Source organism: Phoxinus phoxinus (genome assembly GCF_949152265.1).
Source record: "Phoxinus phoxinus genome assembly, chromosome: 13".
In the NCBI taxonomy this organism is placed as follows: Eukaryota; Metazoa; Chordata; class Actinopteri; order Cypriniformes; family Leuciscidae; genus Phoxinus; species Phoxinus phoxinus.
The window spans coordinates 27,701,241-27,773,329 of NC_136888.1; the positions used below are offsets into that span (position 1 = coordinate 27,701,241).

Genomic DNA, 72,089 nt, shown 5'->3' on the forward strand with positions numbered 1-72,089 from the left:
ACATCAGACATGTTGGTTTTGTCATGTGACCTACAGCATCTGTTGCGTCTCGTCACTATCATTCACATCTCTTTGGTGGCCTCATCGGATAAAGTGTCCATCAGATGCACACTTCTTGCAATAAATTAGTAGGTAATTTGAGAACTTTTCACCTACTGTTTTATGAATTCTACGAATTCAAATTAATTTCAATCTATTTCTTACACGCATCTATGCAGGAGTGAGATTATACAAACACTGCAAACAAAATTTTAAACAGTTTAGGCAATTTTGATGCATATTTTCCATTATATTGGATATATTCTGATTTGTTGTGTTTGTAGGTTGAAGACATCATGGTGATAAATAGGAACTGGGATTGTGTATATGATCAGTGAGAGCCAATCACAATATGCCAAAGTCATTGATGTTTAAAAGTGTATGTTTGTGGTGGAGGTGAACAGCACTTCAGTGTGGAAGAGATGCATAAATGTAGCAAAACAAAATGTATTGATGTGGAAGTGGCTTTACCCATGTGTTACCCTATCAATCTATATGCTTTTATTTTTTCCAAGGAAAAATAAATACATTATTTTCAACTAGATCTTGTTCCATACAACAAGCTCAATGGGTTCACAGAATGATCACAAGCTTTCAAACTCAGAAAAAAACATGCAAAAAACACTTTTAAAAAATCCATACAATATTTGTATAAATATAAAAACACAAATATAATATTTACCTTTGTCTTTAAAACGCTAATAATTTAATAAACACTGTTAAATGTATCAAAAAGAATATCTATTTTTGAAATGGATGAACACGTCACATTTGACATGTTAACCCACACGAATAACCCACATTTGTATGTCGGTGCATCCCTTTTTAATCACATTTGGAGTTTGATAGTCTGCAGTCACAACTGCCCCAAAAATAAAAAATAAAAAAATAAAAAAATTATTTGTTTGTGGTCTACAAAAAAAAATAACAGCACATGGGTTTGGAATAACTTACACTAAAGGTTAAGTAAAGAACAGAATTTACATTTTCAAATCACCTGGGCTGGCCCTTTAAAATGATGTGACAGACTATGTAACTGCAGGAAGACGGTGTACTGTATCCAGTGCTATGATAATGAATAATGTACCTTTGGAGACAAGCCACGTATACTAAGGGGAGGGGGAAATCCAGAAATTGCTTATGTAATACAAGTGACCCAGTGACGACGTGCGACCTAAATTTCCTAAAAGCCACAGTATATATTACCTGTAAGGTAATATGCTGATGCCTTCTTTTATGACCTTCAAAAAAAGCAAACATAAATAACACAGATAACTTCACACCACAGTCATCTCTCTCCCTTCATTTTTATCCAGCAAACCTGCACCATACGCGACAGCCCCTCGCCCCTTTGATCATGTATAAGTGCAGCACTTCCCCCTTCAAATACATCCCTCCCTCCGCACACATGGCTCACCAAAGCCGTCTGTCATCCAGCCCTGTAACCGCCTGCACTGCTCACTAAATTAGATATCTCCTGAGCAAGTCCTGCTGCTCGCCTGAGCCTCATTGAGGAGATTGGTGGGCCTCTATCTTCCGAAAGATCTTCCCCCTGTTGAATAAGCAATGCGGCGTCCTTCTGGCCTGCCCAGGGCAACCCTCATCCGCGTTCTCCTCCGCTCCCCACCCCCAACAGATTGCCTTCCCAGCTACTCTCAGTCAACGCAGCCACGCTGATGCACAAAAAGTGGATGGGCTTAGCCGCCGGGTGATGGATGCATTTCCATGGCCACCTCTGTTATCTCTCTCAAACAGGTCCCGGACTTCATTCTCTTCCTTTTTCTACCCCTTCTACCCTCTCCGCCCCCAAGCCTTTTCTTTCGCCCCATTTTCTGAAGGTCAATCATTAATACAACTGTGCATTAATGCTGACCTCATGAACCCTTAACCTAAAAGCCTCAAACTCGAATATTGAGCATTCGAACCCTTGTTTGAGGCTTTCTCAGCTCAGGCTATATGCAGGGACCAAGTCTTCAAGGTCAAGGACTGAATGACCTGGACCCCAAATAATGCGGAGGGGCCCCCACTCATCATTGTCTCCATGGACACGGTTCAGCAAGGCCCCATGCACTGATTGGTTATGCGGTGCATCTTCGAGTTAATCAATGAGCTTCACTCAGGAAAAAAACCCATGAAAATCTATCTGTAACTGACACTTGGGGCCCCACTGCTTTTTCACTCTTTAATCTATTTTTGAAAACAAAGCAAAGAAAAACATGCACATTTTATAAGAGATACAAACACAAATAATCTAATTTAAGGTTATAAAAACTGTAGAAACTGCAAACGGGCCAACAACACGGAATGTCCACAATAACAGGAAAAATAAAACATTTTTTAAAAATGATTCATGTTTCATACAGTTTTGAAAATCTTAAAAAATAAAATAAAATAAAAATGTAGGCCTACATTAAAAAACATCATGTGGTGTAACCATTATAATTATTTGGGGAGTCACACCACATGACATTTTACAACCTGAACTAACCTGGCCTTGTTAAATTATAGATATCTGAAATAAAGAGACTAATTCATTTTGTTGGTCACACCACATGACTTGGCGCAGGCAAATGGTTGTTACACAAGGACGGTTACAGTATCACCCTGACATTATGCCAAAATATAAAATAAATTTTAATTCAGAAATTTAAAACAAAGAGGTATATTCTAATCATTGTGTGCATGAATTGCATTTTCAATGTATTTAAAAATAATAATAATTTGAGCCACAGAGCAGTTGCACACAGGGACCTTGAAGCTTAACCCTTTAACGTGCATTGTAACCGTGCGGTTGACCTTTTTTCGCGGTCAAATTTCTGTCATTAAAACTCGCCAAACCCCATTTTTAGCTGTTTGTCCTTCTTCCTCTCACTGAATAGAATGTGTAATGACAATTATATCCACTGGGTGGCAATGTTGTACTAAAATATTTTGCTGCTGAGACGAGCTGAATCGGAACCGGAAGTGTATTGTCGTGACCTCTCCTCAAGCAATGGCTGCCAGTGACGCTAAAATTTAAGGTAAGGAATTTTTTGGTTGGATTTCATGTTCTAGACTTCCTAATGATTATATTTTTGTTGAATGGAAGAAACGTGATGATAAGATGTATCTCTCTGTTACCACAGAAAAGTTGCGTGTTCGTTCGGTTGAGTTGCCCAGTTAGGGTAAACAACTGGACGCTAGCTAAATTAGCACAGAAACGCGATCATGACTTAGTATAATACATCCTGCAGGATCATACAGCCTATTTCTTTGCTAGACTATATGTATTGTACCCTTATTTATACAGCCTGTGGTTTTACCTTCAGATTCTAAATTTAATACTGTTTACTCTTTACATATTACGAAATGAACCATTAGTCTTACTCATTATTTCTGCAATAGCCATCATAGCTGAGGCTTATTGACTAACACTAGGTTATGCATTGAATAGCTACAACTACAGCTGTCTAGATGGGTATAAACATTACATTTTCTGTTCAATAATCTGACAAACATAAGATAATGAGACTCATTTAATTGATGGTTGGATATTTGTGGCTTTATTTAGCACAGTAAACTTAGGGGAGAGCGGGGGCGAAAGTACCATTTTTCAGAAAAACATAATTTTAAAAGATGATGGTTTAGACAGAGATATATTTTTGCTGTGCTCAGTCACTCACAAGTGTGGTCTATCAATACCAGGTGGTATTTTGTAAAAATGTAGAATGACTTCAGTATAATTTCACTTTGAACTTAAGACTGCTCATGTTACTTTCGACCCCGTCAGTTGGGACGAAAGTAACACACAGGTGGGTCAAAAGTAACACAACAATATACAAGGTAGATTTTTTGTGTTACTCTTGTTTTTTTATTTATTAGCCTAAATATACTTGAGTATGACCTTGTTAACATGTAACATCAAACATGCAAACATATTTTGGCCTTTATCTTTGCAAAAAAAAAAAAAATTAAATGAAAATGTAAGTTAACAGTTTCATCAAATGTTTCAAAAGTAACAAAACAGTACAAACTTGAATTGTTTAGAATATTTTGGTATTGGCAATGTCAATGCATTTTATAAAATGTTTTTTCAACATGAAAAATATGAAAATTAAATTAAATTAGCATAATATCAATTCTCAACATAACAATAGTCATATTTCCATCCAGCTGTTTTTATGCATACATTTAAAATGTGCATAAAAACATCTGGATGGAAACCCTGCAACTTCATAGGTGGAGGTGGAAAGCTATAAGGTATGGCTAAAACCTAAATGTGACTAGGTAAATGGAAACAGATTGAGTGAAAATAAATAGTGACACAGAAATCAGCTGATTTAAATGTGACTTAAGCTTTAAACGCCCTCTCATAAACATCTGTTATATTCTGTTGGTATAATATGACATAAACATGTTTTAATGAATGCTGCAACACACAGAAAGTCACCACATTAGCAGAGGGACAAAAGAAACACTTGTTTTCACTGTAGCGGGACAAAAGTAACAAGTGTTACTTTCGTCCCGACAGGAACTCCTGACATTTAAACCCAATTTACTTTTATACTGAAAAACTCTGACAAGGCAAACTTCAGGATGTGTTACAGCACTAAATAACCTGTAGATTGATCATTACTGTGTGACACATGAAACGAAAAACACAACTTGTAATTTAAAAAAAAGTACCGCTTCAGTATTTACTTATCGTACTCGAAAACAGCTTTCCGGATCTATCCGCGGGAAACAATGATGAAATCACGTGATATTTAGCGGCTCCGTCACTGGCTGCGTGCTGAATCTGCTGTCATAGCTTGAAACGCAAATGTAATCGGGGCTCAGAGAAAATCGCTTTGTTACTTTCGTCCCGTGTTACTTTCGCCCCGGTTCTCCCCTACCTTATCAGTCACACTTCAACATTTTCTGTCTCTTGTTATGTCATTTCATGGTTGTGTGTTATCCAATTTGTCATACATAGTACACAGAGTATTTATTAGCATGTGCAATTTTTTCTTAACAAATTAAAATAAATCACAATGTGCCTGTATGTTGGGAGAACAGTTTATCAATATGACAATTGTGCATTTATTATGGATAGATGTAGCTACCTGATGCACTGATTATTCAAGACATTATATTATTATATTATATTTATTATATAGTTTGTGACCCTACACTGTACAGTAATGTTTATTATGTTCCATCTCTTTCAGACATAATGGACTGCCGTACATTTTATGGACCCCCCAGATCTACCTCTAACTCTATTGCACTGTTACGCATACACACACCCTTACTTGATATTATTACTACATTAATTTTTATATGAAAAAAAAGATTTACAAGTTGCATTTTAGTATTTTGATCAATTTCACATTTAGAGTAATTCAAGGATGAGAAGTTGTTTGAACAGAAAACAGTTCTTTGTTACGTATCACCTATCAAATCAAAAGATATGTGCTATATTTCTATTTTATTACATTGTCAATTTGTCTATACCATACTTGTCAGATATTGCTACCAGAGATTATTTATTTATTTATAGTATACAAATTATTTAGCCTATTGTTGACAGCTGTCATAATTATTTATTTAGTTTTGTATTTACATTTGTTACATTTCTTGATTTATATATGTTTACTGTTGCACTTTACAATGTTTTTATTGTATGTGTTATAATAAGAACATGTTTTATAAAATAAATTGATGATATTTTTAACATATTCAACTGTCTGTGATGTTTTTATATGAAATAAAATTCAACTTCAGATGCACACAAGAAAAAAATCCATGAATGCCTAATACTAGTTACTTCATGTCGAGAACTACCCTAACTGGGCAAGTCAACCGGCTGGTTGACGTGTGTATCTGCTTCCTGCTTGGGTCATTAAAAAAAAAAACACTGAAAAGTTGCTAAATGTGGACTAAGGAACGCCATTTTATAAAAAAAAATTTTTTTGCATATTTATTTCTTAGTGTGACTGATAAAGGGTTAATCCCAGCAGAAGACTAAACACAATAAATAAGGTGGAAACACTACAAATGGTTTAACCGAGGTTGAATGTAGGTTCAAATATAAATTCTTAACGATCTTCCTATCTAGAATTATGCCACACATAACTCTTTTCACAGTATTGGCGACATTTTGCGTAACGTGTCCTCATTCATTATTAATGAATAAATACATTGGATTCTTAATTAGTCAACCAAAAGACACTTCACAGTGTTATATTGTGTCTTAAAACAAAGAAATAAGGACCTGGGGGGCTTTCATAGTTTCAGCATTTTAAAAATGAAGAGTGCACAGAGCAGTGCCATCACAACCAAAGACTCAGAAACATACCAGAACACGTTCATTCTGGACAAGCTTCTGTGTTTGGCCCCAAACAAAACCCTCCTTCATTCCTGCAAACTCGCCATTTCGGGCCTCCCTCTCACAGCTCTGGAGTTTCACCAGAGCCTTGATGTATCACATATCTCTGTGTTTTTCCTGCATGGCCGTGTCTGAGAGCCAAGGGTCAAAGGGTGAAATAAAGCAGAAGCTATTTAAAGTCTGACAGGGCCTTGAAAGTCAGAACTCGCTGCTGTCCCTGCAGCCATACTTCTACTGAGGCCCCGTCCAACAAAGGTGCGGTTTGTTACGAACTTTAAAAAAAACAAAAAGAAGAAAAAAAAGATGCATGAGAGAGGATTATTGGAGTTCTCTTGACCCTTAAGCCCCTGGAGAAGAAAATCTTTTCAATTTTTACCAGCTGTACAAGTCTAGTTCACACACAGGGAGTACGTGCAAGCGTCTGACGTGCTCTAAAAACACACAAATAACATGAGTGTTACTGCAGTGTGCAGGCCATCGACATGCTCACAACATATACAGATCGTAAATCACTTCTTTGGATCTCACAGCATTCATGATAGTCAATATCAGCAAAACGCAACAAACCCCAGACACCATGCATGCATACAGAGACGGATCTTAAACAGATTAAATCTATATGCCATGTTAAATCATTTAAACTTGAGTCCAAAGCAAGATTTGCAATATTGCTTGAAGCAGCATTTTTCCCCCCAATTGAAAGATAGGCTATTTTTCATTTACAGCAGGAGATCGAGAAATGTAGGCTGTGCGCTGTTTGCTAAACATATCATCAAATCTTGTAAAGCCTGCTTAATATTTAAAGTCCTGGCTATCCGAGCTAATGGCACAGGGCAAGAATAAGCTATTATAAAGTCAATAGTTTTATTAAGACAAATGATGGCATGGAGAAGAGGTTATTCTGATTAGTGTGGTTCATGTTTTTTAAAGGGGCAGATGTACAATCACCTTTTATATCAGAAGAGCTTTCAAGTGTGCATTTCAACTCATTTCTTAATTTTAGTGATTTTTTATTTACAAACCAATATTTTGTTCTTTTTTTTTTATCAGTTCCAAACAATTCATTTGAAATAATTCACAAAGTGTTTATAAACCATTTGATTTTGAAATGATAATTCAACATTCTGGAGAAATTAAACAAAAACTACAGTGATAAACATATTAAAATACTTTGCAATGTATAGTAATCATTTGGGTCTGCATAATGATTCAAATTATTTTGAACTAGTTAAAACAAACTCTCTAAATAAATTGATTTGAATTAAATTGAGGCTATGTTTGTAATGGAATAGCTTTCTTTGTGCTGGATAATGTACAGTGTATACTGTATACTGCCTACTATATTAACTCTTTCCCCGCCATTGTCGGAATTTTCCAACTTTCCATGTTTTCAATGTTATACGGTAGGGGGCGCTATTATGCATCTTCTGAAAGAGTACTGAAACTGCTGATCAAAACACAGCGAAGAAGTAGCAGAAACAAGCGATAGCATAAGTAAGTAGATGCATATGTAAAATAATGCGATCATCAACATTAAACAGAATATAAATCAAAACATTACAGAATGAAATGTCGACTCAGGACGAGCTATCGGACTGTGAAGCTTTGGGGATGTTGATGGACTCCATCTAGGCTACTCCATTTATGTTTTGATCATCGTTGTGAATCCGATCCAGATGTAGTCTTTGAAAAAAAAAAAATCTCAGCTTTTTGCTAATGTTTTTTTTTTTTGCTTTTTTAACGAAACACCCACATTCAAACGTTGATGTAAAAAGTAAAGCATGAAACTATTTTTTTTTATCAGAGGGTCTGTTAAGATATTCATACAACAAAATAATCTGGGGCCATGAAACTTTTGTGAAAATTATCAAAAATGCTGGCAACTTTTTTCCCAAAAAAACCCAGCGGGGAAAGAGTTAAATGGATGATTCAATGACTCACTCATAAAGACTTCACTCGGTTCATTATGGATTAGCATTTTTTAACAAATGTCTTTAATGAATGATTCAATGACAATTTTTTTTTACTTTCACCTGTCGCCACCTACTGGTGTAACAATGTATTTGATGCAATCTTTATTTGAAGCATCCAGTCACTTTCAAAATAGTGATTTACAATATTTTGATCGCTACCATTCAGTGTTTATATCCCAATTCCAAAAATAAACTTTTATTCCGTTCTTTTATTTTGGCTGCTAGCAACAGTAAAGATCAAAGTAAGAAACAAAAGTGCAAACAGAGTCATGCAGACACTACGGCAGCAATAAAACTGCATTCAGACAAATGATGTGACTTAAAATTTTTAAATCTAGTAAATTAGTATTTTTACTATGTTTTGTGAGTCCATCCAAGCCACCGAGACTGAAGAGTATGAATAACCCAGCTACCTCTCTTACAGTGAGTAAGCTTGATACAGCATGTAGCCAAAGCTGTAGACTAAACAGCACATTAGCATCTCCAAAATCTTATGATGATGTAGGCGTTAATTGCTTTGACGCCCTAAATCTGGCAATAATCCTTATTAAACTCAACTTGCATGTGATTTAAAGAGCACACAAGCACATCTGGCTCACATCAGAGGTCATCATCTACCAGAATAGCAACCGGCTGCTAAAACATGGGGTGTTGCTTGAGCAATTCAACAGCAATCTACAACACTAAAGATCAACGTTCATTTTTGGAGAATCCAAAGTTTCTTATTCTTTTGTATTACAATCAAAGGTTAATTGATTTATACACAATTATGATTTCACCTACTGAATAGAGAAAAGCTTTATCTATAGAGAGAAAGATGTCACATGACAATATCCAAAGGAAACGCTTCTACTGGACCATCTACTCTTACCTCGCTTCTCTTTATTTTTGTCATTTTCCGCAACGAAATTTATGCAGGCCGAGTCTTGGAGGGCACTTCCAAATCTTCAAAACAACACAGGCCCCTTTCAACTTTGGTCTTTTCCCTCTAAAACACACGCTCGCATGCACTCTGACACATTGACAGGCAGGCGGCAGGAGTCAATGCTGAGGTTGACCTCCATGGCCAGTGGTTTGGTTCACTGAGTGTGAGGCTCCACAACAAAGAGCAGCGAACTCAGCTGGCCTGACCTTCCGTACCTCTTCACTTCATACAGTATCTAGCCAACCAAGTGGGCAACACGAAAGCAGAGCAAATGAACACAGAACAATCCACTTTCACTTGCATGAGCTTTAATTGAGGTAGGGGCTACCTGATGTACTCTAAGAGTATATTTAACAATGTAATAAAAACGGAAACGTTTTTCCATTGCATTTTTGAAAAGTTTTGCATAGAGACAACAACATTGTTGAAATAATCCCCATTCATACGGATCTACGAAAAAGACTAAAAACGCTGTAGGCTATTATGTATGCGCTAGTGCACATTCGCACTCACAGAACGGTGAACACAAACAATCATGATAAAGGTAAATAGTAGGCTACATCTCCGCTGGTAATAGTAGTGGTGCAGTAAATCTACACTTTACTGGAGAAGCGTTAATAAGCTCAGTAGTCCTGTAGTCTTCCATTGTTGTTTTGGTCAAGTACTCGCGCACACCTATAGACTGAACACATAACAAGCATGCGGATGATGTCACTGTTTTCACAAATTTGAGTTTTTGTAGTTTACACTGAGATGATAACAGTATCGTTTTTAAAAACGTAGAAACCCGTTTTCAAAATGTTGTATTTTCAGGCCTCCAAAACACCATTGTCATGTAAATAAACGGCCAAAAGTCATAAAGTCCACAGAGCAGTGATGACACTAGAAAAGTTCGTTAAGAAAAATGTTGTTAAGACAGTGTAAACTAAAAATATGCTGCATTGAGGTTCTAAGGTAGTCTACAGTACATAAAAGTCTGCATCTACAGTACATAAAAGTAACAATTAAGGAGGATAAATTGAGCAATTTTTCTATTCAAGCTGGTCTGATAAATCAAGCATTTAATCAAATCAGAATATTTGAGAATATAAAAATACTGATCCCTGAAGTAGTTAGGGACATAATATGGGCCACTGACAAAGTGGTGGATGCACAATGAAAGAGCTAGTTGTGCTACTGTTAGCAGTTCATGTTCGAAATCATCAACATTAACAGCTAATGCTAACATCCTTGAAGTGGATAACAAAGTTTCAGATGACCTACTATAGGCTCTGGAAAAAAAAAAAACAGTTTGGGCTGCTTTAAAGCTTGTGTTGACACTAGGAGCTTTGACAGAAAGGAATAGGAATTCCTCCCCAAACTTAAAGTAGATTTTCTCTGACCAGCAAAGGAGTATGCGGCTCTCAAGGAAGGCCTACTTGATAAGAGTTGAAAGAGTTTGAAAAAGACCCATCAAAGAAACACTCAATAAATCGAGAGAACATTTGTTCTGCAGAATTGCAATTACGGGAAACCTTGATGCCTCCAACTCTACTGATACCATCTCTTGCTGTTGTTTTGTGTACATATAAAATATATATACCGGTATATCTGCCATGGTGCAACCAATGTAGACATTGGAAATATGAAATTTGCCAAATATGAAATAATAAAGCTAGGTCTGGTGCTCCAATCAGAAAATGATACAATCCCCCTAAGATTGTACATTTGCCAGGCCTAATTATATTATCATAAAAAAACACACTTCACATTCAATCAGTATATTCAGGGGCTCATCATTTCCAATAATTCCTTACAGTGATGAGAAACGTATGAAAATAATACTCATGATACAATGATGCAGCAAATAATAATGACGATGACTTCATAATTTATACTACAAAAGTGTTTTCAAAAAGCAACTTGCGCTATGTTTTGTATTTCTGGATCCACTGATGGTTGATGAGCGGCCCACATCTGCATGGTCCGTCAGTTCTCTGACGGTCTGTGCGAGGTGGATGAAAACCATGACCAAATAAACTGACAGAGCCAAACCTTTACCTCCATTCACCTGCTCTCCTCTCAGCCTGAACCTACAGGCTCTCTCCCATGTGTCTCTGTTTCAGTGCCAGAGCATTTGTATCAAATCTCCTAATACGGACTAGACCTCAGACAAAAACTCTCTTGTACTGTCATTTGCTTGGATTCAGACCAGCGCCCATATGACTGGATAGAAAGAGAAAAGAAATGAAATCTGCAGCCATATCCCAATACATGCAACTTCTGCACTAAATTCCATTTGGGAATTTAACTTCTAGGTAAGGCTGCACGATTAATGCATCAGCCGATTAACCAATCCAGTCGAAATTGCAGCATGGCTTAGTGCAATTATCAAGTGGCAAAGGCTGTGATTTAATTAAATAGTTTAATGAATTAATGAATGTAGTTTTCAGACAAAGAAAAGCTTGGTTTAATGTTTGAAAATGAAGAAATTTAGATATATTATTCGTAGTATTGTCATTTTACTGCTGTAAATTAAAATTATTATTGTTAGTCAATTTTTCCAATACTCTTTATTTTACAATAAAAATATTGCAAGAGTAATCTTTATTCTGTTTTAACGTTTTATCAGGTAAAATTTTTACTATCATTATTATTATTATTATTATATAGTTGTAATATAATTGGCCCAACTGTATAATCCTAACACAAGCACAGCAACCGCTGAGCTTTTAATAATAATAACCATAATTTGAATTGCAATCACGATTTTTATCAGAAAAACATGAATTATTTCCCCCCCCCCCACACTTCTTCTTACTTCTAAGGTTTCATTAAAGAAATGTAGTTGTAGAAAAAGATACACCAGTCTTTTTATTTATTTTTCACAGATGAGATCGATTTTGCTTCTCACAGAGGTATACTCTATAGAGAAATGATAGACAGAATGAGATTATCGTTGTTTGTATTCTTAAATTTAAAATGGCACTTCAATTATACCAACTTAATGTCTGTAACATATGCGACGACATGCCTTAATACCTCTCTGCAACATAAAAACACATCTAGTGCCATTACAGCAGATTCAGCTGCATACGACCCAGTTTACTGCTCAGCCTGCTGTTTTGTAGCATTTCAACCATTCAATTATGCTAATGTGAAGGTGCTGGTGCACAATGCTGAAAACATATCATTATTTAAGCCAACTTGGGTAAAGAGCACTACTCCTGGATCAGAGAAGCGAATGTCATTTCTCTGACGTAATGAACAAAATGCTCAGGGAACATAGGGTGCTTAGTTTGAAGTAGTTTGAAAGCCTCTTGTACACCAAGTGCACGCATTCACTGTGGGGTTTTATAATGAGTTCCTCTCCTTTTTTGCTCATTCTGAAGGCACTGATAGGAACTGAATGCGGGCGAAATTGCTCTGGCAGGAGCCGATCCAGCTCTTGCCTTTCGTTCATTATTTGTTTCAGATCAGAGAGAGATGTGGAGAGTCTATAGATCACAGTGTAAGCTCTACATATGCGTCCCTCTATCTCCAAGGCACACAGACACAGAGAGAGCGCAATTTACTAAGGCTGCTCTGAAGGATCAACATCACTTCAAAGAGGCCCTGGCTGAGTGCGCTGCCGCGTACGCCATTGTGGGTCTTGTAAGTGTGGGTAAACACAAGGAGATCACAAGCCTTCTAATAGCAGCCTCGATCTGAAGAGGTCCCCACCTTCTGCCTGCCTTTTAAATGTCTTACGAGCTCGAGACGCAGAAAGCCTCCGCTCTCATGTACATGAAGTACTTATATGCGACATTACTCTGAGTGCGGGCAAAATGTACGTGCAAACACCTAGGAATCACTGATAATACATTTTGATAAACATACAGTACGACTTATCTGGAGATGAGTCGGGATCGGTTTTCCACAAACATATTAAGCCCGGGACACACCAAGCCAACGATCGGCCGTTGGGCAACGTCGGACCGTTTTTAAGCGTCGGCCGAGCCGGGCCGACGTAGTTTTCCCGTTGTGTTCCGTACCGTTGGCTCTAATCTGACGCCGTCTGTTTTTTGGGGGGCCGATTTGACATGTTGAATCGGCATTGGGCCGTCGTTGAAAGAGGGAACTCTGATTGGCTGTTCAGCTTAGTGAAGTGTCAGTGCACTATAATAATATCAACACAGCGACCAAAGAAGTCAAAATGGTACAGATAAGAGGGTTGTTCTATTGTTACGTCATCTTACCTGAGTGTTCCTTGGCGAATATTTCAATATTAACATGAGCGGAGTGGAATAATGAAAGTGTTTAGCAGATTTGATATTCAAAACGGTAAGCACGCACTGCTTTGTTTATAGTTTGTGTATCTGCAGCCTGCAGCGTCGGTTTCCCTTTTTGAATGACGAATATGAATATATCTGCAGAAATAGACAGTTGTCTCATTTACACGCAGGCGCAGAACGCGGATTCTAGCTGACAGACGCCAGTAATTTTCTCTGTGTGTTCAAGTAAAGCTTTTTCCCCCCGACGACAACACAGCCGGCTTTCATCAGCGCTAGTTCTTTGGCGTCGGTTTGGTGTGTCCCGGGCTTTAAAGCAACACCAAAGCACTTTTCCTCTTTGGCCCCCCCTACAGGTTGGAAGCGGAATTCTCCATTACTGTTGTCGTAAATAATTTAGCCTACCATCGCACGCACGCTATTTGTTTATCCAGCACCGGCTTTGGAAAAAACTATGTCCACAGACAAGGTAGAGTATGTTGCAAGATCGTGAAAGTATGATGTATTGCGACATCAAAACGAAGACAAACTAAATCGGCTATTGTAACAGCTGCCGTAAAGCAAGTCAAATTTGTAGTTTCTTATGTCTCATTTGAACTACAGATCCGCTACCCGATCTGGCAAACTTGCATAGTGCGGTTATAGCCGATAAAGGGCCGCAAAGTAAATGCAGAAGTGCCTGTTACGAGTTGATGAACCACTGATACGATTTTGGAAAGATTATTTTAAGGTACAAAATAATCTTTGGTGTTGCTTTAAGCAGCACAACTGTTTTCAACACATAATAATAAGAAATGTTTCTTGAAATGTAAGAAACGAAATAATAATAAAAATTCAGCTTTCCCTGCATGGGAATGAACTGCACTTTAAAGGGGTGGTTGAGTATGATTTCACTTTTCTAACTTTAGTTAGTGTGTAATGTTGCTGTTTGAGCATAAACAACATCTGCAAAGTTACAACGCTCAAAGTTCAAAGCAAAGGAAGATATTTGCTTTTAAAGAAAATGACTACAACAAACGGCCTTCTTAGTGACATCACCAACCTTAAAATGTACATAAACCCCACCCCCGGGAACACGCAGTCCATGTTGAAAAAGTTGTTGTATAAGAGTACATTTGTGAGTCAGCTCAAACTTTAGCATCCGTCTTTTCACATGCAATAGAAAGTCACCCTGTGTGCATCTCACAACAGTTCCTATATGAGCGATTTATAGATTACCATGACAGAATATGCTAATTGCAGATAGTTAACTCCACATCAGACACATAAATGAATCAACTAACCTTTCAGAGACATCCTGATGCATTCTACATGTTGTCACTTCTTCTTGAGTCTCTCCATCTTTGTCTGACTCTGTTTTAACATTAAAGGCAGAACAGTTTCTGTCATTTTAGTGTGTCTGCGTGAGGTAATCGGAGCTGTTAACACACAAGCTCTTGAAACCCCGCCCTCTGCAGCAGCTCATTTGCATTTAAAGGGCCAGGCAGAAAACGGTGCGTTTTTGCAAACCCTCAAAAAGTGACAACTTTAACATGCTATATAAAAATATCTGTGGGGTATTTTGTGCTAAAACTTCACACACACTCTGGGGACATCAGAGATTTATTTTACATCTTGTGAAAAGGGCATTTTACCACCCCTTTAAAATAGATTTGAAAAAGAAAACCGTTTGAATTGCAGTAATATTTCACAATATAACCATTTTACTATATTTTTTTATCATTCTTGCTGAGGAATAATAATGAGGAATAGAAGTAATAATAACCTCTTTCAAAAAAAAAAGTTTTTTAAATCTTACCAACCCCAAAGTTTTGAACAGTTGTATATATACACTCTATAATGTATTTACCATGTACATACAGTACAATTTATTTAATTAAGCCTACATTTCTTACAAGGCGGTATTCATTTTCCAATCGGACGTCACTATTTCTACAGTCTAATTCTAAACTAAATATAAAATTACAATCATACTACAGTATGTCCTCTTCTTTAGTTTTCACTTGTGTGCCAGTGTTTACTTTAGTACATGTCTAAGGAGTCCGACCCTTGTCTTGTAAGCTGTAGCTACCTTTGAAAAAGGTCTATTTTCAACAAAAGATTTTCAAATCAGTTTGGGCAAGTCGACCACATGGAGAAGGAAAGTGATTTCTTCACCGATTAGCTTAATAAACCATCAAACAGTGGCTTAGATGCATATGCTGTGAAAAACAACCCTTGCTGGGATTGATAGCCTTGGATGTGATGTTTCTTTCAAGCCATGCCACCTGATACACTTGACTTCCCCCAGAATCCCTGAGAGGAAGTGTAGTAAATAAACCCCTGCTTTAAAGCCAAACATCCACAACATTGCAGTTAAGAGATTAATTCAGCACATCCAGCAAACATAATGATATTTTAACACTTGCCTTTTGTTTCTTGTGTTATGCTGATTTTGGGAAATCCTGATAGGCTGATGCTCTCAGATGTACAATAACCTTGTAAGAATCCAAAATGAGATGAACAACAACAGGCCTCAGAGTGAGTGGCAAAGTATTCCTCCATTACATACATCAAGGTTCTCAATCTCAACATCTAAAGACTCAGGAACACTGACATCTATTGGCTCAGAGGTTTAACTGCATGTGCTTAGGAAAACACTTTTATGTGAAAACATTTTTTTTTTATAAATATAGAAATGCTTCTTCCTATTCCATACATTCACATTTACATTCCATTTCATTTTGTATACAGTTTTTTGGGGATTAATTATATTATTGTTGTTGTTGTTGTTATTCACCACCCTCAGATTAATAAAATACAAGACTATACTACTGTCCAAACTTTTGGGGTCAGAAAGATTTTTTCATCAAGGAAAGTCAAGGAATCAAGAAATATAATTGAATATAATAGACTTCTAACTTATATTGATAGAATAATATATATATATATATTATTATTTTATTCATTATATATACAGTATATATATACATTTAATCACTTATATTTATTTATATACACACACATAACCACATTAGATCAGCCAGACATATGATTTTGTCTTTTGAAACATCTGTGATCTGGCAGAACATTTTATATTCAAATAAAAAATGTGATGGAACTTGATTTTATCTACGCTGGATGCTACATACCAGAGACAGGTGGTGGAAAAGTAAGTGGATTTTGTCAGGCCAGCAAAAGGATGACTAAAGTAGGGACTAATGAGAAGTACACGGAGGAGAACTAAATAAGAGTCTCTCATATGCATCCTCAGGCAAAGTAAATAAACACTGCAGATGGGACATTCGGAATAGGGAGAAAAGGGAGAGCTGACAATTATAGGTTTGTCAGAAGTTTGCTTCATTGACATTGATCTCCATCTGTGGGCTTTTTACACCAGTGGCTGGAAGTGAAGCACTAAAGCCATGGTCGTTCTTGAACATGACACCATCTATCCCTCCCTCCCAGCTGTGAGTGCCCCTCAGTGCGGGTACTGTGGCGCTGGCAAAACCCCCACCAGATGTTCCAGCTCTCCAGGGACTGATGGCAGGGCCTCCGATGAGGATAAGCAAATTGTCATTAGAGTCATTACGGCAAACGGGGCTTCATTTCCAAAGGCAGGTCACAAAGTTTGCGCTACGCTTTGTCTCGCATGCCCAGAGTGGGCGTTGATGGATTTGTTGCCCGTGAAAACAGAAGGCCAAAATGTCCTCCGCTGCTATGGACTCACTGTGATACTGTAGGGCTGAGGCCGCTCTGAACACAAACAAAGCATTGTGGGCCTGGCATTTGAGAATGTGTGATTGCATTTCACACTTTTTGCTTTCTCTTTTTTTATAGTTTTTGATTAAAGTCCTTTGCCTTAGCCTGCCTCACGGAGTGTCTCATGTACTAACAGGCATAACAAATACACTGTACACAACGATACTGGAAAATAGTTGCATAATGTTGCTGCCTACAGTACATATTGGAACAGCTTTCTGGAGTGCATCTATAGTCAAATTTACACGGCAAAGGTGGCACAGAAGCGCTTCTGAGGCGGCATTTAGGCGCTTTTAATGCTGCTCAGAGGTGGCATAAATGCATGTACACAACAATTGTAACTGTATACTTTGATACTAGGGGATAAGGTGGGTCAGAGCAGTCATAATTTAGTGTGGCTTTTATGCAGCATTGCATCCTTACACTGAATTTTGAGCTGGCACAGAGCAGCCTTAACTTACTGTGTAAATACCTTACGGTGTCTTCAAATGCTGTCTAGGTAGGCAGCTCTCTAGGTTTCGGAAGATAGCTGATGTTTGTTGACTCACCTCTGAGCCCCACACACCACCACAACCACCCCACACACACACTTTCTTTCTCTGAACACTTTGATCTCTTTTTTTTAAGCAGTTTGTGGTTGGTTGAAAAAAGGGTTTTGTTTGTGTGTGTGTTTTGGGTCGGGGAGCATAAATCTCAACTTTGTTAGGTGTTATCAGCGCAACTCCACTTTTGTCCTTCCCCGCTCCATCACTCTGCAATCTCTGCATTTATTATCAAAGCAGAGCCGATAAGAACAAACACAGAGCAGTTTGTCGCCACCTGAGACGGTTTCCATTGGAGGAGATGAGAGGAATACTTATCTTGTGGGGTAGATGAGATAAAAAAGAGAATATTCCTAGAGGAGATCAATAATGGTTATTCAGTCCAGAGTTCTACCATTGAAAGCAATGACGCTGTCCCAAGCCACTGCTGTGATATTGATTTCAATTTATTTTTAACTTAGTGATGGATATGGGACAAGCTGATAGAAAGGTATTGGTTGGATAATTACTAACATCTATTAATTGGAGGATGAGATGGAGCACTCAGTTTTTATTTAGCATAACAGCAAATGCAGACAGACTAGTCAATATGATGCAATTTAGCCGCTCTCGCAGACGTTCGTTGGATTAAAGAAGATAAAGAAGATCCCTGAGATATTTACATTCTAAAAAGACTAGGCTATATATACACTAACACTGCCATTCAAAAGTTTGGGGTCAGTACGATTGATAGTTTTGAAAGAAGTCTCTTATTCTCATCTAGGCTGATTAAAAAACAGTAATATTGTGAAATGTTATTACTTTTCAAAAGGACAGTTTTCTATTTTAGTATATTTTAAAATGTCTTTAATGCTGTGATGGCAAAGCTGAATTTTCAGCATCATTATTAAAAGAGAACGTAATAAAACGAGAATCAACGTTGGCTTGGCTGTTCGGAGGTGGCGAGAACCGAGAGGGTTTTAATGTTGTAAAAGCGACGTGGAGATGGTGTTTTTTTTTTTAATGCAATTAAAGCATTATCTATATTGTGAAGGATAATTTCATTAAGGAGAATTTATTTTTAAGGAAGTAGCTTGTCTATTAATGGGTAAAGCTAACGTCGTCAGCTAGTCAGCATCTATATATACAGTAGCACGCATGGTGTTTATCGTGCAATTTATACGCGAAAATTCGTTTTTACGTTCATATGATACGCACTGTAAACCCCTTGGTTAGGATTAGCAGTGAGAGGTTCGTGCGAATTATATGTTTGGGTAGAATTAGTGGCGTGGGGTAAGTGGGTATTACACGCCATAATGTGTGTATCATGCACACGAAAATGGCAAATTATAATGCACGTAAAAACTAATTTTCGCGTATAAATTGCACGATAAATAAAGTACAATGAGTGCTAGAGACGCATTTCATGAGTTTCGGCTGCAGCTTGAGATCATTTCCATCTAAACTGGTTACATTTCTTAGTGAATGTTTTATGAGAAGTAGGATAACCATATTCATCCACACACTCATGCAGAGCCGAAGCACAACCGAAACAATGTTTCTCTGCGAAATGCACATTACAAAGTTTACCTTTAATTATCAAAGGTTAAAAAAAAAAATACTTTAACTCTTCAACCACACACACACACACACACACACACAAAATCACATAAAGGTTTTAAACGACATGAGATTGAGTAAATAAAGACAGATTTTTACATTTATTTTTAAAGGTGAACTATCACTTTAAAGATTCACGATTTTCTTGTTTACGGATTTAAATCAAATCCCATGTATCTACTCCAGAATCCCATTCCATGCTCGGCGGATTAACCATTTGTTTGTTCTTTTTGTGATGTATTTGGCCAGGTGAGTAGAGGAGCAGCAACAGATGGTGTTCATGAAGATAATCACGACAGCCTCATCTGAATGCATGTCAGACCAACACTTGCCTTTTGTGGGGAGAGAAACGGGTAACCATGACTGCTTCGACTGCGGTACATCAGGGACTTGGATAATCACTCCACCCCCAGCATCATTTTGCAACAGTCAGATAGACGGAGCAAAGCAATCGAGGAGCGACCGGCTCTTGAACGCAAGCATACAGTCGAGCCATTAAATTTAGATGGTAAGGATCTGCCCTTCAGGAGTGTAACTATCAAACACCTGCCTGTCATGCAGCTAATCTCCTCGCCTCATTGGCTTTGCTCGGCGGTTAATAATTCAGTAACTGAAAGATTAATTGTTGCTCATTCAATTAACTTAGCCTCTTTTTAGTAGTTTTATCATTCTAGTAAATGCAAATGCGCTCCATGACTGAGGGGCACAATGCACTCCATGCTGAGTTCAGTGCAGTCTGTCACAAACAAGTTCCTTGCAGCACTGGTGACAGAACAATAAGTTCATGAATTGTTGAATTATTTACATACATTATTTCTTAAAAGTGAAGATGCATTTCCTAACACTTGTGTTTTCACACTAAACTACTTTACACTGAACTTTCAGCGACACAATGAAGATTACTTGAACATGTGTTGCATTTTAGCACATACATAACATTTGTTTTTGATATTCCCTCAGGTCAAGTTAATTGGTTAAATTTGAACTCCTTTTTAACCTGCTGGTTGGGTGCTGTTGTAAACATTTTGATTTTGTAAACATTCTACAGTACTGTATATACACACAGTCTGTTTTGATCAGTTACATCCCAAAGAACCCAATTCAATTCTAAGAGACATACTGTACATTAGGGTGAATCTTATGAAAACAATGCCCTGGTCACATTTCACCACAAAAATCAAAAGACAAAAATACGCATAATGATAGTTGCATGAACAAAAGGAGGTCTATTTTTAGGACTTTTTTTTTTCATTGTGACATTATTATACATAATTATGGATGTTTCCCCTCAAATTCCCTAAACTGTAATGCGTAATTTTTTATTATTATTTTTTTATTTATTTCAATTATTCTTAATGGTGATTCTCATTAGATTAAATTCATTGTAATACATTTATGTTTATATATGATTGATGTTTGATTGAATCTGCATAAATTGGCACTGGCAGTACAAACTAATATAAACATGATGTTTAAATATTTATGCAATTTCTTCTTTTTTTTCTACATTGGGATAAAATGTATTCAGGACATATTCATGTTCGTATAAATTAATGTTATTGGACATATTCTTAAGAATTGATGCAGGTATAATAAACTCATTAGGATTAATAAAGACTAATTGTAATGCGTGTTTTTATATTTATTTATTTTCTTAATTCCCATTATTCTTAATGGTACTTCTCATTAGATTCAATTTACTGTAATATAATTATTTTTATATTAAATGTGATTTGATTAAATCTGCATAAATCAACAGTACAACAGATATTACAACAGTGTTTATAGATATATTGAAAAAGACACATTGAAAATGATGGGAAGATTGTAATAAGATTGCAGCACGTGTTGTGTTCATCGAGGTACTTTATGTTTAAGTATGCCTTGTTCATATTCAGTCCCTTAGGAATAAAGTATGCATGTTTACGATGACCTGTCAACAACACATCAGTGGCCTTTTCTGCTACCAGACAACACCCTGGGAGTTACGAGAGCAAACTTCATTTTCTTACACAGTTTGACAGCATAATCACTTGATTGAAGAAAATCTCACTTCACTGTGGGAGATGCATAAAATAAAGCACCGCGGTCCTGTTTCCTCCCCCTCACCTACAGTATATGCAGCAAACCCAGAGGCAACTCTGAGTTTTTTTAGGTTTTGTCTTATTCGCTTTGGGTATTAAGTTCCAAATTCTATCCAGCTGGAGAGGGGAAACCAACTCATCTACCTCCCTTGGTTCCCCCTAAATAACATTAAAAATATCCCACACCACTCCCTGCCTTCCACTCCACACGCTATTCAGGGCTTAAGTAATCGCCCATCCTGGACGGTAGAAAAGATTTGGAGGTCATTCGGCTAGTGCGGCTCTCATAGAGAGTGAAAGAGCGAATGAAAGAATGAAAGAAAGAGATTGAGCGAGGGGGAACGAGAAAGCACGGAAAAACAAGGGGATAGATTGCAGGCAGGCAGGTGCAATCCACACACATACGAGGTGGCGATTAGGGAGTGTGGGGCCCTGTGTGGGGCGAGGGGAACATCTGTGCCTATACCAGCCCACACAAAAGAGGTGGAGGGCCTCTCCACTCTCTCCATTCCCCAAAACCAGCAAGGCCTTCTCCAAATAGGCCAGTCTCAATCACACAGACTAATTTAGAGCACTCAGCCCGCAGCTCATTAGCATATGAAAAACTGCAAGGCAGAGTGCATCATGGGTATAATACACAACATTTGACTATATATGCAGGCATGTGATCGCAAAGTGGTGTGTCAAATCCTCTTTGCTCAGTCTAGAATTTATTTCATAATTTATAAATAAAGAAAAAATCTATTTTGAAAATGTTGCTCAACATAAGAAGTATACTGTAATTGTTTAGTTGGTTCAAATTAAATCGTAAAACAAACTGAAAAATGCTGATATTAACCATATTAGTTGATGGATGGTTTATTATAATTTAAGATTAATATTATTAATAAATGTTTTTAGTGTGCTTTATCATATTGCCACTGCCAGTCACAAGAAGCTATGTGTTACAGTAATTTTACCATATTTAAGAGAAAGGGGTTTATATTGTGCATTACCATGGAAATCACTGTAAAACATGAGCTCTCGTGGTTTTAACAGATTCATGTCAGTATTTTTAAGTATGTTCACTTTTTTGATTTTGTAAGATCTTCATCACTCCCTATTTAAATGAGTCAAAAACGAGAAAAAAAAACAATGCCAACTTTTCTGAGCAATACATACTAGGGCTGTAAGTGTTTTTGAACAAATTGTTGAGTGAATGGTTCAAATGGCTCTCTTATAGACCTTATGCACCAGAGAAACAAGGCCGCCGCCATCTTTAGAATATTATCTTTGAACTTCCGTTTTGTGGTTGTATATGGGCTTGCTGTCCAGGAGCAATTAGCTTTTGAAGTAAATTTACTTAATGTAAAGTAAAACGAAAGTTATCATGAGGATTGTAATGTTTAAAGCAGATGTCTTAACAAATGAGCCATTCATAAATACGCAAGATCGCTGTGAAAATACAGACCGGAAGACAAAAGACATTGAGCGCAGCGTTGAAAAAGGGGCGGGGCTACATAAGGTCTATACAGGAAGTCACATGTCAACACCTACTGGCGTAACCTGCAAAAAGAACCACTGAAACTTTCCATCAGTAATGCAAAGGCTGACAGTCTAAGACCGAGTTATGGAAAGAGTGAAAAGTCCCAGTGCTGTAGAATTAGTCAATGACGCTTTTCCAATCAGATTCAAAGACTTGAGCTAAATTTTATGTATGGATGGATGTATACATGTATGTATGTATGTATGTATGTATGGATGGATGGATGGATGGATGGATAGATAGCTTCAATATATTATATTAAATAAATGTGATTTAAATTAAATTATTCTGTGAATTTGCACAATTTTTGTCTTTGAATTCATGGTGTGTTGTATTTTGATGTGTATCTGATTTAAAACCAGGGTCCCTTGTGGAAAACATTGGGAAACATTGGGAAACAGATAGGTCTTATAATCAGTGCTGATATAACCTATGCAGTCTAGTCATTTTTTGACATTGAGGTAGATATGTGCAGACATAGCAATGCATTATGCATAAATCTATGGTAATGCGTTTCAAAAAAGAAAGGTTTACATGGATGGAGGATTAATTCTCTTCTATATATGTGGCCTTAACAGCATGAAATACCAAAGTTACTAAAACATTTAAAAGGCTCTTCCAAACTACTGACACCAGAGCAAAATAACAAACAAATATGTCAGGAGAATCAACCCTTTATCATAACACTTACATACATGTATACATGTTCCATAAGTCAGAAAAGACTAGAAAAGATAAAACTGTAAAGACTCTAACACATCGTCTCATTGAGAAAACAATGTCATTTTATTTTTGCATACTAGCTTGTTTGTTTGATTCCAGAAAAGGCTAAACTGATAACTATTTGGTCTTCCAGGATTTAAATAATATTAACTAAGATACTGAGATTGCATCATTATGTTTAAACTGACATAATATTTGTGTGAGAGACGGTGAGACAGTGTTTACCTGTGCAGTAGCTAAGCTAACATAATGCTGAACTGTTAATGATGGGACATGCTAACAGCTAAAGCTATAATCACCTAGATCTCACCATATTGACATTTCCTCTTTTCTTTGTCTGTTGGCATGATGAAAACATATCTCACAAACACACTGTTATGACCCCAGATCTCCCCCATCATATTCATAGTGGGTTTCTGTTACCGTCTTTTATTTTCTCTCGCTCGCTCTCGAAATGCGTATGTGTGTTCTTCAAAATATCGATATAAGCTGGGCCTAATCCTTCCACTCTGACGGCTTCAATGACAGAGGCACACCATCAGATAAGAGGTCAATGAACTGAAGCCGCCATCCCTTCATTCTGAATGAATGGGGTGCAGAGAGAGTGCACCTTCAGCATGAGCCACACTGCTCTGCTCATAATGAAAACCTAATGCATTTTGGATCCTACGGCTGAATCTTATGGGAATATTGAGCCATGATATTGTCTAGTGACATACACTGCTATAATTCGTACATCAATTGGAAATTGGCGAAAAATGAAAACATTTTCAGTGCCCATATAAACCCCACGATGCAGCACATTTTTTAGCATTATAGTCCACAGGAGAAATTATAGTTGTGATCCATGTCTTGCGTAGATAAATAAGAATTACTGGAGAATAAAGCTGATTCACAGGGTCCCGACTTAACTTAAAAAAGAACTGCAATGTCATCAAACACAGTCAACAATTAAATATTCCACATAAAATTACATGCATAGTACTATATACATATATATATACATACATTTATATATATATATATATATATATATATATATATATATATATATATATATATATATATATCCTATAATACAGTTAAAGTAGCCTACGTCATTTTTTTATTTATTTTTTATTAACCAAATTTAAATAATGTGTGAATATAATAAATTCTTCCGAAACGTGTTTTTGTTTAAACCTGATTTACATTATGGCAAGCCATACGCGTTTATATTTAGACCTAGCAAAAAAAAAAATCACTAGAAATTGCATAGCTACGTATCATCACTCACCCGTGCATGTCTCGTCATATCCGGACCGTAAATAAAGAAAAGTTGCTACGATCTTCTTTGATGCGTTTATGGTGTGGGACTGGGACTGGCATAGGTTTGTTGTCAACGAGCGAGAAAGTTTGACATTGTAGGCTACACGTTAAATCTCGAAACAAAACGCGGAACAGAGGAGAGTCTGCTGGCAAAAATAGAACACGACAGAGCTCGTAATAATAAAATGAGAACAGGCTTGGCTTTTCGGAGAACTGGAAATGTTGTAAAAGCGACGCGGGGATGGCGTTTTTATTACTCAAAAGGTGAGTAAGATATTTTATTGAACAAATAAATTGTCATATTGCTATCTTACAGAGTTCATTGTAAAGCATTATGTAGCCTATTGTGAAGGGTAAAATTAATTTGCAGTCACGCAAAGCAAAACAAAACAGTCCTTCAGCTAAATGCATGCAGTTTTGTTTTTTAAACGCTAGAGGGCCAAAAGTTTTGTAGTGTAGGGTATATATAGCCTACTATATACAATACATTTTTATTTATCAAATATACGAATATTTAGGCTATATATCGGACAATTGGAATGTACCTTGAGCAAGAATGTGTAAAAATGCAGACATCAATTTATTCTCTCAATGTTTTTGTAAATCAGCTCTGCGAGAGACAGGGCAGCTTTCATCAGTTTTAAAACAGCAGGAGTTCATGATTTTCCTTAACAAGCGCTGGCAAACCTACTGAGTTTAAGGGAAACAAGTGAGGGGTATGTCTTCAGAAATCTGATGAAAGAGTCACTTTTTTTGGCATTTCCTGCAGCTAATTCCACGGGGATGACATCAAAAGTTTAGTCATAACATTATGGATGTGGCATGAGGCATAGCTGAAATATGCAGATGATATCATTTGGTTGTGGTTGCGAGAACGCTTACTGGGAAACATAATTTGATTTACTCATGCATGGTGTCACTCGGCATGGAGCATCACAACAAGGAACTCGGTCATGCACTCCTCAAATGAGCGTCTGTTGCTAGGCAATTACTGGAATCAAGAGACAGGATTTGTACGGGGGAAAGCGTGTTTACCTTACATTTACATTTAATCATTTAGCAGACGCTTTTATCCAAAGCAACTTACAAATGAACCTTGGTACAGAACTTTTAAACAAAACATGCCGCTTTGAACATTCCACTCATTATTGTTTATAAAAGTTCATCTGGATCAGCTTCAGACTGATTTGAATCACATCAACATTCTACTGAACATAAAGAACAGTATGGGCCTACTCAGCCAACAAAAAAAAATATGTTCAAAGAATGTTTAGCTATACTGTTAAGTTATGAACACGTTATATTTTTGAATATCAATTAATAACATTTAATAAACTGGACTAACATTCAAAAATTATTTTGCAAACATTATAGGAATGTTCATTTTGAATGTTCTCAAGAATGTTTAACTGTCACTGGTTGTTGCAGGTAAACAGGCAAAGATAAAGAATAAGGTTCCAACACGAGTTTGATATCAATAATCCTCAGAACAGGCAAACAGATGGGAGCAACGTAAACGTGACCGAACAATGACAGACTGTGAAGACAGAACTTAAGTGACTCAAACAAGATGATTAATAGAACACAGCTGAACCAAAGAAACTCATAATGACGTGACCATGGAAACAAAGGAGTGGCAGGAAAAGAAAGGAACACATGAGAATGAATGAAAACAAACTAAAAGTCCATGATAATTAAGGGGACGTTTACACAACAATGATATGCTTAAAACTGAGAAGTTTTTCCTTTGAGTTTTCCGCGTACAGACGACACAATTGTAAAAACGATCCCCATTTACATGATCTGGGAAAAACAACTAAAAACCCTGTATTCTGCTGCCAGGTCATTAGATGGCGATGAAACACTATAGAATGATCACGTAACAACATGCATCGTCATCATCTTCAGAGAATCGAGTTTTTGTTGTTTACACTGAGAACATTTTCAAAAACGTTCACTTTGAAACCTGTTTTTTAAAAGTTTGCGTTTTCAGGTAACTTGTAAAGATAGTTATTTAAAGCCCGAAGTTACTTTCAAAAGGTGATCGCTTCTATAGACATCAGTTTATATCCGAGCTACACGGAAATAACAATACCGTGTGCCGTGGTTGAAAAGACTTTGAAGCTGTTTTATACCTATGAACTGCTTTCTCTGGGTTAGCGACAGCGCAAATGCATATCTGAAGGTTCCGGTATGATTAGTCAAAGGTTTAATAGACACAGGCGAATCATTGTAATTTAGGATTGAGATCGCATGGGTTATTGAATCAAGATTGCGATCTTTTAACGATTGATTATGCAGCTCTAACTGGAAGAATGTTTGCTTATGACTAATCATTTCCTGTTAGCTTAGGGAACCTAAGCTAGGCAGCCTAGTTAGTTGTACTTAAAGGTAGGGTAGGTCAGAATTGTCTAAAAAAACTTTTATTCAAATTTGTTTAAACTGTCTTTATATACCAATACATAATTAAAATGCAAGTACTCTGAAATAGAGAGTATAAAAAACTGAGTGACTCTAGTGTATTTAATCTTCAATAAACACAGCTCATTAATTCCATTCACTCCCACCTAAAAACGGGTGCGCGACTGCGCGCACGCCGGCAGAGCCAGTAATAGAGCTGGTAAGTCCCGCCCCCTCCGTAAAACCCCGCTGGACCTCAAAGTTGAAAAACCGTCAATGCAAGTGAATGGGAGAAAATAATTATTTTCTGGTCCCGTTCGAATTGTGCCATGAATGTGAACATATGTTGTCTGTGAATTTTTTATATAATCTTTCGTGTGAAGAATGCTACAAGTTAGCGGGTAGAAGTTTGATACGGGTAGACTTTGTGTGAGAGCACTTTGTGGACTACAACTCTTCGCTGCTGTCGACGCGTTTGAAACGTCAACACCACTAGCTCACGGCTCTAGCTCACGGATCCCGCTAGACATGGCTGTGTCTTTGGTGCACTTCACCGCCTTCTTTCAGGGAGAAGACAAAATCGTTGAGGTTGGCGAAAACCACTGGTAAGTCAACTTTATGCGGTGACGTCACATAGGCGACATGTAGTCTTTCTCGTTATGTCTTTTCCACAACTGCTAGCCGACGAATCATACCATATACTGTCAAACTTGTAACATGAAAGATTATATAAAAAATTCACAGACAACATATGTTCACATTCATGGCACAATTCGAACGGGACCAGAAAATAATTATTTTCTCCCATTCACTTGCATTGACGGTTTTTCAACTTTGAGGTCCAGCGGGGTTTTACGGAGGGGGCGGGACTTACCAGCTCTATAGCGGCGGTAGTCATGGCGACGGAGAGTGACAGTCGCGCAAGCCAATCACTTGTTTCGTCCCGAATGGAATTAATGAGCTGTGTTTTTTGAAGATTAAATACACTATAGTCACTCAATTTTTATACTCTCTTTTTCAAAGTACTTACATTTTAATTATGTATAAAGACAGTTTAAGCCAATTTGAAAAAAAGTTCTTTAGACAATTCTTACCTACACAACCTTTAAATGCTACATTTTTGTTACAGTAAGAGAGGATTAATACAATAAACATTTATGAAACTAATATATGCATTTAAATAAATGTATTGATTGTCTTAAAGGGGCTATGTGTAGTTTTCAGCAGCATATAGCGGTGATGTTTCAGATTGCAACCAATACGTTTACTAAAAAAAATCTAAAATACAAAATCAAAATATATTTTACATGCTTTGTTTGTAGTTATGTTAGCTTACCTGTCCAATAGGATGAAAGCCAACTCCGGGTCTGTTTTTATACCCAAAACAAAGCGGGGGTTTCTCCATGATTCAAAAGCCCTGCCGATGTTGATCCGTGTTTTCATCCGAAGTTGATCCGAATCATGTTTGGCCTGACGAGCTTCAGCAGATAAAACTTTTTTTAGTTTTTTATTATTATGTGGAGTTTGTGTTGGAGTCTGTGTTGTGCTGGTCGTTTCTTAGTATTAGCAGACTCCATGTCATAAAGTTGCAGTGTTGTCACTGTTGAGTGCAAAGTCAGTAGACGAGGCTCGGGAGCGCGCATGCATGTCTCAGTCACGTCACTGGATTTCGGGGCAAATCCGACCCTTCACATAGAAATAAGAATACTTGCTTTCAGGGGTAATAGCAAAACCCGCCGAGTGGATCATTTTATTGTGAGATTACAACCCCTTCACACACAGGTAATAAAAAGTTAGTAGTTTAGTAGAAAAACTACACATAGCACCTTTAAATATTCATTCTCGAATAAATTCAACTGTTTTTAAACACCCTTATTTTGATCCCATAAAACAACTCTGTGTTCCATAAGAAATATTATAGAATATAGAAATATTGCGTTGAAAATGGAGGCTGCTTTTTTGCGCCACATTTTGGTAAATACATGTCACCAACCCATCAATATAATTCAAAACACAGTTGGTGGGCTAAACTTTTAAATAAAACTTTTAAATGGCTAGTTCAAATAAATGGGTGAATGTTGTATGACTATTTGTGCTGATAGAGGCAATCAGAACAAGCTAGCTTGAGTGAGATGGATGTTTTGGTTTCGGCAACAGCACAAGGAACAGAAAAGGCAGCTTGGCATTGGAGGTGCAATCACTCAACTGAGACTTTACTTACAGATCAATACATTCAAGCTGGAGGTCATCAGAGGTATTGCTGTTAGCCTGACCGCAAATGCAACACAGTCAAAGGAAGGCAACAACAAGTAGTCTATCCATCCCCCTTTCAGGTGATCTACAGTCCAATTTCTTTTTCCCCTCACAGTATTTCATCATATGGGTGGTCTCATAGAATGCTGAACTCACTTAAAGAAGTCCTTTAGTTTGCTAAATGTGTGCTCAGTAATTTTGACCTATGTGCTTTAAATGGTTTGCACATAAATTATGAATAATTAATAGGCCATGTTTAAATGTAATCTCGCATGTGATGAAGAATCCAGTCATATCAGTAGAGTAATAAAAGTCAGCATGAAACAGAAGTTGTGATAGCCTTTTCTTCCCTATTGTGATGAGCATCTGAGTGAAATGGCTACTTAAGCTAGAAATAATGTACGGCGGAACTTGATTTTGTCCAACGGGTATCGATTGGTTGGTTGTGGTTTGCTATTGACCTCATGTGAGTGACAGGTTGTCCCACTCTCGCGCTAGTAAACACGTCATCAGAGAAGCGATGTCACTGCAAGAGAAAGGGGGAGTTATTTTGATTACAAGATTACGAGGGCACAACAATTATGTGGACGGATAACTAATTTATAATAAATACTGCAAAAAAAACCAAAACATTTTATGGATCACAGGACCAGCTGAATAGATCTCACTCTCCATATTCCCTGTTATTAGACTTTTAGAAGTTTTGACATTGATACCATGGGGAAAAACTGCCATATAGACATTTTTTTTATGATCTCATAATCTAGCAGTAGGTACCCTATTATGCTGCTGTCACTTTAAGACATGACACACGGATCCATTATACTATTATATGCGTTTTCTTTCTCAACTGTGATGTTCACTTAAAACATACTGTAACTGACTGTGTTTATGTGAATACTCGCCAAGACTGGCATTTTGACATTATTTTGTGTGTATTTGACTGTGTAAGCGCAATAAGCAGTGAAAAAACTGAGAGGTGGCTTTATGTGCGCGCACTTGTGAGCACGAAATCTGCGGGAATGAGTAAAATGATGCGCATTACGCGCAATCCCACGTCGAGATTCAAGCCCTGTAACACCAACAATATTCATCCAGAGCAAATGAAATGAGTGAGTGTGGGGAGGCGGGCTTAACTCGCTGTCGGAGAGATGAGAGCGCGTAACTACTCTGCACTTGGTTTATTATTTCAGATGCCTTTTTAAAAGACTACAATTGAAGAATGTATGTATTATATATAAAATTCACACCACTGCTGAAATACACCCGCATTTGGTGGGTGTTAATGTCAAGGCCTGGTTGTTTTCCACATTCTGGTACTCATGTCAAATCAAGTCATCTTCATTTATATAGCGCTTTTAACAATGTAGATTGTTTCAAAGCGGCTTTACAGAGATAAACGGATAATTTAAGGTAACAGAGATTGTTTTGGCTTCATAGCGTTTTTTGAATAAAGATATTTTCCAGCTAAAGTTAGTTTTGATGGATTCACTTCCGTCGCAACGATCATTAGTTAGAGACCGCTAAGATGACACCGTTCTCTCTACACAGACTTTAAACGCGAACCTGTAAGAAACGCTGATGGCGCTCACGTGCGCATTAAGAATTAATTCTATAGTTATGCGCATTTGAATATATGTGCACAGGTTTGTAATTCCATACAAACCAAGCCTTAACAAACTACTTGTCTGGCATTAAAAAAAAATTATACAGAATTGTATTACTTCGGGGTAGATACGCAAAACCGAAATTATCCCGACAACGCTTTATCTGTAGAGTGGTAAAGGGATCCTTCACAGGGGAGAGACTAGTTGGCACTTCAGCACTGCGTTGTCCTCGGGTCCAGGCGAAGGTCCTTCGTCAGATCTGGATCCGGCAGGCTGCGGGAAAACCTCAGGATAAACAAAGACACTAAAATTAGCGTAGATGCCATTCTTCTTGATGGAACGAGTACATCAGGATTTATGGAAGGTGTTCCCAGTTCCGGCTGACCTAATCTATGCAGCCTAACATTAAATTATAGAAGTCTATAATGTGTTATGTGAATGCTAGGTCAAAGAGATGTGTCTTTAATCTAGCTTTGAACTGACAGAGTGTGTCTGCTTCCCGGATAATGGTAGGAAGACTGTTCCAAAGTTTTGGTGCTAAATAGGAAAAGGATCAACCACCAGCAGTCGATTTTGATATTCTAGGTATTATTAACTGGCCGGAATTTTGAGATCGCAATAGACGTGAAGGACTAGGCCTATAATGCGATGAGATCTTACCAATTGAGTCATGTAAATTACTCAATGTAAAGCATCTTGTATTCAGCACAATAGCAGCCTGATATTGCTCTTGACAGCCTTTTCGCTTCCCTTCTACTCTACATCCACTCTGCAGTTTTGTTAGCTTACAGATACAACGCTGACAGCATGGCCCGCCTGTACCTCATTCGGCATATTTCCTAGCTTCACTAATTAATAGGAAAGCCTGGGATTACAGGAATGATAGATGGCACAGTTTTGCAGGAGAACTGTAGTAAATAGAAGTGGTTCCAAAACCCTCAGGGAAGATGGAAAACTAGGGTAACATCCAATTTGATCTTTGAAAAAAATCTTCCTGTTTCCAAGGAGAAAAAAAGATTCAAGAGTATGATATTCATATAGAGTCAAAAGAACATGCAATAAACTCAAAGTCTAACAATGTTTTATGTACCGGGTATATCGATATTTTCATGTAGCATGACAGGAAATCCTGTGTGCATTCATATAAATCAATCTGATAGCATCACAGAATTGCATTTCCCCTTTGTTTCAAGCTGTTCAGATGTGGGAACCAGAAATTCCCTGTCTTTTATTCTGGGCACAAACCTTTCTTTCATGATCCAGGCGGCAGTGGAAGGTCTTGACCCCTCTTCCACAGCCCTCGTCTCCTCAATACCTGACGCTTGGCTTGCCTCCGCGTGGATTATTGCAACACTCCATGCAGGCACTTTGATGTAATAACTATGTGCAACTTGAAGGTAGAATGAAATCTCACCTGATGGAACACAGAATCGACAGACAGATGGGTGGAACATTTCACCATAATACCTGAAACCATCATGCAACAGCCGCTTGCTTCGTTTACAGAAAATAGAAGATCGTGCAGAGCATGATTTCAACTTTTTGTCTTTGGATAACGTTTGAAACAACAAAGCAATTTACTTTTTCATGAGTGTATTTTCCTCCCGAAAACAAGTTAAACGCAGTCACCTGCCAAAAAAAAAAAAAACGTTCAGAAACATTATGGATGGATTCAATCATGATAAAACAGAAATATTAGGATGTGCTACCAATGATAACATCAAGGTTAGGGGTATTTGTTAGTACAATAGCTATGTATAGGCAATCTACACTGTGATTGACATGACCAATGAAATTGTTAGAATCGGCTCTGGACCGGGTTTTTTTCTCCATTCACAGATATTCAAAATAAACTGTGTTCAAAATTATAATATTAAAATAAATATGTTTTAAAGAAAATGTAAATCAATTTATATACATTTATTTCATTAAATTAATACATTTAAAAATAGTTTTTATTTAATTTCATTACAAATGATTATAGTGTCTATAATATTATTTCTTCATTATAGTCCCATGATGGTGTTTTGAGTTTGTGTACATAACACTGTGTGCACCTTATACTGTATAGCAGTATTTACCTCAGCTTATTGAAAAGCTACTTGTGACGAACTTTGATTCATCATGTTCATCCCTCTTTTCCAGCAGATTCATTATAATCGAAGTCAGTATATGTAAAAAGAATACAAAACAGATTTTAGCAGCATGGCCTTGCTAGTAGAACATAGCTGTTTTTTGTTTCTGTTTTTACAGTTTTAAAGTTGCTCTGTGAATTGCATTTGCGCTTACATTTTTACTGTATTTTTTACAGAATTATTACAACCACATCTGTAAAAACGACAAGATTTTAGCAGTGCCTATTTTGTTTTTGGAGGGATCTTAAAATGTTAAATGGACTACTTTCCCCAATCTGCTGTCTTTCGAGTCAATGTGAGGTATTGTTGTGAACATTACATTAAATGAATCACGTACCAATCAATAAAAAGTATGTCATTGAATTGAAATGACGTATGTATATGTTTTACCTTTGTCTTTAGAAGCTGGAACTTTTTATTCAACCACCTGGACTAGTGTGGAAATTGTGCTGTCTAGAGAAATTACTATCCTACAAGAAAGTGATGGCTTTACTGAGGGGAAAGGAAACCAGATGAAGAAGGTAAGGAAAAAAAACAGCAAAGCTTTCCTCTTGATGGAACACTGCATTCCAACTCTTCAGAAGTGGTCAATTGACTTTGAGATCAGTTTTTTCTATTGTCTAAAATGGGTAAAACCACATCACAGCCCACAAGTCCACATGTGTCTGTGTGCCTTTGGAGGTTTCCGGCACTAAATAATATTTGACTTTTCTTCTGTGGAACCTTCCAATAGAGGTAATTCTTCAGTCAATCTTATTGGAGCCAAGAATAAACCCTGGCTTTGGTTTATTGATCCCTTAGAACTATCAATAAAATAAATGAGGTAATTTTGTCCGGAAATGCACAAAAAGGGTTGTGTTGTCTTTAACAACTTCATCTTTACAACAGGCAATTAATGTTAGCTGTCCTAGCAGACTCCGCTTACACACCTTGATCTGTTTGCGAGTGTCTAAGTGTCACCTACTGATGGATTCAATGGATCAGGTTTAGCTGATGGCAGCAACAAAACAAATGGACGAACACAAAGTCTGAAGACGATGGGTAATTCACTAAGAATGGATTGCAACGACTGATGGTGTCATTTATTTGCACCAAATCCACTAAAGGAATTGACCACAATGCAAATTACCCAAATGCGTTGTGCTGAACATAATTTGCAAGGTACGATTATCAATCTTGTTGCTCCGCTTAGAGTACTAGATTTGGTAATAGAGGATGCAGCAGACCAGCATGATCTGGCATACTTTACTGAGGCTGTATGGAGTCCCAACACATGAATGCCTCTTAAAACGCTGAAAGTGTGCTCTACCAGACCATCTGAATTTAGTAAACAGCTTAGTTTTAGATACTGTGTGGTTTTTTACACTTCACATCTGTAGATTTTCAGATTAATTTGATTAAAGATCAATTAACTTCATTGTAAGCCTTATAAACTATGACTTGCTCTTGGTCTGCCATCACAGCCACTGAACTAGAAAGTTGAATTTATTGTAGTGCAGTCGTGTTTGCTAAAGATAAGAAAAGAACCCATAAACACCTTTGAAATCAGTTGTCTTGGAAATGATGCAAGCGGTGTATTAGGGCTCCTTAAATGGAGTCCAGAACGAGTCCTGAACAGCCAAGTACCACTTGGGAAATAAACATCTTGAAATAGGCATGGGGCCAAGAAATGGATTTCATTGCAGAACTAATCAACAGGGCCATTTTAAAAGGGAACAATTTGGATTGGATCTTTACTGAGATTAGAGTTATCAACATGTCTCATGCCAGCCAGTGTAATTTGATCTTTGATGTCCACACCAAAGCCTGACAGATGTCAGCGAATCATGCTAGGACTTGTGAAGCAAGTTTGCCGTGCATGCGGCCTAACCAGAGTTGTTTGATTGATGTGGTTTGATTGGAATTCAGATGATCTTGCACTAGTATCATAAGCAATCTGTCAGCACATTTAAACACATGTCATGAGTGAAGCTGGATTCTGTTTAGACTTCTTCACAATGCAGAAACTTAAGCCATTTATTCCATTGGCAGCTATAGAGTTATGCCTATCGTAAAGCCGCTGCATCAAAAAAGGGATACCCCATAGTGTGAGAGTGAATCCGTAGGCTGAACCGAATTTGAGGAGATCTGAAGACTTGGGTGAATGCATGTCTTGCCAGTACATGTCAAACTTTAAGACTGTCCCATGATTAACAATCTCAAGATTTTTCTCTCTGCCATTCTCATTGCGGAACTTTTCTCTGTGCATGTTGAGACATACAAGGAAATTTGATTTATCCTTGTGCGTGTGTGCGTGTGCGCGCGTGTGTGTGTTTATTTTCAAATTTATTACTCTTTTTACTGTATTCTCGATCAAATAAATACAGCTGTACAGACATTATATACTGTATATATATATATATACACACACACTACGTGAATATCATTTATCGTAAGGGTTTTGAATGAACAACTGGGTGAACACATTAAACCATACATAGACTACTACTACGGAAAACTAGAATGCACCCTAATTTATATAACCAAATTTAAAACATTGCAATGAAAAGCAGTTTAAATAAATATTCCTTTATAACAAAGTCACAAGTGAACTAGAACAATGAACATATGGATCAATTGGAGTTTTTGTTGGCTGGTCTCTCATTCACTTGTCTGCTTTATTTCAGCAATCACACGTAATGAAAGACTTTCATTGCGTTTTGCATCTGGTCTTTTGGCAGCAGTTGCTGAACCTGAACCTCGTGTTGGACTTTTCTCAAGTTGGCGTGAAAAGTGTTAGCATTTACTGTTATCATGGCACATCACAGTTACTTTAAGCTCGTAATACTATTGATCATTCACAGACTTGGATTCGAAAACACTCATTCAGACAGAACAGTGTGATATTCTCATTATTCACACATTTCTGTACGTTTAAAGGAAAACTGGTGTTTTTAATAGATTGTTTGAGGAAAAAGGGGGCAGGTGCACACTGAAACTCCTCATGTTTTATGCTTCTTTGACAAAGAAAAAAAACCTGAATATCCTGTTGTACTGAGATCAAGAGCAGTACTTTTTAATGTGCCACATTCTAATCTTATTTATGCAGCGGCCAAAATTTCCTGGTGCCAAATACCATCAAAACCAGCAGCTTTGATGCTTGAGCCAAAGCATTAAAAAAACTGGAATGTGGTAGTGCCTGTGGAAGTGCCAGGTGTATATCACACTGTAATTAGGCCTGAAATGAATTAAATCTGGGTATAAAATACTGTGTGCATATTAAGCTAATATTGTAATGCCAGCATCACAAGTTTCATAATGTACCAGTGCTGTCTGACCAGAGCAACCATATGAAAAACAACATTTTATGGACAGGTGTGATTCTTAGATGATTTTTCTCTACATCAAAAAGAGTGCTTCAAATCTCTTACCCCTTGCAGGCGATCCCTGAAAATGAAAGACACACTTTTATCATCCGCACATGTTTTGGTGTGTCAAAGTATCCCATTTTCTTCCAGCAATAAGTTGACGTTTGGCACTCAGCAGGAACAGCTCTGAGGAACATGAAAATGACCTTATTATTTCCCCTCCAATGACATCATTGCTCATCTGCAAGGTGTTAATTTGAATGTGTGGAAGTTTGTGCGACTGAGCCGTTTCCTTAAAATTACTTTAACTGTTCTTAGGCTCGTTTCCTCTGTTATAACAGGCCCATGGTGCGTTATCTTGAAAACAGACGATCCATCTTAACTAGAATTTCCAAAAGAAAAATAATTACAAAACACCAGATTAATTTGGCCTCATGTCAGTATGACAGTGGAAAAACAAAATATTAATCTTTGAAGAGATGAAACGGAGATAATTGCAACCTTTGTTTTGTGAAAATTGCAACATTCAACATTAAAAGCTCTTATTAATAACAACAGCTGATATATTGATACTGTGCAATTACAATACAGAACAGCCAAAAGAAAGAAAGAAAGAAAGAAAAAAAAAGTATTGCCTAGGCTACTTTACATGCTATGAAATAATCATAGTTCGCAGCCTTAAGGAGGGCTGTCAGAATAAAACCCTTTAGAGAATGATGCCTCATCTTATGCTTACATGTAATTCAGAGCAGTGCAGAACACAAAAAGAGAAGATCCATCATGCACAAAAAAGTCTAATATTCATTCTGCATTATTAAGGTGGATTTATATTAAATATTAAAATGATAATATGCTGTTTTAATATTCATAGGACTGAACTTTTACTGAAATATTGGTGAAATGCTTTTATGTGCGCTTGGCTGCAGAGCTGATCTGATTAAATTTCATTGTTTGATCACCTTCTCGTGCAATGAGGGTGAATGAGTTGAATTGAGTCCAGGTCTCCGTCTCCATACAAGCTGACCTTTGATCATAAATCTAAAAATGCTTTTTTTATGTTCTACTATAATTCATTGTGTATAAAATCACACCAAGGATGATAACTATAACGATAATAAGAAGATGTAGTTTTAAAAATCGTTTAAGTCCACACCACAACTAAAATTATAACGGTACAGACGAATGATATAGTCGGACTCACTTTCAAAATGATTTTTCCCAGCTGATGAACAATGATAGCATTGACAGCCAATCAGAATCCATCCTGCTTTAAAGAGCTTGAGCATTTAAAGTGGCAGACCAAAACTGTGGCATGCACATATAATAAATAGAATATTAACATGCGTTCATGTGGACGCTAATATAGTTATCGATATGGTTATCTTTATAGTTATTGGCATGTACTCTTCTTGAACAAAATAAGAACTTAAATATAAAAGTAGCTTTAAATACTTCCATTATTTTGCCTATTTTTCTCCAACAGTGAAAATAGTTCCATAGATTCCAAATGAAGCCAAAACAGAATCAACCTTGAGCAACAAACTGTACAGAGTTTGTTCAAACGACAGTGTTTTGAAAGCATCGGTTGAGTGATCGATTCAATGACTCACTAATTAAGGCTTAATCCCTGAATGAATCAGTGTTTCGAGCAAAACTGGTTGAACGAATGATTCATTGATTCACTCACTTGTTGATATCTATTGACAATGTAATTTGCAAAGAGAGTCACGGAAAATCCTTTTAATTAATATTATGGACTTGATACCAGCACATATTCTTATAATAATCTCATCTCATTTAATCAATAATGGTTTAATGAAAACTACCGACTGGCAACTTGCCGGGCAAATAAAAAGGAGGGCTTTAAAACTTCAGTGATGATCTATGTGCAAAAGTCTTTATTATAATTAACAACAAAAAAAGAAGGTAATGAAGACAACAAAGAAAAATTAATCAACGAGAAAAACTAAAATGTGACAGGTTAGGAACATAATCGGTAACTATAAATACAAACGAGAACCTAATTAGAAACCATGACAACTAAGGAACAGACACAGAAACCATGAGCTGTGTCTCCATTTTTCAGCCGCATACTCCATCAAGGATGTCTAATTTCAGGATAGTACTGTAACCTTTACATTCCAAAGTCATGTGAAATTACAACAATCTATGCTTCACAAGGAACAATGGTCAATTTTATAATAGTTACTTTTCAGTATGTATTTTTTTAATGACCATATTCCACCCTCTCTCTGGCAATTTACCCTCTCTTAAAATTAAATTATTTTTGTTTTGTTATAAGAACTTTTAAGGTCAGATTGAAATGATCAGGCACCTTGTTAAAAAATAAACTTAAATAAATGCTGGGGTTGCCCTTGGATATGTGGATTTCTAAATAGTCTGGTCCTATTATATAAAAAGGCTTTGTGTTTCTGTTATAATAAGTACCAACATGAAGACGTGGGTCAGCACAACACCCCTGTGTTGCTCAAGATCAAGCCTTTTTTTTCACTGCGTTTATCACAAGAAGCCTTTCCTTAAGCCAATGTGTTCACAAAGTAACTTTTGCATTCAGAAAGGGTGAACCTCTGTTTTGGGTCTTGAGAGAGTGCTCTAATTGGATTATAGAGGGGGTTGAAGCCCGCTTTATTGCCTCATTGTGATCTTTTAGAGTTGAATGAAGTTTAGGACTAACTGCTGGGTTACAGGGTTAACTGGATTACCGTGACACACCTTGACCAATTAGAACAAGGGCAGGTAATGCTGGTTCTTTTCCACAAAAAAAAACTACATAACACAGGACTGCTCTTGGCATCTGACTAATACGCCCTCATTAACTGACAGCGACTCACATTTGCCATAGAGCAAACTCTTCTTGATGTTCTTTCCCTCATAAAGGTAACGTGATCTGCCTTACCTTGACCTCTCCTCCACTGAGAGCTAATCAGACTCACCTGTGAGCTTTCCCCAGCGGCTAGAGAGCGCTAACTCAGCAACACATGATAAGGTTTCGATCCCTCAGGTAAATATCAGAGGCCAAGGACCCTTCTCAAGATGGTCTTGCAGCCTGAGTGAGGCTTGTGGGATGCAATGAGGAGAGCTGTTGTTCTGCTCTCTCGCTCATGAAAGGCTCTGGGGGGAAAAACATTACCCATGCTATCTAACATCCATAATGTTGTCTATTGCAGATAAAAGGAACCAGTATGGGTTACTGATAGAATGAATAGTAGAATCCAGTTGAGGGTAGAAAACTCATTGTAGTAAGAACTATTGATCAAATATGTCCTATTCTAGTTAGTCTAACATGCAGAGAAAACAAAAACACATTCATTGGTTGACTTCCAAACCAATAGCGTGAGTCTGGAGGTGAGACAACCAGTTTGATCAAACAATTAAAGACATGTTTGAATATTTTGTTTAGAAATCAATAGCTGAATTTGAAATTGTATACTAGCAAATGGAGTGGTGCAAGGATGACGTCAAAACCCGATGACGTCAATTAGCTACTGTTTCCTCCTCAAGATTTTCCAATGAGTTTTTATAATGGGAGTTTTACAATTTATGAGTGAAATAAGGTCTGTGGTAAACAACTTGGCGTACTTGAACATATTGCTCTACAATTTAAATTACACACACCCATATAAAAAACGCAAATTTGTAATTTAATTTTTAATTTTTATTAAAAAATATATGTTTCTAATAAGTAACTACCGTAGATGTGTGTGTGTGTGTGTGTGTGTGTGCTGTTTACATTGTAGGGAAAAATATTAAAGTATCATCAAGTTATGTTTACCACCTTATTACTCATACATTAAAAAACAGCATTATAAAAAACATTTATAAAATCTTGAAAAAATAAAAGTTTTATATGTATGTAGATTTGGGTGTCGTCTGCGTAACAGTGGTACGGCACACCAAATCTATTAAAAATTGACCCCATGGGTTCCATGAATAATGAAAATAATAGTGGTGCCAAGATGGATCCCTGGGGTACACCACAATTGAGGTGGGACGCCGAGGATGAGTGGACTTCATTACTATAAATATAAATATACAAAACTTCTATTTGACAGGAAAGACTGGAACCATTTTAGTACCGTACCTATGATTCCGAAAGAAAGTCCTAGGCGAGATAAAAGAATCCTATAGTTAAAAGCCATAGTGTTGCCAGCGTCTGTAGTCACTAAAATGTAATTTAAAACTTTTAAAAGGGCAGATCCAATGCCATCTACCTCCTCATTGTTTTCTATATATATTTTTAGGCTGAAATAGTAAGAGTAGTAGTGTGCTACTCCAACTTCAATTAGTATTTTTATAACTTCAGTTTGCCACCACTAAAGCACATAAATCACACTCTTCACCTTTGAATTAGAGGAGACAAGCCTGACAAGGACAATTTACAATACTGTACGTTACCAGAGCAATATTCTCCTGAGAGGGTTTTTTGGCCTATTTTTCAAAAAAACAATAATGATAATGACTTTCTCCTGATTTTGAGATGTTAAATAATTATGATTTTGCCAAAGGTCAATAATAACACAACTGCTGACATTCTCATTTGGTATATTCTAAATTGTTAAACATTGATCTATGGTTTAATATTTGTCACCCAACAGGCACGCCAAAGGTTTTTTTTTTCTTCCTTTGACAGAACCATAATGCGTTCTGACATGCAAGTGATTATTTAAATAAGGAATGACAGTAAATGCATATGAGCACAGAAAATGGGGCTCAGCCAGTTGAGATGAATTGCTAGATTAGGATTCACAACGGGATCGAATAAGAGAGAACATGAATAATATCAATGCGGAATTAAGGAGATGCACCCATTAAAGTAGTTATGAGGTTACATAAGCAAGCTAATTTACAATATGGCTGCCAGAGAAATTGAATACAAAGGAAATAGTAAATTATGATGCCAAAAGACGCCCAAAGGTGAATGCATTTGCTCTGTGAAAGAAATAAAACAACGTCATCCTGCTGTTTAATGTGAGAACATATCCGCAATATATATAGATGAGAACCCTGCTGAAAAATCCAGCAAGGCTGGTCACCATAGCAAAAGGTATGTTTTGCACAATGGTCTCAGTATGGAATACTGGTTGCTGGTGGACCAGCGTACGTTGTCTTTTGGGTGCTGACATGATCCCAGCGAGATCGCAACACAACTTGAATATGTGTTACATATCATGTTCCTTAGTGTGTGTTAATTTTCCATACTAATTTTAATAAATTACTTAATGAAGAAAAACACATGTTGGTTACATATATAGACAGTAAAAATCCTCAGTGTTAAACAAACACTGCTCAGTTTTCATATGGTCCCAATCTATAGAGAGTAAAGTATACCACAAAAGCATAAACCTGCGGTTATCAAGCAGAATCACTGAAGATAAGAGGAACAACAATAACTGAAGAAATTAGAAGAAACACAACAACTGATTTATAGCCACACATCCTTAGGTGAAATCAACTGCAAATAAAATTCTCACCAGATGATAATTAAACCACAATAAAATTCTCACCAGATGATTATTAAACCACTCAAAAAACAGCATTAACATATTCACTTATTACAAACCAGTTGGCTTTATTTCTTTCATATGGTGCCGTACAAAGGTTGTTGAAGCCCTTTAGTTGCATCATTGCATGGGCACTTGATAATTTAGTATGGTTACATTAATTCTCTTTCAGCAATTGTTGAAAGTGCATGCTATCACTATTGATGACAATATTTCATGTTCCTGACTGCAATGACATCCTTTGTGCACTTTTTTGAAATCAGTGACTGACAGCTGGATTTTGACACATGTGAGTTCCCAAATAAGTTTGAGTCTTTAAAAACAGCAACTTTCAGTTTTTAACTTTCATTATCAAGCTGTTATTTACTGTCACATTGAAAGACCTCTTCTCATAATCCCTGTTATTGAAAAAAAAAATTGATTATGCTTTTATTAGGCATTTTTCTTGGTTTTCATATCTCCCAATGTTTTTGATTTGCATGGATTTGTGTACAGATCTTTTGAAACAGGAGACAATTCCTTTGATGCTTTGAAACATTTTACCAGTATACCTGTGACGTTTATTCATAATGTAATCATAACTAAAACAATACAAAAAATCAGTTAAACTTTCAGCAGAGGGAGCAAAAGAAATTCCAAAGTTATAATCATATAATTCAATAAATCATATATTTTAACCTTATTTTGTTTTTCCTTTACATCATTAATGTTACAGGTAGAAATATGCAAGCAAAAAAAACAATGCTTGTCCCCAAAACACTGCTTGTATACAGACAGCTGGCCTGCTCACGCTCCACCCCGCAAGACCATGCTGGTGAACCAGCTTCGCCAACTCCGTTTTGCTATAGAACAGCATGAATATACTGGCCCACCAGCTAGACCAGCACTATACCTGCACAATATATCAGCACTAAACAGCATAAACCAGCCTGGACTAGCATGGAATCCATGCTGGTTAATGCTGGATTTTTTAGCAGGGAAAGCTTTCAGGGAATGTATTGAACATTAGAAAGATGCTAATCCCACGGTAAAAATGTACAGCTGTGGTTGCCAGTAAATTACCGTATAAAATACGGGAGCAACATTTTAGGTTTTACAGACTTAATTTGAAATTAATAGTAATAAACCATATTTCATTAACTGATATAATGTTAATTTACCAACCTATTGAAGTATTAATATCTATTTTGTACTATACAGTGACAATCAACAATCACAGCAGTGATGAGAGTCACATGATCAAGCTCATCACAAGCAGCTCTTCCACAAGAAAGTTGATACTAGGCTAATTTATAGAAGCTGCACATGTCATTCACACAAACATTAAACATCATCATTGTAACACATGATTTTTTAAAAATGCAATAAACATTCATTTAACAACATACATAAAACTAATGTACATAACTGATTAGAAAAAAACAGTTATTTCAACAAAAATACATCAAATGTGAAGTGTCACGCAGGGAATTGTAGGAATGTCAATTTACGTTTTTCACTGTAAATTATAAAATGAGTTGTTCTTTTTCACTTTCAAAAAGTGCTTTATTTCTCAACGATTAAAATTAATTATATCAAGCATAATTAATTTCCCATAATGGATTGCTGATGGGATATGAGGTCAGATCAGGGAAACTCTGAATCACCTTCCATTAAGATCAAAGAGAAGACACACTTTGGCCATAGTACCCACAATCCCACCTGCTTCTCCTCCTCCTCTCCGCTCAGAAGCTGTTGCTTTGTCACTGAGCCATGGTATCCCAGCATTCCTTAATGAGATTAGATGGCCACTAATGAGCGCTACAGTGGGTAAAAGCAGCTGTGTTGTGAAGGTCAAACATTTTGCTACAGATTGTGCTGTTGGACTTCAAGAATCATTAACTAATAACAAACAAATGATTTATGAGAGAAGCGGAATTTTTGTTGGCCTTTAGGCAGGGTTTCCCTTTCTTCATCCTATTTTTAATGAGCATGAAAATATGGAAGTGATACAGAGATCTGGTGCAATAACATGCAGTGAGCTGTATTGATTAAGAAACTTGATATTATTTTGGCATATGTTCACACGGCATGCATTCAGATAGATCAGTTCAGGTCTGGATTCACCTTGAGTAAGTAAATGTTTAACAATATAAGGCAAATATGTTACCTAGGATAAAAGAAGTTCTTTTTTCTCATGTTTTTTTTTATTTATGATGGAACATAATATTTGCTTTTCCAGACTGATCCTTCCAGTTCTGCAGCTCAAAAGAAGGTCTGTAGTCACTGTGTATAGACTATCGATGTGAGGTCATACCATTTTTACCACAGGATGGAAATGCAATGAACTGTTGACCTATATTGGATTCAAGACGAGAATTCATCTAAGATTTCCCCCTGTTCAAACACTCATGTTTAACCCCACTGACCTTTCATCAAGAGAAATTAATTTGCTTCACTGTCACAGGGAAAAAGTTGCATTGCTGGTGAAATGTTCTCCCGAGAATCAGCATTTTCTTATATTGACATTAATTTTTGATTCTGAAAGAGTGTAAATCCCCTGTTAGCCGGTAACCTCACAGTGCAATTTCAGTGAAATATAATCAACATGCAATTTGCTAAGTGGACAGAACTATCATTTTTGTTAAATGCGCATATTAGCAAGGCAAATATTGCTTGTCACAGTGTTTCAACTGAAAGCGTCCAATACATCTTCCTATCAGAGCTGAAAGATGCTTGTCGCAGCTAATGTTTTCTGTCCACAATTGTTGCTTGAGTGAGACCACAGAGATGTTGCATAAAAGCCAAGATTGTGCGACATCAACGGCCTTTTATATTCAAACTATGAGGCCTTAGCTAAGACTTTGTTAGGAGCGACATTTGACTGAGCGATAGATCGTGTCATGTTCTGACATAATCATTGACACTCAAAATTGAAATGGTTACCATGCAGACCGAGTCAGGCGCTTGCACCAATAGCAATGTTCTGCCTGGAAATGAAATAAAAAAATATGTTGGCAGCAGTACAATTATAAGGGAACACTAAATAAAGAGCTTTTTGTGTCACATAACGACAAGATAGTATCAATATTAACTTAATGTTGTGTCTTTCTCTCATAGTCAGGACTTGATCATGTCTAGAGGCTTTCAAACTGGATTTTAACCCTTAAATGAATGTGTTGCCAATCAATTATTACATACTCGGGTCTTTAGCGACCCGGATCTAAATCTAACACGGATGGATCTATACCTGTCGTGATAATGTAAAACTCTTCTGATATTAGAGTAACAATTACAGAAGAATGAAATAAATCATATTTTGTTACCTTTTGGAGCTTTGGAGGGTTCAGTTTGAGCAGATGTGTTATACCATCATCCCTGTCCTCGTCAGAGCTCATTTCCCAGTACATCAACATCTGGCTCATATTCACCACCTCAAACATTCTCAAAACTATCATTTTCAACATCTTCAAAATCAATATTTTGATCGCTGACAGCTTCCTCACCAGATCCACCATGTGAAAGGGACACTAATATTTGATTGCGTTCAGTACTTGCTCTGCAGTAAATCATTGAGCAATTTCAAGTTTTGCTGATGATTCCTCCTATTCATTTGTTTTCTGCCTGCGGTAACTATGAGTGAAACGTCACTTCATCACTGTGAATTAAACATTGCTACCTTGTGGAAAAAAGGTGAAGTGCACTTATACAGTTATCAAAGATTGAATTATTGTTGTGCAGAATAAAATATACTTACACTGTTACAAACCTCATGTCGTTACCGACCCTATACAATTTTTTACAAAAAATGTATGGGAAAACAGGCATGCTTTTATCATTTATAAAGACCCGAGGTATGCTACAGAAAATGTTATTTACCAATATTTTTTAAAAACATTAATCAAATTACTGTTTCATATTGGTTTCAAAAGAATCACTGTAAAAAATTATCCTGTAAAAAAAACGGTAAACTACTGACAGCTGTGGTTGCCAGCATTATACAGTAAAAATACAGTGTATTTTTTTGCATTCACAGCTAAATACCATTTTGTCAGCTACAGCTATATGCTGTCAAATAAAATAAAAAAAGACTGTAGCTGACAAAACTGTTAATTTCAAAAACAGTAGCACACCATACTTTTGCGGTTTGATTCTGGCAACCACAGCTGCCAGTAGTTTACCGTTTTTTTACAGGATTATTTTTTACAGTGAAGAAATCATGAGGTAATTATAATTATTTTGCTCTACTGACATCCCTAATTGTAAAGAGCAATAAATAAATATATAAATCTTCTTTTTACACCTAAAATTACTTAAATATTAAATATTAATAATAAATATAATACATTATTATAAATATAAATTAATATTAATATTTATTATTAGTATTACAAGTAAAGCATATTATGTATTAACTTATTACTACTAAATAAATGTTAATACTCTTGGAAAACAAATTAAATTATCGGCTTGTCTCAGACCGCAAAGCCGTGGCAGAAATCATCGTCTGCAGTCTAAAGAAAATGGAGATGGAGGTGACTAATTATTCAACCGTTATTTAATCCTGAGTCTGATGTTTGATTGCTGCTTTGAGCACATGCATTTTTTAACAGACTCTGTCTTAACTTCGCTATTAAATCACTGTTCAACTCTTTCTCACACACACACACACACACTATCAAGTGTGTATCCATTTAGCTCCAGGTTCAAAGCATCTCATGAAACAAAATTAGTTTCAAACACGGGACGCTGGCCTTTAAAGAAGTGCTTCACAGGGCTGCTAAGACTTACTACTAGCTTTTCCTCTGACTTGGAGAACTTTGACGTATGGGCTGTGCAAGGTTTTGTGAAGCTAATGAAAGTATGGGCTCCTCTATTAACCTCAAAGAGGAAATGGGAGGTAGTTTGATGCATTCAGATTGGCAATAGCCAATATTTCACCACGACAGGCATTACCAATGAATAATTAAGTGTTTAATATAATGTTCGCGAAGAGAGGGAGATAAAGGAGGGTAGCGGGCAAAGGGGAATGATTAAACTATAATTGATTATCCTTAAAACCAATGCACTATTACAGAGTTCTCGATAGTGAAAGTGTTTGTGTGTTTGTGTTCAGAAAAAAAAATGGCTTTTTGATGGCACTGTCAGGGCAGTTGCAGTCATTAGCTTTGAAAACTCTTCTATGATGGAATTCAGAGGCCTTGTTGAGATCATGAAACTTTAAGTGGGAAATTTATACCGGAGAGACCGCCCGCCCTGGCAGTGACTCGTGAATGCCCGGGGACACGTGTTTTCACAGGGCGCAACGCTGGACTGATGTGGCTGGTGATAAATAGTTAAGAATCTAGGGTTGTTTGCACTCTGACAGCTGCGAGAGTGCTGCTCAGTGGCATCACATACTTGAAAATGCAGTTTGTAGATACGACAAATTCATATTAAATTACGACCGTGGACTAAATCAGTATAGTGTGAAGTTAGGTGTGTAGGGATCTACAAATTCTATAGTGAAGACTTTTATTTTGATTTTTGACATGAGCGGCGCCATTTTGGTATGACGAGTTGAACGTGAAGAGAGCGGAGAAGAGCAGCGGTGAGCTGAAGATGAATGTTGATCTCGGGTATTCGATCACGATAAAAAGTTAAGTTTAGACCCGCGACATACATAAGAGCTGCATATAGTTGCTTCTGAGTCTCCATTTCTGTGTACAAGTTTGTTGAAGTAAGTGTTAAACGAGTTTTCTGCCGTGTTCGTGCGTGAAGCTGGGCAAAAGGCCTGTTAGTTTTCAGTCAGTTAAGTTAGTCGTGTAGGAGTTGAATACTCTCGTGTTTTCTTTGTGTTTATATAACAGTTTTTGTTTCATTTGTTCAAACGAACTTGAAAACAGTGAATACTGTTACGGATCGTGTAAGTTAAGAAAAGGTTCGCTGAGTCGTCGGATAGGGTCGTGTGTTGTTCGTCTTCTCATTACGTCTTCATCAGCTGGGATTGCGGCCTCGTTGAATCAAGCTGCCGTTGTCAGGATCGCGAGGACAATCGCTGAGGGTTAGTGAGTGAAGAGACAGTACCCTGCCATCCGTTGGACATCATTCAGCGCCTCATCCACGAACTAAGAGTGGTTATGTACACTTTTCCTATTTTTCTACTGAACACTGGTAAGCAAACTAACATTTTCTGTCAGTGAGTGATCAGAGCTGAACTGTTCAATCGTGCAGTTATCATCTATGGAACTGTGATTTTCCTGCAAAGGGATTCATAAACTTTCTTTTGTGCACAAACCTGAACTTTTTGGACCCGTGAACTCAAAAGTGGACAGAGTATAACTTCCTTTCTTTCCCTGGATTTTTGAACTGAATCTTGGATTTTTGAGGTGAACTTGATTTGAAAGGTTGAGTTAACTGAAGTGAACTGTGAAACTTTCAGTCTACTTACAATAAGTGACACTGTTTGAGTTTGAACTGAAACTGACACAAATGTGTTTATTTTCTCTCTTTATTATTTTCAACATTTTTATTTCACTTTTATTTGTCTGCACTTGAAATTGTTTTACACTTCCTGTGAAAACAAAGAAAAGAGAATAATTTCAATTTCATGCAGTAGAAATAAATGTTAATTTTGTTAGTTAAACTAAAACTGTTTTTCTAATTTTGAGTTATTTATACTAAGGAGTGGGGGCGTCTTACCTATCCTGTTAGATCCGGGGAGGGCGGGTTTTGCAGTCAGCTAGGTTTAACCTGAGTTTTCGACTTGCACACACACACACTTCAGGTGGCTGCCGTGTATTGAGTAAATCCTGAAGCCCACCTCACCGCCTCTTGAGCATATACTTTGCAACACGATAGAAACCACATGCAACTAGGCTAACAGTTGTACTAAAGACTAAAAGCATTGGGTGGGGGGGACTAGGATCCTGTTGCTCACTCAGTCTTCCTTAGAAAATTGCTGAACATTTTCCCCCACAAGGCGGTGGCATATTTCCCTCCGCCACATAATGGCGTCACGAACAGGATAAACTAGCGAGTATTCTAATTAAGTGTAAGTTCCTGGTCTTTGAGTCAACGCGATGGCTGAACTGGAAGAATTAAAAAGACAGTTTGAAGAGATGGAAAGGAGGTTCGGTGAACAGGCGGATATCTTGGTACAGGCCAGAGCCGAACAGAGAGAAGCACTTTCACTCGCTAAAGCTGTTATCGATCAACAGGCAGTTGCTCAGAGAGCGCCATCTACTGTTTACATCCCAAGAGACCGTAAACTTCCAGACTTCAGCGGATGTCGTTCCAAGCCGGGTGAATCGAGTGTAGAGGATTGGATAAACTCAATGAAGTCCGCCTTTAAAGTAATGAAAATTCCTGAAGAAGACAAAATTGAGTTTGTTAAGCAGTACCTCAAAGACGAAGCTAAAATGACAATTAAGTTTATGCTTAATGGAAAAGAGAAATCAGTTGATGAGATTTTTGATGCTTTGGATCAGACTTATGGGGACAAACTTCCCATCGGCAGCAGACTGAAAGAGTTTTATGACCGCAGACAAATGCCTGGAGAAACCATCCGCTCTTACGCTTATGACTTGCAGGAGAAGCTGAGCATCATCCAGAATCGTGAGCCGTCTAGAGTTCCTGATGCTGACAGTGTACTGAAAGAACAGCTGGTGTTAGGTCTCAAGGATGACTCGCTACGACGTGAGATGAAGAGGAGAGTCAAAGCTGAGAAGGACCTGACATTTATTCAGCTTATGCAGGAAGCGATTACTTGGTCGGAAGAAGAGGAGGTGCAAGTTCCATGCAATTTGAGAAGCAGTACTCGTTCACGAGGTGTCGTCCAGGCTACCACTGCAACGGATAGCTCTTCAGCTCCACTCACTCTGGAGAAGCTTCATGAAGCTATTCAACAGATAGCTGCCAGACAAGAAGAACTCTTTCAGATGGTGAATAACAAAGAGAAAGTGAAACCTGTAGAAAGGGAGGGCAAAACTAAAAGTGCACCTTTAAAAGACAGTGAAGGAAGATACATCTGCTATACGTGTGGTAAGCCAGGGCACACTAGCCGACGCTGTACTCAGAGCAGAGAGAACTCAAGTGGAGTGCAACCTCAGAGACACAATGTGGAGATGGTAAAGGCAGTTGATCAAGTTACATCGGTGCTAGAGAGTCCAGGTCCATCCGTTATCAGAAGTCACACTGCAGACTGTGATGCAGATAATGTTTCCAAGGCCCTCTGTGAAAGTGCTTTCGGTGACTGTCTTACCATCGACCTGAGAATTGCTGGTATTAGGACTGTTTGCCTCTTGGACACAGGGTCAGAGGTGACTACTATCACCGAGTCTCATTTTAAAGCTCACTTTGGAGAAGTTGTGCTGTCATCTGCCAATTGGGTCCGACTTACAGCGGCAAATGGCCTAGACATTCCCATTATAGGATGTCTGGAAGCAGACATTGAGTGTATGGGGAAGACATTGCGTGGAAAGTGTGTGTTTGTGATCAGAGAGAACAACCCCAATGCAACAGAGTTGAAAGGATTACCTGGCATTGTTGGTATGAATGTGTTGAGTGACCTCAAAGATCTATTCATGACCACTGGAGGTATGAGGAAGATGGACCGGTATAGCCATGGTGTTGGGGAGGCAAAAGTCCAGCGAATATTGGCCAACATTCAGATGCAGACTGAGACTCTGAGCTGTGGAGACCAGATTGGTTACGTGAAAGTTGCAGGGAAGCAAGCAATCACTATCCCTCCATTCAGTGAGCGTGTTTTGGAAGGTCGCTGTAGAATACCACCGAAAGTAAGCTGCCAAGTGTTGGTTGAGGCCTCATCAGAAGTTAGCTTGCCCAAGAGTGTTTTGATTGCTAATGTGCTCGCCAAGGCAGCTGATGGTAAAGTCCCAGTCAGAGTGTTGAATTCTAGTGAGAGAGCTGTAAAACTCATGCCGCGATGTAGGATAGCAGCACTGTGTAAGCCACAGGAGGTTGTCCCAAAAGTGCTTGTCGAGTTTGAGGAGAAAGAGGGTGCTTTGCATGTCAAGGTTGTGCAGCAAAATCAGGTAAAAGCGGAGAAAAGCACTACAGAGCAGTTGCCTGTTGCAGTTCAAACAAATCTTGAAGATCTCACAGAAACTCAGCGTGGAAAACTCCGGGACATACTGGCAAAGCACAGTGACGTGTTTTCTAAGAACGAATGTGACTTCGGTTATACGACAGCTGTCACACACAACATCCCTACAGGAGATGCTCCTCCCATTAAGCAAAGACATCGCAGAATCCCACCCCAGGTATTTCAGGAAGTGAAAAAACATGTTCGAGATTTGGTATCTCAAGGGGTACTCAGAGAAAGCTGCAGTCCATGGGCTTCTCCAGCTGTAATTGTGATCAAGAAGGATGGCAGCGTGAGGTTTTGCTGTGATTACAGAAAGTTGAATAAAGTGACCTGCAAGGACGCTTATCCCCTTCCACGTGTCGAGGAGTCACTTGATGCCTTGGGAAATGCACAGCTGTTCTCCACGCTTGACTTAACTTCAGGCTATTTCCAGGTGGCCATGAGTAAAGAGGACAGAGCAAAGACCGCTGTCACCACTCCTTTTGGTCTATTCGAATGGACCAGGATGCCGTTCGGACTTTGCAACGCTCCTGCGACTTTTCAACGTCTGATGGGAGTGGTGCTTGGTGATCTGACGTTTGACTTATTGCTCATCTATCTTGATGACATTATTGTCTTTTCAAAGGACTTTGATAGCCACTGTCAAAGACTGGAAATCGTGTTCAACCGGTTGAGACAACATGGCTTGAAGCTAAAACCCAGCAAGTGCTTCCTGTTGAAACCGGAAGTGAAATTCCTGGGTCACTTAATTTCCTCCAAGGGAATACAGGTGGATGGAGAGAAAACTCAGGCATTGGAAGCATGGCCTGTACCCAAGAATGTCAGGGAGTTGAGGCAAGTCCTGGGATTCATGAGTTATTACAGGAGGTTTGTTCCTGGTTTTGCTCAGATGGCCCGGCCACTTCATTCTCTGGTTGGTAAGGGACTGAAAGGGAAGATGATGGAACCTTTTAACTGGACAACTGAGTGCCAGACTGCACTCGACAAACTCAAGCAGTGCTTAATGTGCCCACCAGTCCTCGCGTACCCAGATTTCAGCCAGCCTTTCGTACTCACAACTGACGGGAGCCTGCATGGTCTTGGGGCTGTATTGAGTCAACGACAAGGAGAAGTTGAGCGTGTGATCGCGTATGCGAGTCGAGGCCTTCGTGGATCAGAAAAGAACGATCAAAATTACAGTGCTTTCAAGCTAGAGATGCTTGCCCTAAAATGGGCGGTGACTGAAAAGTTTAAAGAATATTTGATCTACTCAAAGTTCTCTGTGGTCACCGATCATAACCCTTTGCGCTACCTGGAGACGGCAAATTTGGGTGCTGTTGAACAGAGGTGGATGGCTCAGTTAGCAGAGTTTGATTTTGAAGTCTACTACAAGCCAGGACGACAAAACACAAACGCTGATGCGTTGTCAAGGATCCCATCAGTTGAGGAGCCAGAACAGGAGGACTCTGCTAAAGACTTCATTAAGATGAACTCAGAGGAAGTGCGCACATGCTTATGGCCAGTCTCCAAAAATCAGCAGAAAGTACAAGCTTCGGTACAGGTGTCTGTGACAAGGAAAGTTCCTGGACATAGCTGGAGTGAGATAGAAGAGCAACAAAAGGTTGACCTTAATATAGCACCTATCTACCGCGCTGTACTGACCAAAAAGAATCTGAGTCCGGTCGAGCAGCGAGGCATGAATGTGGAATCAAAAAAACTTGCAAGACAGTTCACACGACTGAAGCTTAAGAAAGGATTGCTGTTTCGAACCATTCTTGATCCTCGTGACGGAGAAGAAATTTGTCAATTGGTGGTTCCAGAATCCTTGCGTTTCAAAGTGTACGAGAGTCAGCATGATCATTGTGGCCATTTTGGAGAGAGAAGCACGCTGGAGCGCATGAGGAGAAGCTATTACTGGCCAACAATGGTTAAGGATGTTCAAAGTTGGATCCATGAGTGCAAGAGATGCACTCTCGCAAAGGATGTTTTCCCTAAAATTCGAGCCCCAATGACATGCACTAATGTTTCTGCCCCACTGGAAGTCCTCGCTATGGATTATACTCTCTTGGAGGAATCTGTGGGAGGATATGAGAATGTCCTTGTCTTAACTGACATGTTCACTCGTTTCACGGTGGCAGTGCCAACCAGAAATCAGACTGCTCACACCACGGCAAAAGCACTGGTACAGCATTGGTTTGTCCACTACGGCTGTCCTGCACGATTGCATGCCGACCAAGGTCGATGTTTCGAGGCCAATGTCATCAAAGAGCTATGTAAAGTCTATGGAATCGGAAAGAGTCGCACAACTCCGTATCACCCCCAGGGTAACTCCCAGTGCGAACGATTTAATAGAACTATGCACGACATGCTAAGGACATTACCTCCAGAAAAGAAAAGGAACTGGAAGCAGTATCTCCCTGAGTTGGTCATGGCTTATAATAGTCGAACCCACACTTCAACCGGCTATTCGCCATTCTATTTGATGTTCGGAAGGGATGCTCGAATGCCGCTGGACATTCTGGGTTGGAGAGACTTGGAGGACAGTGGAGTTGACAATCTTGATGACTGGGTGAAAGACCATCACAACAGATTAAAGACTGCTGTTGAAGTGGCCAACCATGCAGCACAAGAGGCTTCAAGAAAAAGAAAAAGAGCCTATGATCGCAGATCGCATGGAGCACTCATGAGACCTGGTGACCGTGTTCTGTTACGGAACCATTCACATAGGGGAAGGAAGAAGATACAAGATCACTGGGAATCCCTTCCTTACATTGTGGTGAAACAGAATCACGCAGATACTCCAGTCTACACAATTCGTCCAGAAAAAGGGGGCACATGTAAAGTTGTACATAGGGATCAACTCAAGCATTGCACTTTTCAGTCATCACCACTACCCTGCACATCTAGACACAAATCTAGAGAACATACAGAACAGGAACACACTGACTCAGAAGATTCTTATGTTCTTGCAGTCCCTGTTGTTACATTTGCACCCGACATACACACAAACACAGGGTGTCGAGGGGAAGATGGGGATGGATTAGACACTGGTAGGGATCATGACAATGAGGTGTCAGCTGATGGTTCAGTAGGTCAGTCAGTACTTGGGTCAGTAAATTCAGATGAATCTGATGCAGAAAGTGAAAATGAAAGTATTCCTGAACCTAGACGTTCTCAACGTCATAACAGAGGTACATTACCTGTTAGGTATAGGACTGACTATGTCTTAGAATAATTATATGCAAAACCTGAATGTTTGGGAAGTTTCTTTTAATGTGAATGTTTATCAAACTTCCTAGTTGAGTAACTTTGAACCTTTTCATTGTTGTACTGATGTTTTGCACTGTGAAGAATTTTAACCTGCTATTCTCTGTTATATATTTTTCAGGGACTGAGTTGCTGAATGGAAGTCCGATGGTATGGCAGGGTTTAGCAGGGGGGAATGTAGGGATCTACAAATTCTATAGTGAAGACTTTTATTTTGATTTTTGACATGAGCGGCGCCATTTTGGTATGACGAGTTGAACGTGAAGAGAGCGGAGAAGAGCAGCGGTGAGCTGAAGATGAATGTTGATCTCGGGTATTCGATCACGATAAAAAGTTAAGTTTAGACCCGCGACATACATAAGAGCTGCATATAGTTGCTTCTGAGTCTCCATTTCTGTGTACAAGTTTGTTGAAGTAAGTGTTAAACGAGTTTTCTGCCGTGTTCGTGCGTGAAGCTGGGCAAAAGGCCTGTTAGTTTTCAGTCAGTTAAGTTAGTCGTGTAGGAGTTGAATACTCTCGTGTTTTCTTTGTGTTTATATAACAGTTTTTGTTTCATTTGTTCAAACGAACTTGAAAACAGTGAATACTGTTACGGATCGTGTAAGTTAAGAAAAGGTTCGCTGAGTCGTCGGATAGGGTCGTGTGTTGTTCGTCTTCTCATTACGTCTTCATCAGCTGGGATTGCGGCCTCGTTGAATCAAGCTGCCGTTGTCAGGATCGCGAGGACAATCGCTGAGGGTTAGTGAGTGAAGAGACAGTACCCTGCCATCCGTTGGACATCATTCAGCGCCTCATCCACGAACTAAGAGTGGTTATGTACACTTTTCCTATTTTTCTACTGAACACTGGTAAGCAAACTAACATTTTCTGTCAGTGAGTGATCAGAGCTGAACTGTTCAATCGTGCAGTTATCATCTATGGAACTGTGATTTTCCTGCAAAGGGATTCATAAACTTTCTTTTGTGCACAAACCTGAACTTTTTGGACCCGTGAACTCAAAAGTGGACAGAGTATAACTTCCTTTCTTTCCCTGGATTTTTGAACTGAATCTTGGATTTTTGAGGTGAACTTGATTTGAAAGGTTGAGTTAACTGAAGTGAACTGTGAAACTTTCAGTCTACTTACAATAAGTGACACTGTTTGAGTTTGAACTGAAACTGACACAAATGTGTTTATTTTCTCTCTTTATTATTTTCAACATTTTTATTTCACTTTTATTTGTCTGCACTTGAAATTGTTTTACACTTCCTGTGAAAACAAAGAAAAGAGAATAATTTCAATTTCATGCAGTAGAAATAAATGTTAATTTTGTTAGTTAAACTAAAACTGTTTTTCTAATTTTGAGTTATTTATACTAAGGAGTGGGGGCGTCTTACCTATCCTGTTAGATCCGGGGAGGGCGGGTTTTGCAGTCAGCTAGGTTTAACCTGAGTTTTCGACTTGCACACACACACACTTCAGGTGGCTGCCGTGTATTGAGTAAATCCTGAAGCCCACCTCACCGCCTCTTGAGCATATACTTTGCAACACGATAGAAACCACATGCAACTAGGCTAACAGTTGTACTAAAGACTAAAAGCATTGGGTGGGGGGGACTAGGATCCTGTTGCTCACTCAGTCTTCCTTAGAAAATTGCTGAACATTTTCCCCCACAAGGCGGTGGCATATTTCCCTCCGCCACAGGTGGTAGGACCACATGAATTATTTATATATTTTTAATAATTCACAGTTTTAAAGATATTCAGTACCTATGTTTACAAATCGTGTGTGCTGTTTTAAAATGTACAATTTGATCTTCAAATAAAAAAGAGGAAGGAAGAAGTTGATACATTTTCTGGAACATAATATTGGGAACAGATGTCATGTCTCCGGGTATTAAAAATGAATGCTACATGTTAAACATTTCAAGAATGTTAGATTATAATTTTGATTATTTATGACTAACAGTCTGCTCTTCAACATATTATGTCACATATGCAGTTTAGTCAAGGATATTTCATTAATTAAGAAAATAAAATGTTGTCTCAGATTAAACATCAGCTTCGGCTTCTGTGACTTTACATGGTAATTTAAAACATATGTGGTCTATTACGGCTAAACCAGTCTAAAAATATCGACAGGTTCCCTGCTAGGAATCAGTCCACTGTCTCAGAGAATATACGTCGTCACACAGACAGAGGTCAGCAATTTCCATACCTCAAATTACTGACCTATGGCTTCCTGTCCTGCATATATGTCCTTCTTGTTAACCAGCTGACAGATTTTCATGCATATTCATAGATGCATATGGTCTGCCAGAACGAAAGCCGTCTCATCTCCTCAGATTCCGCCGAGTAGCAATGTATGAAGACACTTCATTAATGGATGTACTAAACGAAGCGTTGTCTTCATTTTCTTGCTTTTGTGTTTGCATAAATTGCAACGGCTGATTTGACTGTACGCTGCAAATATAAATTTCTTTATCACTATTTTTGTCATTTTACAGTGAAAAATGATCCAAAATTCAACGAATAAGCTTGAGAAGGCAATTTTGAAATCATATGACTTGCTTTTAGAAAATATATCTTGCATTTAAAATCCTGATAACACTTTACTTTGATGGTCCACTTTAGACATGCGACTAACTATAACCTAACCTTGCAACTTTTCAACTAGCAGTCATTAAACTAGACTGTCTGTTTAATATCTGCTAACACATTTTGATGCTCCCCAAACAGACATTGAACTGATAAGTAACTTTGCAACTACACTACAAACCCTAACCCTAACATAACAGTCTACTAATACTCTAAGTAATTTTGCAAATGCATTTCAACTCTCATTATAGTTAGAATGTCTAAGAGTGGACCATTGAAATGAAGTGTAATCTTGTTATTCCTTCCTTTGTTAAAGGAGCATTTAACATTAATCTTTATTGAATGTGGGTCATATATGTAGTCGAAATGTAAAATAATTGCACCACAAAGCAAAGCTCCGCAAGCCACTCCCATTAATCCATAACAGCGCGTATGAGGTATCCTACTATCAGAAAAATCACTCTTCCGTCTACAAAGCTAGTTAACCACCAGAGCTTGAAATTAATTTCACACAAACATTAAAGTTAGTTGGCGAACTCATTAGTGAATTACTCCTCGTTTGTATTTCTTTCGAAATGGTGAATTATTGCATGGTACCGAGATGTTTAGTCAGAACATGCGGTGCGGAACTATGATGGTTCACAACAGAAACGTCCGTGTCCTCGTCTGATTCTGAGATTTCGTCCAGGAATCAGAATAAGTGACAAAATAACGCAAACATCTGCGGTGCGGAGTGATAACCGCAGCACCTGAGACGCGCCGTGGTGAGGAGCAGAGAGTTCGCTCAGAGCGCGTCTCAGGTGCTGCGGTTATCACTCCGCCCAAGTAGCAGTGCTTCGCCTTCAGAGAATATAGTTCCCAGTATTTATACAGTTAAAATATGTCTGTGTCTCATGTGACTTTGTTTTTTGTACACTCTGTGACTATACAAATCACAACATGTAAATAGGAAAATGTTTGCGTTATTTTGTCACTTATTTGGATTAGTATGCTAGCTGCAACCATTTACATCCAGTCTTTGTGCTAAGCTAGGCTAGCGGTGGGTGCGTCAAACAGACTTATAGCACGCACGGAGATGAAAAAGGTATGTATGGACTTATCTAACTCTGGGGGATAAGGTGAATAGGCTAAAGTCCCAAAAAGTCGGAGTGTTCCTTTAATGCAAATGGGTGAAGTGTCCCTTTAAACCCCACAAAATTTTGATAGATTTTCACTACAACAACAAGTCTGAATATGTTACACAATTTTTATTTGAATGTAAACTTATCTTTTTTTATGGATTTCTTTGCGGGGGGGGGGAAATCCCTTAAACACACAGAGAGAGAAAACCCCTGACAGGTAACAGCTGGTGGGCTGAATGGAAAGCACATGCGAGAATGCCATTCTGCTAAGACATGCTACTTTGTTTCCGCAGGGCTAATCAGACATAGTACATAATCATTCAATAAAGACAGGGCAGGATGCGGCAAACTAATTGCACTGTTGTATTTTAGGAATCAAGGGCTGAATAACATAGAAAGATTTGTTTATCCACAAGCCTTAACCCTGTGATGACTTGTTAACTGATAATGAACAGGCTCCGCGTAGTTTGCTTGATATGCTTTGTAGCTTCACAGTCCTATAACTTCATAGTCTTTGACAAAACTGTGATTTTAATTTTGTTCAAAATGTTACTTTTTTATTCAACTTAACCACATTTAAAGGGTTAGTTCACCCAAAAATGAAAATTGTCCCATAATTTACTCACCCTCAACTAACCCTTTAAGTGTTGATTAAATCCAGAGGCCGTGTTCTTTCTTTTTATATTGTATGTTCAGATATTCATAACAAAATATTCTGGGGGCCATGGCAGTTTTGTGAAAGCAATCAAAGAAGCTGGCTGGCAACTTAAAAAAAACACTGGTGGGGAAAAAGTTCACGTAGCTACTGTACATCAGGTTGTTTATGCAGTCAACACTAATCATTTTTATGTGATGTCACATTAACGAAAGAATGTCCATTGTCGAGTATCAATAGTGTAGCAATGCATGAAGCAACGCTTTCACCTCCAAACTAAGCAGCTTTATATTAGTAAATGCAGGGAATTTGCAAGTTTAATAATCGTAAAACCTCATGCGAATGATTGTGCCGATGCTTATAGAGATGACGCCATTTCCACATTCTTCTGTAGAATACAAAAAAATTTGCGAGCAAACGCGAAGTTTCTTCAAACATTTGTGAAAGAACGCGAACGTTTTGCGTTGAGCACAAAGTTCCCTTTTGTGGTAGGATTTTGACGCTGTGCCATCTTATATTGTTTCCCATCATAATGTCCCTTTAGAGGTAGTTGAGTGATGAACAGTCAAATATTGAATTAAGCCTTCAATAAACATGGTTTCAGAATACAAGCTATTTTTTGTTTGTGTACAAAATGTAAAAATAACATCACAATACGTCTTCTTTTTTGCAAGAACAATAGGCTATATAAAAGGTACCAAAAAAAAACATGTTTCATGTTATTTACATTTGGTAACATATCGCAGGATTTTTGTGTCCTTCCAGGACATCAGTGATATGGATATTTATGTCTCTATAACTGATTCTCTCCACCAACAGAGTTACCCGAGACAGGTTCAAAACCTGTTTGACCAAGGTCGTGAACTGTGTCATTCCGGTGCTCAAGGTCCACGAAAGCGTCCTAGAGCTCATATGTGCTTGTCTGTGGCATCGCCGCCTTCATCTTGTTGCGGTCACATTCAGCATGCACTGTGCCGTGAGCTCCTCTGCCAAACAGGTGTTCCACCCCGGCTAGGCCATCAATCTGCCCACGGCCCATCTCTGTAGGATTCAGGGTTAATTATCATCAAATAAGCCATTAGAAAGAGTGATGAAAAGGGAAGGGTAAGGATCCTGGGTTTGATAGGAAACAATGGTGTATAGATAAGTGGAGATAGATATTACTCCATGTTGTCGTGTTAACTGGATCAAGAGCTAATGCGGTTCTCTGGAAGAAAATGATAGGATCTTCTAGCCCTTTCTTAAATGGATCCCATCCATTAAAGGTAATTGCAGTTCAAATGTAAGCACATAACACATTTCCCAGCGCCTTCTTCCAGATCTTGACACGGGGTCTTATCGTTCTCATTCCAAATAATTTCACAATCTGTAACTGGTAAATGCCATTATGATTCTTTAATGTGCGTAATGTATTAATTGGCATTAGCCTTACATTAAGATCGCGTAGTAAATTATTCCGTGGCATTAGATGACACCTGACCTATTGTAAATTTTACACTATGCTTAGGACTTCATTTATCCATGCAGTATCCCTGTGAATATTTTAAGCACCCAATTAAATACCAACTGACCTGAAGGTCTAAAGCAGCCCGAGAAAATTGAGCTGTCTGGCGGGTTTTGGTGCCACAGTGGTTGTGTTTAATCATGGTGGTCTTTGAAAGTTGGAAGAAGCTTGTTAGGTGTCCTGGCCTTTCAATACCATCAAAACAATTCTCTCACTTTCATTGGGTTCACTTAAAAATACAGAGCACTAAAAAATAAAAAATAATTTACTCACCCTCATGTCGTTCCAAACCTGTATGACTTTCTTTCTTTCTTTCTATAGAAGACACATACAATGAAAGATCAGTGTTGTCTTTCATTGTATGGTCAAAAACAGTTTAAAAATTGTTCAAAATATCTTCTTTTGTGTTGTGAAGAAATAGTCAAGCAAGTTTTGAATGACATGAGCAGTGTTAGGGGTAACACATTAAAAGTAATGCGAGTTATGTAATACGATTCAAATTTACAATAAAATATCTGAGTTACATTTTCGAATAAGTAACTTTTCCCCCTCATGGATTGACTGACACCTCTCCAGTCTAGCCTGGTCCTACCAGACTCTCGTACAGAGTCTGGCTTCTCTCCATTGACAAGCGTTAACTTCCTTGTAGGCGGGTACTCTGTTGAAGTTTAAAACTATTGGATCTGCCCTGAGCCACTCTGGATCTGCCATAACCAATCGCTAACGTTTGATCGTGACGAATCTTCAACTCAAACTAGCGCACGACCTCTACGTCATCGTTCTCAGCCACTTCCTCTGTTCGCTGGTTGGACCAGTAAAACATTTACCGGAGAAAACCCGCGAATATACCACAAACCCAGACGTAGAAAATTAAAATTTTCTGAAAATTGAGCGGAAGTACGTTGGAGGGCGGAGCCAGGCTATCTCTAGTCCCCATGTTGAGAGAAATCGGGGAGTAAGCGCAGAGGTGTTGATGGTTATTGTAGTTCTACCAGAAAGACTCGGGAGATAGAATGATGTAACAAGCATTAGCAAACAATTATTTATAAAGTTCTGTGGCGCAGGCCCCGTCCGTAGTGAATAATCCGAGGGTAGCGGATCTGCATTTCCTGCCTGAAGACGAAGGCAGGGGCGCAGCCGACCGGGCCCTATACTACACCCGGCGCAATGCAGCGCCAAGCGCGATGCAAATGTTTTTTGCAAGTTTCAGCCTGACGCAGTTATCTTTTTCTCGTCCTGCGCCACGTTGTTTAATAGCAAATGCATTTGCACCCATCTCTTCGACCATGGACATGCTGGTCTGAAAACAAGGTGTGTTCAGGCGCATTGTTGGCACGTTGCTATTTTGAGGCAACTGAAATAAACTGCGCCATTGACCAACTGAAATCTGGTCTAAAGTCAATGGCGCAGTGTTTTTTTTATATATAAAGAGTGCGTCAGTAATGTGCGCCTAGGCGGGTCCACAACGCGCTTACACTCTCACACAGGGATGCACAGCAGCACACAAACTTTAACCTCGCGCACGAGCAGATCCGTTTCCTCTCTGGAGAAGCGTTCAGTCTTTCCGCTTGCAAATTCCGCCATGTACAGTAAATAGCGAATCCGCCATGGCGCGAGCACAACTTTCAAAAACTGGCTTTCCAAAATGGGAAATTACACTCTTGTTTGTTTTTTTCCCCGTTACGCCCAAAACACCAATTGCTCATTGAGAGAATAGGGACAACCCTTCTAGACCATGCGCCAGGCGCACCGACCATTTTTCCAGTCGTTAAACTAGCAAAATAAAATAAAAATACTAAAATATAATAAATAAAAACACTAAATCTTATTTCAGTTATTTTCTTCATTTTTAGCACTTTTTTTTAAGTACTTTTTTAAAAATATATTAATATTATTTTTTTATCATGAGTCATTCTGCGGCCCTCTTGGAAGTTTGCTGAGGGCCCCTATTTGACCCCGGCCCCCTAGTTGAGAACCACTCTAAAGCTTCACCTCCTCAGTTAATTGGAGTGTTTTATGATAAATTCTACATTAAGTAAGAAAGATTTATATAGTTTCGGGCTGATGATGTGATTTAACATATAGAGCCGCACAATTACCCTCTCTCTCCTGTGTTTTCTGACATCCACGGCTTCACTTCACTGTTAAAAGCATGCCATTTTACAAGACAGATTCCTTTGTGCCATTCTCATTAAAGAAATGATATGGCTACTTCCTAAAGAAATGTGCTATTTGTGTAAATCTCAGCTCATAAATACATTCGCATGTAGTCATAATGAAGAACGGCTATAACCTCCTGTCTAGCTTTAAAAATATATAAAAGGGTAACAAGTCGCTGTGAATTATAGGTCACCCTGCATTGTATGAGACACAATAAAAATAAATCAAAGCATTTATGTTTAATCACCACTTGCCGTAATGCAATACCTGCTTCATAGATGCTAATTTTAGCTGTCAAGAAAATGTGCTAGCTATTCACCAAATGTGAGTGTTGTGAAAACCGCATTTGAAATCTCCCAATCGCAACGTTTCAAATCCATGCCAAACGTTATCATTCAGCGGCCAGCTCTTGTGGCGAACTCGATTACCTTAAACCTCTAAAGAACACAAGGAGTGATTTAGAGCGAAACATTTTCACAAATTGTGCAGGACTTCACATGCGCTCGGCCAATGGACTGCCGTTCACCCTCCTTTCAAATCAGGCCCACTTCCAAGTTTCCAGTTATGAAAAATGCCTGGGTAGGGGACTATCATTACAGCAATCATTCCTGTCTGTTGTATCCATTTTGCTTTAAATGCACCTCTAAAGCTCATACAGGCATTTCCAAAAGCACTATCATTTCAGTCAGACTGTGATCTCCGCTGGCAATCTGCATTTGGTTGAACATGCGTGTGGATGGAATAGAAACCAGACACCTGTCTCTCCACAGTGGGACATTAAGAAAAAAAAGAAAAAAAATCCGAACTAAATTCTCCGACAAGCTGAGCATATCAAAGCAGCGTGCACTCAGACCTCAGATTGCAATAGGGATATCATTGTATAAAAGGGAGACAAACCATACCTTGCAGGCTTCAGGGCCTAATAATCATCATGTCACCCATCGCTGCGGTCTGCAACAGTAATCTTACTTTCAGTTGATTGGCTGATGCAATGACAGCTTTTGGACGACTGACATGTGGACAAACACAATACGGCTCTATGAAACGGAAAGCTGTCAGTGAGCTGTTTGGCAGGGTAATGTCTTTTTTAAATAGATCTGAACCTGAGGTTTCAGGCTCATTTTCAACTAGAAGCCTTAAAAGTCATGCAAGCTTAAACTCAATCTTCTAAAGTGGTATAAATGATATCTCGAGGAGGAAAAGGGGGACGTCTTAGTGGTCAACTGCTTTCTTTTGAAGTATAGAACAAGCTCTATGTTAAATTGGAGACATTTGGAGTCTCTTACTATTAGTCATCTAAAACTCATCTGGATCTTGATAAATGAGTAGTTGATGTGAAATGCTTTTAGAAAAAAGTTGACATGTCATGCATTGTGGCATGCTGTGCTACTTCTGAAATGAATTCTTATGTAATTATTATGCATGACCTTATTTTAATTGAGACTACATGGAATATTAATGTATGCAATTAATGTAGTTTTAAAAATGCATTTGTCACAGCACAACCATGTAGATGGATAGTTCAGTAAAAAAAAAAAAATCTGTCATCATTGCCTTTCATTTTATTCTGTTCCTTACATCAAGTTGTCATTGTTTCTATATTCTGTATAAATAGACATATAATACTATATTCATAAGTATGCTTTTTCATCATTTTGGAGCAGGACGAGTGCAGTCCCCATTCCCTTTGATTTAATGGAAAAGATTGGCCGGAAAGAATGAGAAAGAAAGTCATACAGGTTTAAAATTATATGAGGCTAGGTAAATAATGATAGAAATTAAATTTGGGGGTGAATTTGTCCTTTGAAATGGCTTGTGAAGGTTAAAAGATTATTGAACTAAAAAATTTGGAGGAAAAAAATATATAAATAACAAGTTAATTAAACAATATACTCTTTATTTTATTCAAATAAAACATGTTTCCCCTTACCAACCACTACCGTTCTGATTTCCGATTTTTTATGTTATGAAAACAATATCTTAAAGCAGCATTTGTTTGATCAAAACACAGTACAAACAATAATATTGTGAAATATTATTGCAATTTAAAATAACTGTTTCCTAGTTTATTATATTTTCAAATGTAATATATATCTGTCATGGCGATGCTGAATTTTCAGCGTCATTACTCCAGTCTTTAGTGTCACATGACCCTTCAGAAATCATGGCTCTCATGTAAAATTTCTTATTATTATCAATTAATTCTCAATGTCGAAAACAGTTGTGCTGCAATTTAATGCATCCTTGCTAAATAAAAGTATTTTTCTTTCCATAAAACTTTTGAATATGTACATCTATGTATATAGCCTACATGTTTGTCTTGTATACTTCATTGACAAACATTCATGGATTCATGGATGTTAATATCCAAACAAAAAAGCTACTAGTGAGATTATGTGATTAACTCATAAGGGACTCATAAGAAAACTGCATTCAAGCTCACAAACCCACATCAGTCATTGCTTGAATCTGTAGCTTTATCCAACTGGTAGTTTGTCACTGCCTCTCGATTAGAGAGCATCTGTGAGCTCCCGTCACCGTGCTCAAGCCTGGGAATTCATGAGGAGCGTTCAAAGGATAGTCAAAACATGAAGTCTACAGCCCGACAGCCAGTTTCACAGAGTTCACAGACGTGCTGCGAGTTTTGTGTGGCCATGTTCTCCCAAGGAACTGCTAAACTAGAGGGAAATATGAGGTATAAGCCCCTTGGATACTCCCGAAGAGAATATAGCTTGTGTGAGTTTTTAAGACGACTTCATTTTCAAAGTCTTGCTATTATATGGGAACATAATTAACATTTTCCCATCAATTACAGCGGAGTGGAAGCACAGGGATCCAGGCGGATATGCTTAAATCTGCCTTGAATTATTCTCCGCTAACTTCCTATTTCAGCTGAATTTTGATGAGCCTGTCTGGTCATTTATTCAACAAGGCTACAGAGCACTTGTTTTGAGTGCGACCTGGCAATAGCCACATGAAGGGAACCTTTGATCAGGGTCCTTGTTGCTTATAACAGTCCATGCTTGCAGTATATGTAATATGTCTTTTTAATTTCACTAATCTGAATGAGTCATAATTAGTTTGTGACAGAAGGACAAGATGATCAAGAAAATTTTCTTTCTGATGTGTGGATGCCTATTACTAGATTTGAAGTGAAATGTGCAGCCAACCCCCTCTAGTGGCTGCTTGTGCATTATATGTAGCAATTCCCAAATTTAAGCGGTTACAAATCATTCACTTCTCGGATACATCAAGGAATTGAGCAAGAATGCCCTCTAGGGATTGTTCTGTCCTTGTCTCACTAAATCTTTGTCTGTTTCTTCTCATCAATGTCCGGAATACATGCCGTGCCATTTGCCGGGGATAATAAGAGATTGGCTAAGGGTCCGGCGTGCTGCAGGAAGTGACTGAAACTACATCTAAAACATCAATTCATACTTAAAACTGTGATGAATCCCGTCCATAGTTTCAAATTAAATTTCATTCTGTTTCTCATCCATTTCAAAGATGGATACTGATGCTGGCAACATGTGTGGGCTGACCCAGCTCCAATTTGATCATTTTATCTTATTGTGAGGAAAACAGTTGGGTGATGGATACCATCTCATTACGATGGGAAAGTGAGAGTTTAATTTCCTGTACATGTTCCATCTTTATTAATGTCAGGAACAGCGGGTTGTCAATTGCATTAGTGCTCTGTTCTTGTGCTAGGCATTGTGCATGACACAAACAATGTCTTCGCACTGAGCTCTGACACACACACACTAAGCAGCCGTGACATATTTCACCATCAGCTGTGGATACAATTGATTCACTTTTACTGCAGTCCCCGTTCTTATTTAGATCTTCTCAGTGAAACATCTCCAACTGACCTGAACTGAACCCAGAAATCTGAAAAAAAAAAAAAAATATTACAAAGTATTAATGTAAGGAAAGACAGAAATGCCAGCATCTTCATCTTTATGAGGGTTACTTAAAATATATTCCAGCAAAAATTATTCATACTAAGTAGTATTAATACAATATGTTAATAATAACAATTAAAAAAAATAAAAAATGATCTACTGTAATCCAGAGGTGCCCCAATGTTTTACTATACTTGACTGAGGGCTGTGGACTGAAAGTAAATGCTGTATTTACACAACATCATTTTCAACTAAAAAATGGGAAACTTTTTATGCGTTTTGCCATTCATTTACATGGCAATGGTGTTTTGGGGGCCTGAAAATGGGTTTCAAAGTGCAAGCTTTTGAAAACGATAGCGTAATCGTCTGAATTTGTGAATACGGTGACATGCGCATGCGATTTATGTGTTCAGTCAATAGTCACGCAGTGTTTCTTTACAGTGACATTGCCATCTACTCACCTAGCAGCAGAATAGTCGTTTCCGCTGATCTGAACAAAAGAAACTTCTGTTTTTAGTACATCGTTGACAGTAAACGCACCCTTACATCCAACTATATTATATTAAAATGTCATGGCGAAAACACAACGTTTATTCCCTAACTGGCACAAATCTTAACTGACATTCACTCTATATATAAATGACCTACAGTATGCTAACAAAACAATGCAACCAGCTAGTAAAATGACACATTTTTTCTTCAAATATCTTTGAAAATCGCACTCAATGAAAGCTTTTTTGTATTGGCCATCACAATGATTCAAAAGCATGAGCCTATTTGCCCTGTTACTCCCCAAGCCTGACTAAAACGTGCGATGCTCAGAGTGTTTTTCTTGTTTTGTGAGACTTAAAGTGTGGCAGTAAGGGACAGGACTGAGCACATAAGAGAGTGAGAGCGTGAATGAGAAAATTAGAGAGAGAGAAAGAGAGAGCAGAGTAGTAGTGGTTGTTCTCCTTCACTGGCTGCCTGCAGCAGCTTGTATCAGGGACTCAGGGGGCCTGCAGAACTATACCCAGTGTGCCTGATTATTACCATGCTAAATTTATATTGATTGCTTGTAGCTTAAGAGCTAAATTCGAGCTATTCCCTAGATGCAGTCACAATATATGGTCTGAAGTGATCTGGTAATCCAACTACAAGACGTGCGATGTGTTTGTCATGTAATAAACTGAGCTACGGTCCGCCGGTTGAGAGTCGGGACAATGGGCCGAGGGAGGTAAGTTTTCCCCGGCACTTGAAGTGAAGTTATAACTGTCCTCCTGCAGACACTTTTCATCACTTCTATGCATATGTGTTTGCCCTTGACATTATCAGCAGATTTATGAGGCCCTGAGGTAGCTAAATAGTGCTGAGATAGTGAAGACAGTGGCCTGCAGTTGTCCGTCGGCTATATTTGCACTCGTGGAGGAAGGAAAAAGCTCTGTAACAGAGCATGCCCTCGGGGAAAGCCCCTAATTAAACAGTGATTAAATTAAGGGCCAATGCGAGTGAAATGCACATTGATTGACAGGCGGCTCCTCTCGCGTTCACTTTCTCCTGGGTTTAGATGGAGTGTGCGGAGTCGCCAGTAACTTCTCTGGCTTTGGTCTCTGAAGACGTCCAATTAATCCATTTTAGCATATAAATGTGCATGATTGTGACTCTTTGAAAGTGTTTTCAACCTGTTTGGGACTGAAACTCATTAACATATCTGAAAGAAACATTTCCAGGTCATCTTTATGCATGCTTGAGGCGAGTCACACAATCAATGTGTGGAAATCACCTCTAAAATCTCATTTAGCAAAAAACTGGCCTTGAAATTGGTTTAGGAGTCAAATGTTGCCCGGTTTTCGTAGTAAATTCTCCCTTTGTTTGTACACCGATTTAGATATTTCATTAAAAAAAAGTGTGGATTCAGAATCAAAAGCGATCAAAAGTAAGAAATGTTTGCCCTTAAACGGTTTAAGTTGAGTAAAGGTCCTCTCCTGGTGTAAAACAAATTCAAATAGCTGTTTATTGAGATGGATAGCAGCTTTGCCTGTTTCTTGCGATATAACTCCATACCAGGTATTGAGCTCAATGAGTGCTGATATGGATACTGAGACCAAATGGCACATCTGCACTGCTCATAAAGGAATCATAGCCAGGACTTGTACAGAGATACATTTACACTATCTTAAATTGAAATATAGGTCCCAGTACACTTGTACACTCATAGTCTTGGGCTCTCAAAGATTGAGGAACAAATATGATCTGAGAATCCTTCTGGCCTCTAGGGGGGAAAGTGTACACCAAGGTGCTTATGATTTAACAATAAAACACTCAATGTTTGTAGACCTTAAAAGAAAATGGTCTTTTTTGAGTTAACTTCATTTACAATTATTAAAGTTCACATTTTAAGTAGGCTATATAGTGCTGTCAAATCGATTAATCGTGATTAATCACATAAGTTTGTAAGTGTGTGTGTGTGTGTGTGTGTGTGTGTGTGTGTGTGTGTGTGTGTGTGTGTGTGTGTGTGTGTGTGTGTGTGTGTGTGTGTGTGTGTGTGTGTGTGTGTGTGTGTGTGTGTGTGTGTGTGTGTGTGTGTGTGTGTGTGTGTGTGAACTGGCAAATGTGGTTTACAAGGACAAAATGTCAGGTTACTCACCAGCATTACGAGGACACTTGGGTTTATGAGGACATCTCAGTGTCCTCATAAACCTTAGGCCATATATGTTATTTTTAAGCATAAATAGATGACCATATGAAGTTTAAAAAAAAATTTTTTAATGACCTTACAAACCATGTTGTGTATGTGTATATATTAAAAATATGACCTTATATACCATGTTGTGTATGTGTAAAAAAAAAAATGTCCCCGCAAACCAGGTTATGATTTGTGTGGGTTTTTTTTTTCACCAGCCATCATAGTCACAAAATAAAATAATAAAATAACATCACTACTACTCTGCCGTTCTAAAAAAAAAGTAAAGAGAAAACAAGTTAGTAAAACTTTACAATATAAGGTCACTATATTAGAGTTAATCTAGCGTTAATGTATGACCCATGAATAACTTTTATTAATAACCATTTATTAACGATTATTTAATCAGCAGCTAATAAAGATAAAATCTGTTGCTATTACAGATTTTCTGAAGTGCTAAAACACATTTCTAGAAACATCACTTATTTCTCAAAACCTTAAACACAAATCCAATTCTTCAAACTACATTCACAAAACCCCTGACTCTTCTGGCAAAATCAAACTATTGCCTCAACTTTTTCATCCGTTTCAAAATCAAACAAAGCTTTCAGATCATACACACATCAGTCAATATATAAACACTACAGATCATTCATTGGATACTACAGGTGCTGGTCATATAATTAAAATATCATGAAAAAGCTGATTTAATCCAGTAATTCCATTCAAAAAGTGAAACTTGTATATTATATTAATTCATTACACACAGACTGATATATTTCAAATGTTTATTTATTTTAATTCAGTATCTCAGAATATTACTCAAGACCAATACAAAAAAATTATTTTTAGAAATGCTGGCCAACTGAAAAGTATGAAGATGAAAAGTATGAGCATGTACAGCACTCAATACTTAGTTGCAGCTCCTTTTGCCTGAATTACTGCAGCAATGCGGCGTGGCATGGAGTCGGTCAGTCTGTGGCACTGCTCAGGTGTTATGAAAGCCCAGGTTGCTCTGATAGTGGCCTTCAGCTCTTCTGCATTGTTGGGTCTAGCGTATCGCATCTTCGTCTTCACAATACCCCATACATTTTCTATAGGGTTAAGGTCAGGAGAGTTTGCTGGGCGATTAAGAACAGGGATACTTAAACCAGGTACGGGTAGCTTTGGCACTGTGTGCAGGTGTCAAGTTCTGTTGGAAAATGAAATCTGCATCTCCATAAAGTTGGTTAGCAGCAGGAAGCATGAAGTGCTCTAAAACTTCCTGGTAGACGGCTGCGTTGACCTTGGACCTCAGAAAACACAGTGGACCAACACCAGCAGATGACATGGCTCCCCAAACCATCACTGACTGTGGAAACTTTACACTGGACTTCAAACAACGTGGATTCTGTGCCTCTCCTCTCTTCCTCCAGACGCTGGGACCGCGATTTACAAATGAGATCAAATGAGATTTACAAATGAGATTCTCATCAGAAAAGAGGACTTTGGTCCACTGTGCTTTATTAAATCCAGTGTCAACGCAGCCGTCTACCAGGACATTTTCAGAGCACTTCATGCTTCCTTCATTTTCCAGCAGGATTTGCACCTGCCCACACTGCCAAAAGAACCAAAACCTGGTTCAGTGACCTGGTATTACTGTGTAATTACTGTGTGATTTCATGTAATATTCTAATTTTCTTGGATTTTGATTTTGTTGGTTTCATAATTTAATAATATCAAGGCTTTAATAATATCTCACTTTGCATGTAATGAGTCTATAATATTAGTTTCACCTTTTAAGTTGAATTCTTGAAATAAATCAACTTTTTGATGATATTCTAATTATATGACCAGCACCTGTACATCAAAAATGGAGAACAAAGCATCCAGAACATGAGGTTAAAGAACAAATGTATATTTCATGCAGTAAAAAAAAGTGCAATTACGTATAAAACGATATAATCACAGGGATGTCCCGATACCACTTTTTCCAGACCGATACTTTCATTTTTGGTACTCGCCGATACCGATACCATAACCGATACCTGTATTTTTAATTTTCAATTCATGCATTTGTAATTTTTAAATGTATTGGTAGAGAAACCAAAAGAATATCAAATCATATTAGTTGTTTATTAAATGTAAACTTAATTTGTTCATCAAATGTATTTAATGCACTGCATATTCATTACTGAATAAATTAAATATAGATGGATCTTTTTGTGAAGTTAAAAAAAGGTAGCCTAGTCAAGAGCAGTGAGTAATTTATTTGTCCTTTGTCTGATCAACATTAAAACACAGCAGCAGATTAATTCAACTGCTGCCCCTTTAAGACCGAACGCACGGACCCCATTTGAATTATACTGTCTACGTTCACTTGAGATATATAATATACTTTGTTTACTAGGAAACTCGCCAAGACAGGAATTTTTACATAGTTTTGTGTGAATTCATCCGTACAAGCGCAATACGTGAAGACTTCCATCAGTGTTCCGCTGTCTGAGACGCTGGTTTTCGGGGCGCGCGCTTTGGTTCATGTTCATGTAACTTCTTGACCTGCAAATGTGCTGTAATAATGTAGGCAACCACTCGTTAAACATAAATAAGATAACAGTTCATGTTTTACTTACATACGATTTAGTTTTAATCCAAATAACACGTGCTGAGTGAACGATCAGCAATCAAGTGCATTCAACAGAAGTGCGCGCTCTCTCTCTCTCTCTCTCTGGTCAGTTAATAAAATGAAGAGGTTCGAATGTAGACTAATTTGGATGGATGTGAAACACAGCAGGCAGTTGGTCAGAACTGTATGAGTTGACTCTTAGTTGAAATGACACACCAAGCAGGGTATAAGTTTCACTTAATTTACTGAAGGCCTGGTTGAGTTGC

The 72,089-nt window shown here is 38.0% G+C and overlaps 1 long non-coding RNA gene across 1 annotated transcript; it reads left to right on the forward strand.

The window, feature by feature from the left end:
* The first annotated feature begins 25,066 nt into the window (after nt 1-25,066).
* Nucleotides 25,067-43,626, forward strand: LOC307009595. The gene is made up of 4 exons (XR_013800068.1): nt 25,067-25,322; nt 33,630-33,753; nt 33,856-33,974; nt 43,523-43,626. It is a non-coding gene; the product is annotated as an uncharacterized lncRNA (long non-coding RNA).
* The last annotated feature ends 28,463 nt before the right edge of the window (nt 43,627-72,089 follow it).